Consider the following 72,089-nt stretch of genomic DNA (forward strand, 5'->3'; position numbering starts at 1 on the left):
CTGCTTCCTTCCACCTCTGCACAAACACCGCCGAAGACAAACGTCCTTTTTAAAAAAGGGTCGACGTCCACAGGGGAGAAGCCGTAATGAGGAACATCCTCTCGTCAAACCTCCACACCAATATCCTGACGCACGACTGTTTCCACACACTCTGTTGATCCTTGGAATATGAGGAGGCCTCGGGAATGTCACCTTTAACAGTCTGAAAATACTCACAATAAAACTAACATTAATGAATAAAATCATGCTTTTTGTATGTTAGGATATACACATTAATGCGTTATCATTTCTTTAATGTGTGATATTAGACGACGTGTGATTGTCAGGAAATAATTTGGAGGTTGATGTGGCATGAAACTGAACAAATACGTTACAATACGATGCGATAATATACGTTACGATACAAGACAATCAAAATGTGATACAAAATGAATGTGATACAATATACAACATACAATAGGTTCCAATACGATACAATACAATATGTGATGTGTTACGTTACAGTACATTAGGCTAAAAATGTGATACGAGGTTTCAATACACGATACAATGTGATACCATACCATAAGTTACGATAAAAAGTGTATACAAAGGTGATACAATGCGATACATTATGATACGACAACATATGTTGCAGTACGTTGCGATAAATTACTATAAAAAACGATACAATGTGATACAAGTACGACATGATACAAGTCGATACAATACGATACGATGCAATATGATATTATACGACATGATTAGGCTACGACACGATACGATACGATGCGATATGATACGATGCAATATGATACGATACTAGACGATATGGCACGATACGATACGATATGATACGATGCAATATGATACGATACTAGACGATATGGCACGACACAATACGATACGACACGATACGATACGATATGATACGATGCAATACGATATGATACGACATGATTAGGATACAACATGATACGATGCAATATGATACGATACTACACGATATGACACGACACGATACGATACGATGTGACGCGACACGATACCACACGATACAATACGATACGATATGATACGAACTACACGATATGACACGACACAATACGATACGATAGGATGAGACACGACGCGACCCGACACGATACAATACGATACGTTATGATATGATATGATACGATACTACACGATATGACACGACACAATACGATACGACACGATACAATATGATATGATACTACACGATATGACACGACACAATACGATACGATATGATATGATACGATACAACACGATATGACACGACACAATATGATACGACACGATACAATATGATATGATACTACACGATATGACACGACACAATACGATACGATATGATATGATACGATACAACACGATATGACACGACACAATACGATACGACACGATACAATATGATATGATACTACACGATATGACACGACACAATACGATACGATATGATATGATACGATACTACACGATATGACACGACACAATATGATACGACACGATACAATATGATGTGATATGATACGATACTACATGATTACGTTATGACACGATACGATACGATATGACTCGACACGACACGACACGACACGACACGACACGACACGACACGACACGACACGACACGACACGACACGATACAATACGATATGAGACGCAACGCCATACCTTACGTTACGGTACTTTATGATACAAATGTTATGTTACGTTGTGTTACGTTGTGTTACGTTGTGTTACGTTGTGTTACGCTATGCTACCATAGCACAGTACAGAACAAAAATAGGTCAAAAAGGGAAAATGAAGGCAAAACAATAAAAAAATAGGTCACTATAAAAGTAATTTAACAACAAAATATAAACGCAGATAACTACATTAAGTATATAAATACTATAGAGTACATAACATCTTTGTATTGCTATAGTTGGGCTGAGCACAACTGATTTCCTGTTACTTTAATAAACAAACCAATCAACAATATAACAATGATTTTTTTTTATTATATATTGATGATCAAATCAGCGCTGCTTAAACAGTTCTCTCTGTTTATCTTCCACGTGGACAGAAAAACGAAGACAAGACGAACTCGACTCAAAGTCGGACGACCTTGATCGTCCACAGAGAGAAGTTCTGAAATGCGTTTGATTTCCACACAGGGTCGTCTCGTGTCTCCTGCAGAACACAGTCGGCCTCCTCAGACGATTCAAGGCCTCCTCCTCCTCCTCCCACATACCGCCGCTGAATCCTTTTCATTCCAATGAAACGAGTCGCTGCGATAGTGAGGAAGATTAAAGAGAGTTCTGCTCAAAGCAGGGTCAGCGTTCCAGACTCTAAAATTCTGTTCAACTCAACAAAACAACTCAATGATTCTGATGATGCGACTGTGACTTGATCATGAAACAAGGTCGAGAACAAAGCCAAACAAGTGGATGAGCTTAAAAAGACTCAGAAATCAAATGGAGTTTGTTCTGTTTGTTGCAGCAAAAGCACTTTGGGAAACAATTACAGTCACTGGACAAAAGAGCCCCAGCTTTATTTTTAATAAAACAGTCATTTAAACGCAGCTGTGACTATGTCATGCAAAGGAAAGCGATGATGGGACTTTTCACAAATGATTCACCATCTTTCTTCCGCAATAATCTTTAGAGCAATTTAGCTGTGGGAAAAAAAAAAAATAATGCTAGAACAATGGATCTGGGATTGGATGACACACACATTCTCCCATGAACTTTACAACAAAAAAGGGTACAATCTGTGGGGTGTGACGCCATGACAACGCTGACAACAGTGCAGAGTAGAGGACGGGATGTTATCGGGCCACGAATTAAGGTCAAAATTAGTACAACCTCCGTTTTGGTGTTGTAGTCACTGTTGTATTTACAGGATAAGCAAGCGTGCATAAGTATTTCCCCGTGCAAACCTGTAAAAGTAAATTTGCAAAGTCATCCAGAGGCAGTTGACTGCTGGCAGGAGCTCCGCGGGCCTCATTAGATATTTAACTCTGCTGCTGCTGCTGCTGCTGCAGTGTGACACGGTGCAGGAGGCATTTTTTACTAAACTTGAAATGCATCCAAGCACCACTTGGATTTAATGGCCCAGTAACACAGTGGAACGTGGAGGCCAGAACCATGTCAGAGAGAGTCGTAAATGTCTTTGAGACAAAAAAAACAAAACAAAACAGAGATATTACAGCAGATGTGGAAAATGCCAGGACCTGATAATAAATAAAAACATGATAAATATGAAGAGAATTTATCAAAGTTTGATAAAGTTTGAAGTGTTCCAACTTTCTATTATCATTTTTATTAACAAGTCCAGTAAAAAAGAGATTAGGCTTCTGTTTTATGTAGTGTTTAAAAATAAAATATTTTTACGGACACTAAACCAGCAAAAGCTTGAAATGACTTGTCTGATATAATGTAAAGTAACATGATATAACAGTAAGTTAAATAACTTAAGATTATAGAATAAAAATGAACGTAATGTAACATCACTTAAAGTACTGTTCAGGCATAACATCAACAAAACGTAATGTAAAGAACTATAGCATAACATAGCAAAGCCTAACGTAGCATAACATAAAGTAGCGTAGCAAAACAAAGAAAAGCATACCGTAGCACAACAGCAAAGTATAACGTAGCATAACATAGCAAAACATACAAAAGCATAACAGCAAAGCATAACGTAGCATAACAAAGTAACATAGCAAAAAAGAAAAGCATAGCGTAGCACAACAGCAAAGTATAACGTAGCATAACATAGCAAAACATAGAAAAGCATAACATAGCATAACGGCAAAGCATAACGTAACATAAAATTATGTAAAGTAACGTAGCAAAACATAGAAAAGCATAGCGTGGCACAACAGCAAAGCATAACGTAGCATAACAAAGCAAAGCATAACGTAGCATAACATAAAGTAACATAGCAAAACAAAGCATAACAGCAAAGCATAACGTAGCATAACATAGCATAAGATAATGTAAAGTAACGTAGCAAAACATAAAAAAGCATTGCGTAGGACAACAGCAAAGTATAACGTAGCATAACATAGCAAAACATAGAAAGGCATAACATAGCATAACATAGCATAACATTATGTAAAGTAACGTAGCAAAACATAGAAAAGCGTGGTACAACAGCAAAGCATAACGTAGCATAACAAAGCAAAGCATAACGTAGCATAACATAAAGTAACATAGCATAACAGCAAAGCATAACGTAGCATAACAAAGCAAAGCATAACGTAGCATAACAGCAAAGCTTAACGTAGCATAACATAAAGTAGCGTAGCAAAACATAGAAAAGCATAGCTTAGCACAACAGCAAAGTATAACGTAGCATAACAAAGCAAAGCATAACGTAGCATTACATAGCAAAGCATAACGTAGCATAACAAAGTAACATTGCAAAACATAGCATAACAGCAAAGCATAACATAGCATAACATAATGTAAAGTAACGTAGCAAAACATAGAAAAGCAAAGCGTAGCACAACAGTAAAGCATAACGTAGCATAACAAAGCATAGCATAACAAAATGTAAAGTAACGTAGCATAAAAGCAAAGCATAACGTAGCATAACATAATGTAAAACAACATAGCGAAACATAATGCAATATAACTGGTGAAATGTGATAATAAGCAGGAACATCCTGGATCCAAAACATTTTGATAAACGCTTTATATCCGAGAAAATTAATGTGACATTTGTCCAACATTATGTACAAAAACCACGTTAAACCACGTCTTATACGACTGAGAGCATGTTTGGAGCGTTTCCAGCCTCCGTGTCTCACTAATGCTCTCAGTTTCCTGTCAGGGTGGAGCATCATCAAATCAAAGCAAAGGGCGACACGATGTCAAATAAAAGAAGAAAGAAAGAAAAATCAGCCTCACTAATGGCCGATTGTGTGTGAGATAAAGTCAGAGGGAGATAACAGTCGAGTCAGCGAGTGAGCACTGGTGCAGAGGAACAGCATCATGTTTTTTTAATCTGCTCACTGGCAACAGTGTTAACAGGAAACACACAACAAACCTCACTGTGGGGGCTTTCCACTGTTCAGAGGACACTAATGACCACAGCATAGAGGTGTGTGTGTGTGTGTGTGTGTGTGTGTGTGTGTGTGTGTGTGTGTGTGTGTGTGTGTGTGTGTGTGTGTGTGTGTGTGTGCGCGTGTGCGCGTGTGTGTGCGTCAACATGGCCAGGACACAAAGTGCTGACTGACCAGAGAGAGTCTGGGAAAACAGTTTATTTTATGAGTTTGCACAGATTTGTGTGTGTGTTCTTGTATGTGTATCCTTGTGAGGACCAAAGAAAAAAAACATAGGTAGTGAGGACATTTTGAGAAAATGAGGACTTACATTTTGACTGGTTCTCTCATCCTTTGGGGTTAAGACTTTAAGATTTAAGGGTAAGGGTTAAGGTAAGGGTCCATGAGTGTCCTCACTATGTTTGTGTACTTGTATTTGTTACCTCGTAAGGACCAGTAGTCCTCATGAAGACCAAAACCTGGTCCTCACGAGGAACTGGTCAATCGCAGGTTGGGTTAGACATTAACTAGTTGTTAGTGGTTAGTTAAGGTTAAGGATAATACTTTGTTTGGGCTAAGGCCTAAGAAGAACAGCCGTGTGTGTACTTGTACATACGTCCTTGTGAGGACATTTTGTGAAAATGAGGACAATAGGCCTGGTCCTCGCATTTTGTCACACCTCAAATGGGCTGATTATGGACCTTAAGACCTGGTTTTAGAGGTTAGTCATGATGGTTAAGCTTAGGGTTGAGGGTCTATGGGTGTCCTCACTAAGAATGACGTACAAGAATGTGTGTGTGTACTTGTATTTATGTCTTTGTGAGGTCCAAAATCGTACAAACCTATCTTTGTGAGGACATTTTAACCATGTGGGGACATTTTGTCGAGGTTAAGACCTGGTTTTAGAGGTTAGTCATGATGGTTAAGGTTAGGGGTGAGGGTCTATGAGTGTCCTCGCTAAGAATGCTGTACAAGAATGTGTGTGTGTACTTGTATTTACATCTTTGTGAGGTCCAAAATCGTACAAACCTATCTTTGTGAGGACATTTAAACCATGTGGGGACATTTTATCTAGGTTAAGACCTGGTTTTAGAGGTTAGTCATGATGGTTAAGGTTAGGGTTGAGGGTCTATGAGTGTCCTCGCTAAGAATGCTGTACAAGAATGTGTGTGTGTACTTGTATTTACGTCTTTGTGAGGTCCATAAATCGTACAAACCTATCTTTGTGGGGACATTTTAACCATGTGGGGACATTTTGTCTAGGTTAAGACCTGGTTTTAGGGTTAGTCATGATGGTTAAGGTTAGGGTTGAGGGTCTACGGGTGTCCTCACTAAGAATGCTGTACAAGAATGTGTGTGCGCTTGTATTTACATCTTTGTGAGGTCCAAAATCGTACAAACCTATCTTTGTGAGGACATTTTAACCATGTGGGGTTAAGACCTGGTTTTAGGGTTAGAATAGAGTCTAGGTTAGGGTTTAGCTCTTAGTTGTGATAGTTAAGGTTAGGTTAAGGGGCTCGGGAGTGTATTACGTCCATGACGTGTCCTTACAGTGGACTTGCATGTGTAGCTCTTCCATCTTCATCTGTGAAAAACATCTGTGAAAAACATCACTATTATTATTATTATTGTTATGACTCTGATGATTATTGTTCTCTCAGTCCTGGTCCATCGTGTGAAACATTAACACGTGTCCGGGAAGACGTCATGAGAACATGCTGAAGATGTGTGTAGAGGTAGAATCTGCCAAAAAAAAAAAGTGATAGATTTTTTTTATTCTTTGTCTTTAACATGAAGACAAAGAACAGAGAGAGAACAGATACGACAAGCAACAGTGACGCAGACGTGAAGGAATGTCTTCAGCCGTCGACTGACGTGATCAAATATGATGCTAACATGGTTTTGTTTGTAGAACAGCAGGAAGCTGGAGACATTTAAATCTCATGTAATGGAGCTATAAAGTAAAAGTCACGCATTCAAAGGAGGACGAGGCAGGGATTTAGAAGCTTAAAAGTCTGATTTTAGTCGGACTAAGACAATAATTACGTTTTCCTAATGTCATGTAAGCACATTAGTCCAAGTCTTAGTCTTAGTCAGACTAACGTACCTGGATAATGTGATACATAGTCCAATTACTCATCACTTGTATACGCTTAGTCGGACTGGAGTTGGAGTTTTTGTGTTACCTAAAAGGTTTTAGTCGGACTAAGACAATAATTACGTTTTCGTAATGTCATGTAAGCGCATTAGTCTGACTTAAATCAAGCTAGTCTTTAGTCGGGCTAATGTACCTGGATAATATGATACATAGTCCGATTACTCATTACTTTGCATGTAGTCGGACTGGAGTTGGACTTTTTGTTTGTTTTTCTGTTACATAAAAAGGTTTTAGTCGGACTAAGACGATAATTATGTTTTCGTAATGTCATGTAAGCGCATTAGTCTGACTCTTAGTCGGACTAATGTACCTGGATAATGTGATATATATAGTCCAGTTACTCATTACTTTGCACGTACACGCTTAGTCGGACCTCCGATTGTTTGTCTCAGTCAGACTACGGCCTTAGATCGTAGTCTGACTATGCGTTTGATTGACATTTACATCACTAAAACAATAAAAGCTACAGGGGAGGAAAGTGCTAATTCAAACGCTCGCGACAAGACGCAGCCGCATTCGAAGAAGGACGTGGCAGGGATTTAGGACTTTAAAAGTCTGATTTTAGTCAGACTAAGACGATAATTCAGTTTTCTTAATATCATGTAAGCACATTAGTCCAACTTAAATCGAGCTAGTCTTAGTCCTGGATAATGTGATACATTGTCCGATTTCTCATTACTTGTACTCGCTTAGTCGGACTGGAGTTGGACTGGAGTTGGACTGCAGTCACACTTACACAGCCAATAAATCGCACGTCTTGGCAAGTTGTCCGATTGTCAGTCTTAGTCAGACTACAAGCCTTAGCTGGATTATACGTGTCTTCAGATTGTGGATTGATTGACATTTACATCACTAAAACAATAAAAGCTACAGGGGAGAAAAGCGCTAATTCAGACTCTGGAGACACGACGCAGCAGCAGCAGCAGCAGCAGCAGCAGCTTTTTTATTGAAGTCCGTGCATGTGAATCCAATTATTAATCCGTGCTCTCTGGCGTCCTGCTGAGCCAGCAACTTTGAACGTGTTTTAGTAGCCGTGCAGAGGGGACGTCATCAACTCCTCGGCACTTTTAATGACGGCGCACACGTGCCGAGCATGAACCGAATCATGTGCTGGAAGAATTCTGCTGAGTGTGGATCGGCGGGGATGAAAAAAAACAAACGTCTTTTTATTTACGGGATTCCGGAGTAAATAGAGACACGCTTGGGATTTACTGTGAACCTCCGCAGTCACGGGAAGACCTCACAACATGCTTTCCCCCTCTTTAAATGATCTGATTGAGGTGTAAAACATGTCTGTTTCAAGAGCTTTCAGGAACTGGGCGTGGACTGGGATCTATGTTCTGTTTAATCTGTAACCCAGAGACACGGATTATTTATAAAAATGAGTCAAATTTTCTACTTTTTCTTCCTGGAATTTGGTCTAAAATAACTCTCTCTTCACATTGGACGCGCACACTCTCTCTCCGAGTGTTTTGCTCGAAACAACAAAAGGCCGCTTGAAAAGAATCAATCTCTGAGGCTGCGACGGCCTAAAGAGGCCAATTCAAGCGGGGCGGTTTAAATGGAAGCAGACAAAGAGCTTTGGTGGCAGAGGAGGGAGTTGGTTCCTGGGTGGCGTTCGATGCTCCTGCCAACACTTAGCGCCGCGTTTCGGCTGCCGAAGCCGACGCCGACACGATGCACTAAAACACTTCCAGATAGAACCGAGGAGAGACGAGTGAAAAAAACAGAAACTCATCGTGTGGGAGAAAGAAAAACAAGAAACACCAAGTGGTCACGACGAGAAGGAAGTGAACACAACACGCGTTAACACACGTTCACACTGACAGAGACGCACAAATCGACTGGAAATCTATAGGAATCCTTAATATCATGAAACTCTTCATTTTGTGGCCTAAAATATGCATTTTTATCTTTACTTCAAACATAAACAATAAAGATTTATTAATTTAAAACGATAAGAATTAACCAAATGTGACATTTATCGCAATTCTGGCGACAAAACCACACAGAAAATGAATGTTAGTGTTAGTGAAAATGTGGTTATCTTGGAGTAAAAGGAGTCACGTGACGTGGAAGCCGTTGAAAAACAAATACAGTGCCTGTACTTCTTAAAATAATAATAGCGCTGGTGTAAATTCGCCAAAAAAACGCCTCCGTTTTCGCGTTCAAGCCAAAATGGCGGCCTTCCTTTAGGATTCACAGGACGCTTCAAAAGTCGTCGACTTTTATTTACAGCTCGACCTAACGAACGCGTGTACCGTTGTTTCGTTCGTGTACGTTAAACCCGACAGGAGATAGACCTACTAGTCACACTTTAGCCCCTCCCACTTCCAATTTTCCACGCTTTTTCACCGAACCTTTAAAAAAAAAGGTACATTTTCACCAGGATTGATGCGGTCGCAAAAATCCATGAGTTTTGGGGGCATGGGAAAGGCCTCAAAAAAGCGATTCATTTGCCAGAATAATAATAATAATAACTCTTTCAGTTAAAAAAAATAAATAATAATTATAAATAATAATTATTTAATACATAGAGCATTTGCTGCCCTGTATTTTAAATGTATTGTGGACATAAAAACACTTTTAATTGTCTCCAAAAGCCCAAATCAGAAAAGAGTGAGTATGAAGGTTCTGTGAGATGTAGCAGTGCCAATAATGCACCAGCAGAGGGCGCCATATTCAAAGACAACAGCGTGTTAACGGTATGATGAAGTACTGAAGTCAGAATTGGATTTGTAAATAAAGGTTATTGTGATTAAAAACAAAGAAACTTTACTTTATTCTCTTTATAGTGTGAATAAGGACACGATGCGTTAATCAGACACATGTCCAGAACCATGTGTGTGTGTGTGTGTGTGTGTGTGTGTGTGTGAATGTTGACGCTGCTGCTCATGATCTAGAAACATCTACCAATTCCAACGTCCTCTGTACGTTAAAAAAAACAAAACTAAAAGAATAAAGGGATAAAAGGAGGATATGATGATGGGAAACACTTGTATTGATGAGTCAGATTCATTATCTGATGGAAATGGAGGAAGAGGAAGAGGAAGAGGAGAAGAAACTGGGACGACGGTGAGTCATAGAGGAAGAAGAAGAAGAAGCCAAGAGTTTAGAGCCGAGCAGAGGAAACATGTGACAGACTGATGAAGGTAACAGGTGACGACGACCCAGTTCCCGTCATTACGTTTTATAACTTCATCCTGAATCTGACTTAATAACAACTCTTTCCTCTTCCAGAGACACACGAGAGAGAGGATTTGAAGGTAAACATCTGTGCTGCAGCAGATGTTTGTGCTTAAAGACGTAGAAACACAAACTCCCACTGAGAGCAGGGCAGGCAAAATGTGACTGTGTAAAACCTGCTGAACTGAGGACATGGCATAAATAAAAAAAAAATAATCCACGGTACTAAAGTTGTTCATGTGTCTAAATGTGACACTGCACCTCCCTCTGCTGGCTGGAGACGCCTGAAAGACTGTCCCTGCAAAATTGTAACACACTTCATGTTCATTGTAAACACGGCGTGGAACGATAAAGTTCCTTTAAAGTGAAAGTAAGATTCAATCTGAATGATGACATTAAAGGCGCCATATGTAAGAATGTGGCCAAAAACAGTTACTACATTCAAATTCAAAATACAGAGGTCTTTTAGGTTTCGTTTTTCTGACGTAACTGGCAACCCGTGGTTGCTCGGCAGCTGAGACTCAGCGGTAGGTGGCGCCACATGCCAAAACATGATTTGCAGTCTGCAAAAGATTTTTTTAATGCAAATATTTTGTCTGTACTGTTGTTGTTGGTGAGTTCAGTTTGTTATATGAACATTATTCCTGAGTCTCTGTGACATATTAGGAGGATTTTATGGCCAGTTGATTTAGATTTATTACAGAATGCACCTTTAAAAATTAGCTGTCATATCATGAAACGACAATGGAGATGAAGAAGGAAGGAATTTGTCCATAATTTGTCTTCATTTGTCTTCACACGGTGCAGGAAAACTTACGATGGTACGAGGTACCAAACGGAGCAATACCAGCGTAAAACTGTGGGGGCAGTAAGGAGTCTATATAGTGAGAATCAATCAGTGAAGAAAACAACACTGGAAAAGTCAGAGACAGTTCACTGGCTTATTCCTGCAGCACATTTCATTTAAAATGACAATAAAGTTGAAAAATATATAAAAATAACCTCTTAAAGGGTCGCCACGTTTGTTGACCCTGGCAACTTGGTACGCGGCACTGCCCTCTAGAGGAAGTATTGCGTAACAGCCATACGAACGCCAAAAGATGAGTAGAGACGGCGAGGACTCTACTTTCCTCAAATTTGGGAATTGTAATAAATGTTTTGTGTTTTTTTTTGTTTTTTTTTGTATTTTCAGAATAAAGACATTCGAGTTAAACTGCCAACAATGGCTCCGGTGTGTCATCGAGCCATATTTGTATTTGGACACGCCTTTAAAGCAGAATCCTGAACAGAAGACAGAACTGTTTTCACGGTCTTTACGTCACAGTTTCACGTTTTTTTTTTTTTTAGCGATGTCAAACGTCAACGCGTCAACGGCGTTTAACGTCTTTGACGTTAGCGCGCGCCGCGTTTCCACGAAGACCGACCGGGAAAAAGACGCGCGCGACGTCACGTTTACGTGACTCGGGATTGTTAAAACGAGTCTCTAAAGTAACGCTAAACTTTAAAAACAGAGGCGCACATACGCAGTCACGGGTACGCTGGTTATTTGTAGCGCTGCTCCAGTTCCACTGTAGGCGCGCTAACGGCGCTAAAAGGAGCTAATGCAGCTAACTGGTAAACGGTGCCTGGACTCCGGTGTCGCAGCACGTAAACATGACGTCACGCGCGTCTTTTTCCGGTCAGTCGTCGTGGAAACGTGTCATTCGCTAGCGCGCGCGTTTTCTAACATAAACAATGTGTGAAGAGGAGGAGAACCTCACCACGAACCCTGAAGATAAGACAAGATAAGGACGCTTTCTGAATTTCGTCCTAACCCAGCAACAGAATCCTTCAAATCCTCTATAAAAAAGTGCTTTTCAAACCTCGCTGAGTTCACTCACTCACACCCATACGTTATATGTGCAGGGCTTTCATCTCCAGCTGAAGGACAATAAGTGTTCCTTCAAGGACAAACAGAGGAGGACAGCTGGATTCTGAAGATGAATGAAAGGTGGAGGAGGAGGAGGACGACAGTGGAGGACGTCTGACATCAGGCTTCCAACCACTCGATCATCACGACCGGTTTCGCTGCAGAGAATCTCTTAAGTTTCTCCAAACCGGGACAAAGGATCTCTGAGAATTAGCTCGTACAGATTCAAACCAGCGTCTTTCTGGACGCCCAGCAAACATGCAACGTGTCAAAGAAAACGGCGGTCGATAACAAAAGGGGACTCGCTCAGCAACTGAGCCGACGGCGGTTGCTAAGAGCAACAGGCGACACAGAGCTGAGTGTAGGCTCTAATTAATCTTTCATTTTTTTCATATTTTTCATATATTACACCAAAAAAATGCACCAAACTTTGGCGACTTCAGCTTCACCTCATCTAGTATTAATAAGTTACCTTATTATTTACTTTGCAATGAGTCAAACGACGACTTATTTTACTTTTAAACCTCATTTTTTACATTTATTCTGCCTTTTTTCTCATGTCTGACAACAAAGTGACTCAGATTTTTTCATTCAAATGACAGTAAATTAAAGTTTTAACCAGTTTTACACTGTGGTTGTTAATCTGTCCTTTTTGTCATGTTTATATTGTCACTTTTTAACTGATCTGCATTTAATTTTCATATTTTAATTCACCCCGGCTGCCATTAGCCTCATAGACGACGCTCTAAAATTGTGAATTGTTTATTTTTTTAACTGCTGCCATGCAAATACATGGATTCTTCGTCATATTTTAAACTGCAGGTTAGTTGCTCTAATGTGGAACATTGTTATTTATATTGGTTTTTACATAAGAATTGAAAATATAACAATATAACATTTAAATTTGCATAATATTTATTCAACCAAACACTTTTTTCCATGAATAAATAATAGTGTGAGAGAAAAAAAAAAAACACACCATACAATAATGGGCCATGTACAGAGTGTAATGCCAACTCCGTCCATGTGGTGGTGCTGCAAATCTGTGCAATCACAGGCTGATACTCGGATGTCTGGAAACTGATTAATCACAATGAGTTCTATTCTAACAAATGTTCAAAACCAAATATATTATTATTATTATTTTAATTAATTAATTGCAATTGATTTTTATATATTTGCACACAAATGACATCACCTTATATTTAACAGGCGCTAATATCTTGTTAATAACAATGAGCTTAGCGACTGCTCTAAGTCTGTGTGTGTGTGTGTGTGCCGTGTAAGGCATTAACTGGGTAACCTGGTGTTGTACTAAGAGGTCACCTCAGTTCACTATCACCCCCCCCCCCCCCTTTGCTGCGCTGCCATTGGTCGAGCCGTCGTATGATTAGCCATTTTATGCTCATGCTAATATAGCCCTGTGTGTCTTAGCGCAGTGGGCATAAGGTGGACCCAGATTAGCGCTAAGCAGTTTGTGAAGACGGGCGTCTCGAACATCTGTGAACGGCAGAGGCTTCTGCTGCTGATGCTGCTGCTGTCTCGGCAAATAATTCACCTCATTGGTCGAGCTAAACGTCGGGGGGGCGGGGCTGCGTTGTGGCGAAACACCCGGCGAACACAGCAGGGGTTATCGCAGTGTACGCAAAATGATTTTCCTTTGCTAAATGTTGGAGATTAGCGCATTTTTTCAGGATTTTTAATCAGTTGATCTACAGTTGTTCTATATTTTTCGGTTCGATTCGTGTGTCGGGCGTCGCGCTCTGACCAATCGGAATATTAGTATCGGCTCAGCTAGCTTAAAACCTCGCCAGAGCAGGTACTAAACAAAGCTAAATCATGAGTCATGCTACGCCTGTATAATATAAAAGTGCCATTAGTGTGTAAAGCAAACACTGTGCTAACTGTGAGTTAGCTTCCTGTGATAAACTCATTAAAACTTAGACTAAAATTGACAAATTATCAGTTGTAAATGATTGTTTGAGATTAAGCTATCGGTGTGTGAAGTTGTTTTATCAAAAAAACTGCAAGTTGTGTGAACTTTAGCGGCTAAATGTAGCACGCTAACTCATGTAAAGACAGCATGCTAAAGTTTGACGCTAACGTTGCCGCCGGTCTATGACCCGGTCATAAATGAAAGGCCAAATGTGGATGCTTCCAAAATCAGACTTTGTACAGATATAGAGCTAATGGTGGAACATAGTCAAGAAAAGAAAGTATAGACAGTCAATTATTAGCATATCTGCCTCAATACTATCATCAAAGCTGCTTGTATTTTACCTGACTACACAGCTGTCACCGGTTAGCTTAAGCTAGCTAAATGTAGCACGCTAACTCATGTAAAGACAGCATGCTAAAGTTAGAAGCTAACGTTGACGGTCTACGACTCCCTCTACATCTACTTACGCTAATGTGACAAGTGTATATTCTTATTTTTGGTAAATTCAATGTATTTCCTAAACTTACAACAGACATTTCTCCATAAAAAGTTTAAATTGTTTTAAATTAATCCACAGAAAACAGCTTCTTTTTTCCCGTTCTTTCTCCACCTCTTTCCTCCCTGAACCTGAGAGGGAATAAAATCAAACGTAATGTGCCTCCTGTTGACGGAGAGCGCTGTATTTTGATTTAATTGTGCGCAGAAAATGAAGAAGGGCATTCATGGGTAAATATATTGCAGATAAGCCGAGGATTCTGTTCCTCTGTGGGCCTCAGGCGGCTCCATAAAACCCAGCCTTTATCCACCACTGCCATGCAGCAAATGCAGCGTTTGATCAACATTTTTATTTTTTTGTCTCCTTAAAGAAAAAAAAACTTCAATTCCAGAACTTCCCACACATAAACTGCAGTTTATCATCAGTTACACCAGGAAACAACAAAATATGACGTAACTTATTTACACGTCTACAGACGACATGATCTAGCGTTTGAAGAGCTTTGTGGTGTCGCGTTTGGCAGCGAAGGCTGGAAATGAGAGCGACGAGAAACCATTTCCTGGTCGTGAACGTGGTCGCGTTTAAACGTTAGAAAGCAGCTGGTGAGGGTTAGGAGAGAGACTTCGGTTTGGTTTCCCGCTGGATATAAACCGCGACAACATTTGGTTTGTTGTTTGACAGGCGGATATGTCATTTTTGTGACGCACCGACAACAAACTGCAAACTGCATCACTGTTGGAGACGTTTCAAAACCAAACAACCAACAAAAATTTGTAAGTTTGGGTCATTGAGTGCAAAATAGAAGCAAAACGCCAAAGTCAATGGATTTTATACTTCAAAAATCACACAATCTCCTATAAATATACACTATTGGGACAAAAGTATTGGGACGTCTGACCATGACACCAACACTGTAATTCTATGTGGAAAGCTATCACAGCTTCCACACTTCTTGGAGGACGTTCCTCCAAGACTTTGAGATGTTTCTATGGGAATTTCTGACTTGGACGAGAAGAACCGGCTTTTAAAGCGGACCTAGACCGGAAGTTCCAATTAACGCTGTTTTTTTAGTGTGTATCTGTGTCATTACTTTTATTGTGACAAATGTTTATTTGTATGTTTACATTATAAAAACAATGCTCGCCGTGGTATTTCATTACGCACGCAATTAGCATAGCAACGGCAGCTACGAGCGCCCTTGCGTCCGAGTTCCAACTACAACTCGAACTCGCCAATATTATCCAACATAGAACCCGTTTAAAAAACAACAAGAAAAACAGCAATTTTCCTCATTTGAAATGATGATTTTTTGAGAATCGGTAGCGAGTGATTTTTTTTTGCAGTGCAGGAAAACGCGCTCGGCTCCATTGCATCATCGCGTCACAGCGACGGCGAGGCTCAAACTATTGAGACGTCGAACAAAGACGAGGCTCTGATGGAGACTCCACTGGAGAGGCTCTGAATAGGAAGTCGGATGAATAGGATTTGAAGGGGGGGGGGGCAAATTGAACGGGGGATTAGGTGTGTGGGTGTGTGTGTGTGTGTGTGTGTGGTACACCAGCTGGCTGAGTCCTCCTTCCCTTTAAGTGAGGAGGCGCGTGTGTGTGAATGTGTGTTTGCACTGAGACACAACCATGAACGGTATTTAAGCCCACTTTGGATGATCCCCCCTGAAAACACACAGTGTGTGTGTGTGTGTGTTCTTGTACTTGCGGCATACTGAGGACCAGTGAGGGTTTTTAACCAACAAAGTGAGGTCATTTTGGCCGGTCCTCACTTTGTTTTCATTGAAATCACTTCCTTAGGTTGTTATAACATGCTATACTCGATTTGTCAAAAAAAGAAAAAAATCACATTTTGGACGACATAGTATAGTATGACTTTTTTGTCAAATTTTGGACCAAAAATTTTGGGTAAATTTTTTTTTTTTTTTGGTCGACATAGTATAGTATGATGTTTTTGTAAAATTTTGGACCAAAAATTTTGGGTAAATTTTTTTTAAAATTTTGGTCGACAGTATAAGTATGATGTTTTTGTAAAATTTTGGACCAAAAATAAAAAAAAATCGAAAAAGTTTTCCAGCACTTTTTGCTCTGGGGCTCCACCTGCAGACATTTTATGGTACTGCAACCAGTAGTTCTTTGTAGATGTCATTCATGAAGTAGATATTTGTAATTGTGTTGATTTATAAAGTGGAAATGCTGGTCAGCAACCCAGTCCTCAGTATGGAGCAAGTACAAGAAAGTGTGTGTGTGTGAGTGTGTGTGTTTGCTGCCTCTTGAGGACATTTTCTGGCATAAACACTGACCTTGTGCAGAGATATTCTGTCCTATTCATCGTCGTCAATCAAAGCAAAGCATTGACCGTTTGATCCATAAAATGGAACTCGATTCAAGCCTAAACTCAGAGGATTCGAGGTTGAGTTGAGTTGGGATTAATAAAATTCAAAAATTACGACAAAAACTCCTCATAACTTGTGAATTTATGAGATTTTTTGGGGGGAAATTCCTAGACTCATACACGACCCCCGTTTAAAGTCAGCTAACCATTATCTTTAGCCGCTTACGCATCCAACTCCATATGTTCATGTTAATCTAATCTAATCAGGCTCTGTCCAACTGGCAAAGATAATACCAAGTCACTCTAAGCCGTTATAAGTTATTCATACGCTCCAAACCGCCCGTTCTCAGTCAGAACGTACAGGAACGATCGACTGCAGGCGTGGATTTAAAATGCAGAGACTGTTAACGGTGATGTATTCTCCAGGCTGCAGTCAAACTAATGCAAACGAATCAACAAGCCAATTATAATTATCCTCGGGCGGCATGTAAAGACTCAGCTTGTCATTGATTGGCCATTGACAGGCAGGATTCGCCCTTGTGGTAAATTGCTTTAGAAAAAAAAAAAAAAAAAAAAAAAAAAATCCTCTTCTGCCTCCTTGCATTGATTTTCCCGGGGACAATGGTGAAGTCGATTGCAAATCTAAGGTTTTTTTTTTTTTTTTTACCAAAACCAAGGCTGCGGCTTCACAATGCGGCGGCGCATTCTAACCTCGCAGAGGCGAGCTGAAAACTCACAAGGACACTTTTTTGTTGTGGAATATCGGTCTGAAAAAAACGTTTGCCGAGGATCAACACAGGCTTTTATTTCGCCTCCCCGTTTCAAAAAAAAACTTGCAAGTGAAAAAACGTCGTGTAACGACTGAAATAAATGTGCTTTTTGCCGATAAAAGCCAACGAGCACGCCGTTAATGTGTTCAGATGTGGTTAAATATAGACATAATTAATGCGGTTATTGTAGCAGAATGGATGGAATCGTCGCACGCTGTTGTCGCGACACAGCGGCGAACGCGAGCGAGTCGGTCATTTGCAGCAATTTATGGGTAATGATAAAAGTGGATGTTTTATGAATGGGATTTGGTTGAGTGGGGGTGACACACACACACACATATACTCTTGTACTTGCTGCATACTGAGGACCAGGTTGCTGACAAAGTGAGGACCAGCATTTCCACTTTGTAAAATCAACACAATTACAAATATCTACATCATGAATGACATCTATAAAGAACTACTGGGTGCAGTACCATAACATGTCTGCAGGTGGAGCCTCAGAGCAAAAAGTGTGTGAAACAAAGTGAGGACCGGCTGAAATGTCCTCACTTCGTAAAAATGACCTCACTTTGTTGGCTAAAAACCCTCACTGGTCCTCAGTATGCTGCAAGTAAAATAACACACACACACAAACACACACATATACTCTTGTACTTGCTGCATACTGAGGACCAGGTTGCTGACAAAGTGAGGACCAGCATTTCCAATTTGTAAATCAACACAACTACAAATATCTACTTCACGAATGACATCTATAAAGAACTACTGGGTGCAGTACCATAAAATGTCTGCAGGTGGAGCCCCAGAGCAAAAAGTATGTGAAACACCAGGGCTGGAAAACGGGTTTTTGTACCAAATTGAGGAGCTGTGTTAAAAAGTATGAAAGAGTATAGCATGTTTACAACCTAAGGAAGTGATTTCAACGAAAACAGAGCGAGGACCAACCAAAATGTCCTCACTTCGTAAAAATGACCTCACTTTGTTGGTTAAAAACCCTCACTGGTCCTCAGTATGCCGCAAGTATAAGAACACACACACACACACACACACACACACACACACACACACACACACACACACACACACACACACACACACACACACACACACACACACACACACACACACACACACACACACACACACACACACACACACACACACACACACACAGACATCTAGTATATAGCAATGGTTAAGTCTTTATCCAAATTATGTCAAGTGAGTGACCACGGCTGACTGAGCCAACCACCAGGGGGCAGGATATCAACTACCCATGCATGGATGGATCTTTCTTTCGTGATACAACATTACCACACACGCACGCACGCACGCACGCACGCACGCACGCACGCACGCACACGCACACACACACGCACACACACACACCTCACTTTGAATTCCCCGTGCGATGCTTTTTAAGAGGACGTCTGTCGCCGACTAATGAAGAGGACGGAGGCAGCGAGGCAGGTGCTGCTGCCGGGGGAACAGTGGACCACTTGTGGCTCCTTTGACCGTCTCTGCACCTCCACCACCCTCATCCTCACCCTCACCCTCACCCTCACCCTCATCCTCCTCCACATTATCTTCATCTCACTCGTATTAGGCACAATTAAGTCGAGCTAGGGTTCAACTATGACCCCATTTAACTGGATATATTTAAATGGGGTCATGGACTCAACCATATGCCCTACTTTAGCTCGTTAGCATTAGGTTGTTTTTCCGGTCGACCTAGTACCATGTCGAGCGCCATTTTGTTTCTTTCTCTGAGCCATTATTAACTTTAAAATGTTTATTTTGTTAATTTCCTTGACAACACACACACAATAGAGACTAGAATCCCGGTCATAAAACACAAATGTGGATGCTTCCAAACTCAGACGTTGTACAAATATTGAGCTAATGGTGGAACATAGTCAAGAAAGTATAAACAATCATTTAGTAGCCTCAATACCTCAATACTATCATCATAGCCGCTTGTATTTTACCCAACTACACAGCTGTCACCTGTTAGCTTTAGCTAGCTAACACAATAGTGTGTAAAAATGTGCACCCAGTGTATTTAGAGAGTATTTGCAGTTGTGTAAACTTTAGCGGGCTTAATGTAGCACGGCAACTTGTGTTACGACAGAATGCTAAAGTTAGAAGCTAATGTTGCCGCCGATCTTTGACCCGGTCATAAAACACAAATGTGGATGCTTCCAAACTCGGACTTTGTACAGCTATTTAGCTAATGGTGGAACATAGTCAAGAAAATAAAGTATAGACAATCATTTAGTAGCATATCTGCCTCAATACTATCATCATAGCCGCTTGTATTTTACCCGACCACACAGCTGTCATCGGTTAGCTTTAGCTAGCTTACACAATACTGTGTGCTAGCTAACGAACACATTAAGCTAGTGTGTAAAAATGTGCACGCAGTATATTTAGAGAGTATTGCAGTGTTAACATTAGCGGCTAAATGTAGCACGCTAACTCAAGTTAGAGGCTAAAGCTAATTTATTGTGACAAATTTTTATTTGTATGTTTTGGTATGTTTACATTATGAAACTTTGGTTACATAAGGAAGAAAAATTACGGAACTTATTTATTTTTAAGTGGTTTTTTTTGGCGTTGCTAGGTTTGATTCCCGTGTCATTACCAGGTGCTATCACAAATGGAAAAGTAAAAGGAAACAAAAACAAAGAACAGGAGTCTCTCTTTCACTCAGGGGTAATGGGATCTGAAATAAAAAAAGGCCAGGAACTATTTGAAAGTGATCAAAGTCACATTTAGACCATTAGCCGGGCTCATTTTCCTGTGCTTTGTCTCACTTGGATGGAGCGGCTGCAAAAAAAAGCAACAAAACCAATACAAACCTCAGAATCCGACTAAAAACAACACCGTTTAAATGTGAATTTCTTTTGCCCATAAATAAATAAATAAATAAATAAATACACGTTGCCTGTTTAGTGTTTGAATTTTGTTGACCTTGAAGTTGAAGCAGCATCTGCTTCGCTGCAGGTAATAAACACCGTGTGCGAATGACTCACGTGAACACGGCGTACGACGCCGCGCCGCTCGTTGCCGAGCATCACCCCGAGGCTCGCGGAGGAGACACAAGACACGGGCCGTTAAAAATGTTATGGATTCTCGTCTCTGTGCCTGAGGGCCACAACAACAACAACAACAACACAACAACAACAAGAAGAAGAGTGGGTACATGATTCCCTCACAGTCTCATTCACACCAACAAAAGCCACCTATAGGAACTGAGAGGGCGGATTTTATGAATAGAATTAAATGAGGGGGGGGGGGGGGTATGAGTCATCTAATCACTGTGATATTCCACCCAGTGTTTACAAAATAAGAGCTTGTTGTTGAGGTGGGTGTGCGGAAATCCATAGTGGATATATATGACCTTCATACTCCTCTGTACAAACATAATTGATTTAAATTGAAATTATTATTAATATAACTGGGAAAAGGCTCACTGAGAATACAAATCAATATTTTTTAAAAAAGGCAGGTAACATTATTTATACTACTTAATTTAACAGAGAATCATAAAATATGCTAAAAAAAAATTGTAAAAACCTCATAAAGTGCTCAGTCCCGATGACACCAAAGCTAAAGCTAAGCTAAATACGTCTTGTTTTATTTTGTCTTTGTTTAAAAGTAGATCAATTCCATTTGTAAAGTGTGTTATTATTAATTTCAGTGGTTGTTAATAATGTTTTAACCAGTTGCTGTGGAGCTTTTCCTTGATTTGGCAAATGGAGTCACGACAGGAAGCAGTGGTGCTAAATACAGGAAGTGATAATGGGGCTGTACCAAGTGGCCTCCACATGGAGGGGGAGAAGGGGTTGTTGAACTGGTTTTAATGACCTAAGATTGTACTTAGATTTAGACTTAGTTGGGTTGATTCCATTTAAAGACAAACAATCTTTATTTCCTTTTGTTTTTAATAATTATTATTGTTTTATTTTAACAGTGTTACACCTGTATCACCTCTTTACAGCCTAAACTCCTCCCACAAAAAGGCAGGCAACATTATTTGCTATGTGCTAGCTAACAAACACATTAAGCTAGTGTGTAAAAATGTGCAGCCAGTATATTTAGAGAGTACTGCAGTAGCTAAATGTAGCACGCTAACTCAAGTCAGAAGCTAACGCTGCCGCCGGTCTTTACGGCCTCTCTGGATCACCGTCGTTAATTACGACTCAGGTGTCAGACCTTTTAAAAAAATAACGAGAAAGCTCACAAATCAGCGCGTTGAAAATAGACTTTCAGAGTGTTTATCGCCGCGGCGACGTCCAACGACTTCGCTTTATGATTGATGCCGCCGCCGCTGAAGCGCTAATTAAAGTTTCATCAGTCGCCCGGGATTTAAGAGTTTAATTCCACGGCCGCGTTAGCCAACGCTGGAGATGAGTCACGCTGAGGGGGGCGTGACGTGAAGGTCGTTCAGCGCCGATGGTAAAGATGGCGGCGGGCGCTCGCACACACACACACACACACACACACACACACACACACACACACACACACACACACACAGATCACGTCGACGCTGATGTGAATTGAATACTCGCAGCACCCGCAATCTATTCCTCATTCTCTGCTCATTGTTGACGCGCCGTCAGTTGCCGAGGCCTCGCTGCCTAGCAACAAGACGTTTTTCCAATCTCCCATCAAGGCAGAAAGCTCCGCCCCCTCCTCCCTCTCTCTCTCTCTCTCTCTCTCTCTCTCTATCTCCATCCCTGGAGGGATGATTGAAAGGTCACTTTACTCCTGGATATGTCTGACAGTGTACACATTGTCCTCACACACACACACACACACACACAGTGGGTATAAAACTCTCAGTGATGAGTGGGTCGAGCAGCAGGAGGTGAAATAGGTTTTTTTCTTTAGATCGATGACGCTGCACTTTCTTCATCACAGTTCAGAGTGTGACCCCCATCGCACGCCTCCATTGTTGTTCCACCGAGAGGTCGAGGGCCCTGCAGAGGGAAATTAAAGGCTCAGTCTGCGTCTTTCTCTTCTCTGCCCCCCCCCCCCACTGTGTTGTCGTCATGTTCGTCATCCTGCTGTGGAAAACAGGGCTGAAAATACAGAAGATCTTTAACTGCACGGGTGAGACCACGTTAGCCAAGTAGAAAAAATTGGTTCTCAACTGACAAACTTGGTTAAAGGTGCATTATGTAATAAATCTAAAGCAACTGGCCGTAAAATAATCCTCCTAATATGTCACAGAGACTCAGGAATAATGTTCATATAACAAACATATTTTCACAAAGTCTCACATAAAGCGCAATGATAAACAACTAAGAGAATTAAAGGTTAAAATGTCTTAAAACCTTTTGTTTTAAACCACAATATTTCATGTTTATTAGTGCTGTCAAACGTTAACGCGTCAAAGTTAACGCATGACGAGTTTCCACGGCGACCGATCGAAAAAAGACGCGCGTGACGTCACGTTTACGTGACTCCCGATTGTTAAAACGAGTCTCTAAAGTAACGTTAAACTTTAAAAACAGAGGCACGCATTCGCAGTAACTCAGGTACGCTGGTTATTTGTTAGCGCTGCTCTTTTCGTTTAATAATCAGACCGCTCCAGTTCCACTGTAGGTGCGCTAACCGGCGCTAACGCAGCTAACGGAGCTAACTGGTAAACAGTGCCCGGACTCCGGACATGACGTCTTTTTAAACGCGCGTCTTTTTCCGGTCAGTCGTCGTGGAAACGTGTCATGCGTTGACGCGCGTTAACCTTTAGCACAGCACTATGCTAATGTTTATGCATTGATTTGCCGGGAAAGAAAAAACGTGAAAATTATGTGTTTTTGTAGAACATCCAGATTTAACTCGATCTTAATCTTCCACATGGTCCTTTGAGGACGAGTTCTGGAGGAAACGTGGTCCAAAAATGACGAACAAGATGAGGGGAAAACTAACGTTAACGACAGGAAACAGCAAACAAAAACAGAACTATCCCGTTAAAGTTTAAACTAACGGTCGTTTAATGCTGGATCCGTACGATGCAGGATTCTTTCAAAAATATCTCTTTACAGTCACCTTACAGAAACATACGCTAGTAACCGTTTTTGAGTAATTTGAACGATTAAAAAAAGTCGCAAAGTATTGAAAAGATGTGGGTTTTAAATCGTGAAATTGGGCTCTGAAGTGCTGTGGGCGCGGCTTCTCTTGCTTTATTAACGTAAACACTCTTAGCATCAAAATCACTTCATTTGCCGTTTTAATCGCAGTTTAACGACACAAACGCGGCGCTAGTTTAGCTCTATTTCTGCTCTCTGTCTCCCCCCTTCCTCCATCGAGTGGTACTGCAGCCTCACCGCTTCTTTTTTGTCCTTCCTGTCGACTCTATTTTTAGGATTTTTAAATCAAGGGTCAAAGCTTTTCTGTGTGTTTTCACGTCGATGTAAAGACACGTTTTCTGCACCGCTATATTTTTTATTTATGACGAGGAAAAAAAACGGCGAGGGGATGTTTTTTTTGTTATGATGAGGCTGGGAAATAGAAAACAAAATGGGACGCATCATGCTCGACGATGCGCTCTGCTCTAATTTTTGCCCACATCATTAAACTGAACCATGTCCTCTGTCCGTCACCGTTGTCGGGGGCAACAGATTGAGAGGACGGAGGACAAATGAACCAAAAGACCAGAAAATGTAGCATCGGAGCAGGAAATGATGTTTATTTTCTTTGCCTGGTTTTGTTTTATGACCTTTTATTATCTGTAAACTATTATTATCATCATTATAAAGAATGCCGTCTGTCGTCCTTCTGCTTTAATCATTAAAACAGAACAAAAGCCTGTGAAGTCAGTCACTGCCTCTTCTCCCTGACTAAGTGATTTTTAAGGGATTTGTTATTATTATTTTCCACCGACAGCAGCAGCAGCAGCAGCAGCACAGAGTGATGAGTCATCGTACGTCATATTGTTATTGCAGCAGTCGCCACGTCGCTGGAAACTGGGCCTGAATTTTGATCCGTCCTCGACGTGAGCAGCCCGGGACAGACAGGAAGTGGCACAGACATTCAAAGTAGGTGGAGCCAAATCGGACACAAAATGGAGGACGTGAAGCCTTAACTTTGAAAATGGATATGAAACTATTTGTGATTGTTTTGTTTCTTCAAAACTATTTTTTTTTTTTTTTATGTATTCTGTTCACTAAAAATTGCAATATTTACAAAATCGCAAAAAACTGCGAAGAATTTCCACACACACATGAATGGGAAACGGTCGGAAAAACGATCTCAACCCAGCCCATTTTGGAGCGTCACAGTGTCGTCATTTTTTAACGTAGAGACGTGGTTGCAACTTTAAACCGGTCACAACACTTGGAAATTTTCTCACCGAAGTTAAAGTTTTGATACATATTACGGTTTTTAAACTATCGCAGTTTAAGTTTTGTACATTTTCAGATTTTATAATGAGTGTGTATTGCTCCGTAAGTGTGGCTCACTCTAGCTGAAGTCAATGAAAATAATAATAACAAAAACCTCTAAACAAACTCTTCTCCTGCTCACAATTTCCAACCTACACAGACATGTTCTACATCAAAACGTTGCTCTGGTTGTCGTCTAACCCTGTGTTTTGTTTTTATTTTCATACGACTTGCAGTTTTTCTTAAAATCACCTAAAAGCGCAGAGAGTTCTGCTCAAAGCTCCCACTGACCCCCTTGTTAAAACGCAGCAAAAATGACGACGAGGGTGATTTTTAAAAGTGTAATTTTTCTTTTAAATTTACACCCGTTTTCCATAAATTTAAATGCGGGAGTTCCTGAACGCCTCCTGACGCTCACACACCAAACATTTAATCTGTATCATCAACCGATCTTGAAATAGGGCAACTTTAAATCACGCTGCTTTCTTGGTTTTTGACTGTTTTTGACAGTTTTTGGACTTGGCTTGTTGTCGTCATCCTGGATTAAAGTGTTCTCGGGGGCCCTTTTCAGTTCAGACTTCCCCTGCTTTATCACCGCCCCTGCACTTTCACGTCCCCCCCAGGTTTCCACCCTGACGAGGAAGCTGCAAAGTCACAAAACATCCCAGGCTGCAGTCGTAAAACAAAAAAACAAAAAAGTTTGACAGTTTGACATTTAAGAGGCTCGGTGTCTCCACGCCTTCGTCAGAGTGAGACGAGGAGATTAACAATCATTTAATCTCCGTGTTTCCACAGATCTGACGACAGCAAAGGGGGAGATGATTTAAAACGATGCTTCACTGACAAGAGAGAGAAAAATCTGTGGAATCTCAGCTTAATGCTAAGCTAACGTACAATAATGAAAACACAGATGGTTGTGGAGGAGGTGGAGCCTAATCCCAGCAGACAGCGTGTAAAATGACACTCCACTTGTGTCTTGGATATAACTTAGAACTTGATTTATATTTAAAATGGACGCTCACATTTGACTTAAAAACAATGACGTCCATTTGGTTCTTGTCTTGTTTTTGATGAGATATGAAAAATAAAAAAAGTCTGACCTTTTCAAAAATAGCTTTATTGATATTTTTAATCATGTTAAATCTTGGATAATTAAGGACTAAAACGCTTAAAGCAAGAAAAAACTGCCTGGTAAGGAAGAAAATACCTCGTCAAGTTTAGTATCCAGAATATTTACATTCCAAAATGATAAAGACAAAGTTTAAACGACTAAAATTAATGTATTTTTTCCAATAGATACATCAAAGCTTATGGAATTTACAACGGAAAACGTGTACTTTTACTGTTAATGTCACTTTCTGTCATATTTGTTTCACAGTAAATGTGAAACAAACATGTGCAAATTTACAAAGTGTTTAATAATAAATTGTTGACATGTTGTGATGCTGTTTGTGTTTGTGTGTATAAATACCTGGTTTTGTCCGAGACACCTTTAAGTCCATCTGGAACGCAGTCACAGCCACGTCCGACCTCTGATTCTGATGTGAATTGTTTGTTTCAAGCACATGCTCCACTTCTTCTTCTTCTTCGTCTCAGTTTTTGTTGTATTCCTGTGGCAGCATCACAGCGCCACATACAGGCCTGGCATAATAAAATAAAAATACAAAAAAGACAAAGATTGTACAGGGAAATGATTAGATATTTTGCAATAAGCAGCCATTGAACAGGTGAACCTAATAAAGTGGCTAAAGGGGGAACGTATACAGTATATATGATATTACCACAAATCCTCATGAGTCCACAGAGAAATGCAGGGTCCCGACGCCTTTGGTTGACATTAAAATTCAAGGACTTTTCAAGGTCTTTCCAGGACCGATTCCCTCAAAAGTCCACGTTTATTGATCAGCAGCAGGCTGTGCATGAGGACAAAGTCAAAGTCGGTCTTTTTCAGAGACAGAGATCTCGGAATTCTTCATCTCCCAGGCGCCACAGAGTCGTCATTGTCGCTCTCTTGTTTTGACTTTACTCGCTCGTTGTTCTGCACGGAATCATCACATCGACACGGCGAGTAACTAGTAACTAGGCCTCGTCTACGTACAACAAGCAAACACAGGGCGTGAAACAAGGCAGACATTTACCTAAACATCAACTTCACTTCTTTATTGCACACAATTTCAACGACTCGTGTCTATTTCGAGCAATTTCCCGAGGATTACGAGGACCTGAAATGACTTGGCGACGAGACGACAAAGCCAATCCGGATTCCGCTCTCCGGCCTTTTTTTTTTCCTCCCCCAGACTCGTTAATAAGTGTGCGTGACGATTCCCGCGGAGCGGAGTCACTTTACACAGGACCAGACACTCAGTCACCACGAGGCACCTGTTGTCCCAGACACACACACACACACATAAACAGAAAAGTGTGAACAGGCTGAACCCTTTCGTCCAATCACGACGTCGTCCCAGGACATCCGATCCAGTGGTGACCAACAGCTGCACCGTTGTTTTTTCCAGCAAACACACACACACACACACATTCTTGTACTTGCTGCATACTGAGGACTGGGTTGCTGACAAAGTGAGGACCAGCATTTCCACTTTATAAATCAACACAATTACAAATATCTACTCCATGAATGACATCTACAAAGAACTACTGGGTGCAGTACCATAAAATGTCTGCAGGTTGAGCCCCAGAGCAAAAAGAGCTGGAAAACTTTTTGGATTTTTTTTTGGTCCAAAATTTGACAAAAACGTCATACTATACTATTGTCCAAAATTTGAGCCAAAATTATTGACAAAAAAAGTTTTGGTCCAAAATTTGACAAAAACGTTATACTATACTATGTTGACCAAAATTTCTAAAAAAATTTGATCAAAATTTTTTGGTCCCAAATTTGACAAAAACGTCATACTATACTATGTTGACCAAAATGTAAAAAAAAAATTTGACCAAAAATTTTTTGGTCCCAAATTTGACAAAAACGTCATGCTATATATACTATGTTGACCAAAATTTCTAAAAAATTTTGACCAAAAATTTCTGGTCCCAAATTTGACAAAAACGTCATACTATACTATGTTGACCAAAATTAAAAAAAAAAAATTTGACCAAAAGATTTTGGTCCCAAATTTGAAAAAAACGTCATACTATACTATGTTGACCAAAAAAAAAAAAAAAAAAATTTGACCAAAAATTTTTGGACCCAAATTTGACAAAAAAGTCATACTACAATATGTCATCCAAAAGTTGAACATTTTTTTTTTTATAATTTTGGTCCCAAATTTGACAAAAAAAGTCATACAACAATGTCGTCCAAAAGTTGAAAAAAAAAAAAAAATTAACAAAAAAGTCATACCATACTATGTCGTCCAACATTTTTTTTGACAAATTGAGTATAGCATGTTATAGCAACCTAAGGAAGTGAATTCATTGAAAACAAAGTGAGGACCGACCAAAATGACCTCACTTTGTTGGTTAAAAACCCTCACTGGTCCTCAGTACGCCGCAAGTACAAGAACACACACACACACACACTGAACGCATCACGGTCACAGACACTTTGTCTCTGAGCAAAAGACACAACTTTGTGAAGACAATATTTGTGTGAACGCAGAAGAAGAAGAAGAAGCAGCAGAATCCTAAGATGAGACTGAAAATCCTTCTCCTGCAGCAGACGTCGGTGATTTATCTCGGCCACAGAGAAGCTGATGAGAAAAACTGTTTTATTTCAAACAAAAGAATCACGACGGCTCAGCGTCGTAATGAGGAGGCGAGTGACGGGCAGATTATTACGAGGTCGGACCACACGTCCTCCTGCTGAGTGATGTCTGCTCTGCAACATAAATAATGTGAGCTGAACGCTGCTGGCTGACAAGACTGAGGAGGAGAAGACGAAGAAAAACTATAGAGTCATTTGGTCTCTGATGAGAAAGTGATGTGTGTACGACTGAGCTGCTGCTGCTTCAGGGCAGTTTGTGTTGTTTTCTTTCTCTGGAAATAAAAGCTGTGGTGAGTGTGTGTGTGTGTGTGTGTGTGTGGAGCAGAGTTATTTGTGTTCTCTTGTTAATGAGCTTTTAGAGTTTGACAGGTTTCAACAGGTGTTAACGCATGGAAAAACAGCGCTTTTTCTCTTGTTCTTTCTGCATAACTCAAAGAAAGCACTTAGAGTGCGATTTATACCTCGATTCAGGAACACGGACGCTGAAATTTAACTTAAAAATAATGACCTGGATTTGCTTCTCGTCTATAATCTATATAATAATCTATAAATCTGGCAAGTGATCACACCTTAGTTGGATAATTATGGACAAAAAACGTTTAAAGAAAGTCAAATATTGTAAGACAAATGTCTGGTAAGAAGTAAAATCTTGTCGGACAAAAACCTAGCGTAAATTTGCGATGATTTCTTCCTAGATTTCAGAGGTTTAGTAACTTGAAAACGACAGTGGCCGTGGAATATTTACGTTCTAAAATTGCAAAGATAATGTTTATACGACTAAAATGAGCAAACGCATCACAGCTTACGCAATTTCCAACTTGGAAAAACGAGAAATCAGACTCCCTCGCATTTCCGTATAGTGCGACGTCAACTAGCGCAGCTCGTAGACACGTCATGGAGGAGGAAATCAAAACCCGAGAAAAGCCGGAAGAAAAACAGGAAGTCAGTGAGGCCCTTAGCTGCTTCTGCGTTCAAAAATAAGGTCAACACGTCTTACATATTTGAACGGCGTGGCTTCCTGCCAACATGGCGTCGCATGACGTCAACTAGCGTAGTTCATAAACATCGTGCAGGAAATGATTAGCAGACAAGATGGAAGAAAAACAGGAAGTCAGACTCCCTTATTCGCGTCTGCGTTTCAAAAATAAGGTCTACACATCTATGGATTTGAACGACGCGGCTTCCTGCCAACGCGGCGCGGTGTGACGTCAACTAGCATAGTTCGTGGACACGTCGTGCAGAAAATGAACACCAGAAAAGTTGCGCGAAAACAGGAAGTCAGGCTCCCGAAGCTACATCTGCATTCAAAAATTAGGTCTATACATCTATGGATATGAATGGCATATCGCCAAGATGGCGTCAAGTGACCGTATTATACAAAGCCAACTAGCATTAGCTCGTAGACATGTCGTGAAGGAAGGGTTTGCCAGCAAAGATGAAAGAATAACAGGAAGTCAGACTCCCTTAGTTGTTTCTGCATTCAAAAATAAGGTCTACACATCTACAGATTTGAACGGCGCTGCTTCCCGTCAAGACGGCGTCACATGACCGTATTGTACAACGTCAACTTGCGTAGCTCGTAGACACGTCGTCAAACGTCGAAAGAGGGAAGAAAAACAATTAGTCAGGCTCCCCGAGTTGCCTCTGCATTCAAAAATAAGGTTCGTGGATTTGAACGGCACGGCTTCCTGTCAACATGGCGTCGTGTCGCGTCACGTCAACTAGCGTAGCTCCGTAGACATGTCGTGCGGGAAATTAAAACCTGGAAAAAAGTTGGAAGAGAAACAGGAAGTCAGACTCCCTTCGTTAAGTCCTGCATTCAAAAATAAGGTCTACACAAATCCAAGGATTTCACCGGCGCGGCTTCCTGCCAACATGGCGTCGCTCTACAAACACACGCACACACAACACACATGAAGACACCAGAGTCCATAACGGTTCACATTTAATGCCCTGGGCTTTATTTGTCTTATTTTTAGTGAGAGTTCTGTCACATTATTATTATTATTATTATTATTTTTTAATTTTTTTTTTTTTTTAGTCTTTTCAGCCTCCAGGTGGGACAAGTAAACCTCAAGGATACATCCTGCCATTGGACTGGGCATTCAGATTCAGACAAAGACGAGAAGCACTACTAAGTAATGCTGCCTTTGTGCCTAACTCTTCACAGAAGAGAGAACAGTAAATTCCCCAAAGGAAGGCACCCAATACTTGTGGTTTTTGGCCTTGCAGCCGTCTGGAGATTCTTTTTTCAAAGAAAAGAAAACAACAAAAAAAAAAAAAACAGAAAATAGAATGAAAAAAGGGGGGATATGAGAGAGAGGAGAAGAGTTGTTTGTCCTCACAACCGCTCCGACCCCTCGTTAGCATTTTTTTTTGTCATTTAAAAAAAGTGGAATGATGAAACACAGCATTCACCTCCCTTATATCACCTATGCATGACCAAGTAACAAACGGACAAACGAATGAAGTCTTTCAAGAAACGGAAGAAGAAAAAAAAAAAAATCATACAATCGAGTTTTACCACAAGCAAAAAATACAAAAATAATTTTTGTTTTACAAAAATGTCTGTGGGGATAAAACCAATAGAAAAACAAAAAGGGGGGGAATCCGCTTGCATGAAAATTAAGGACGAACCCCCTTTTTTTAAAAACAAAATACAAAAGCAGCATTGAAGATATTTATCAAAAAAAACAAAAAACAACAAAAAAAAAATCAAATAAAATAGTGCTTTAAATCAGAAGCAGCAAAGGCTTCTGGGAAGAGACTTCATCCCTGTTTTGTTACTTGTGTTTGGGACTGTGCTGATGATGAAAGCTCCAGGAAGAAGAGGAACATCATTCACACCTTCATCATCTTCATCCTCCTCCTGGTCTGGTATGTTTGTCACCACTGATTCCAACATGATTGACAGATGAAGAAGAAGAAGAAGCACAGGGACCCAGAAATAAACGTGTGTGTGTGTGTGTGTGTGGAGGGAGGGACCTGCTTTGTGTTCACAATATAGAAAAATACCCAGGAGTCTGTAGCTACCTAACATTTACTACAGCACATGAACCAACAAAGGTACAGTGTACAAATAAAAAAACAAAACGGAAAAACAAACCAAAAGAAAAAAAAACGAAAAAAAAAAAACTGTAAACACAGCACAATAAATAGATTAAAAACAGCAGGCTCCGCACCATGCACATGATGTGATAAAACTCTTCTCTATACAACTCCCACGTCTCTCACACATTGCCACAAGTTACTTGGCTCACTCTTCTTTTTCTTTTTTGACTCCCAAGTGCAAAACATCACAAATGGACAGTTTCTGTATTCAAGTAATATATATACAGGGGGATATTACAAATATGTAGTTACTGTACAGATACTCATTTTTGCCATATTCATAATTTACAGATCAGGTCATTCTTTTTTTTTTTCTCTTTTCGTTTTTTTTTTTTAACTTTGATAACAGTAACAAAAACAAAAAAAAAACTGTTTTTCTTTTAAAAAGTATGAGAGATGAGAATTGCAAGCGAGCGGTCGGTTGGTCGCGGCCGCTTGTCATTCTGCGTCAGTCGAGAGAGTCCTGCCGTCCCTTTGTTTTTTTTTTTGCATTCCCGATGCTACGATGCACAGCACCTAAAGAGCGGACTCTTCGCTGCACCGCTACTACGTCACCTCCATGGCCACTGTGTTGTCTGCTATACTGTTCAGTGCTGGCTTGTCTTCGTCGTGATTATCCCTGCAGAGAGAGACGGGGGAGAGAGAAAAGGTCAGAGGAGTGTTTTTGTCTTTAGCTTCTGATGCTAAAGTGTTTCCGTCGTGGTGCAGTACGGTTCACGATGCTACTTCCATCCTAGAAATAGACCCGATATTTGACATTTTGTCGTCACTGACAGGATTTGTCATGTGTATTTCTTATTACCCCCAACTCCTAGACCGTTTCCGATATCTAGAAAAAATCAAAAACTATGGACTGGCGATGTGTCCAGGGTGTGACTCCACCTTTCACCGTAGCTTAGATTGGCACCAGCACCCCCCATGACCCCCATGAGGAGAATAAAGCGGTAGAATATGGATGGACACATGCGGAAATACAAAGAAATAGAACATTGCACCCATTTTCTTGTTATTACGGTAGCCCCTCAGGACTTCCACGGAATGACCGTGCAATCACAGACAACCGTAACGGTTGAATAACAGCCAGATATCAAAAGACAATAAGAAAGTACATAGGGTATAAAAGATAATCTACACCAATTATCGGCCATAACTACATCTATACTAGAAATAGACCAATTAATGAGGCCGATATTTGACAGGATTTGTCACGTGTACTACTTTTATCTTAGCTAAGATTGGCACCAGCACCCCCCGCATGACCCTCTTTGCACCCATATACTTGTCATTACGGTAGCCCCTCAGGACTTCCACGGAACGACCATCCAATCATAGACGACCGTAATTCCTTAACGGTTGAATAACTGCCAGATATTGAAAGAAAATCGTCCAAGTACATGGTGAATAACAGATAATCTACACCGATTATCGGCCACTGGCTGCCCTGATTTCTACAACTCTGCATCGGCCATAAATTCACGTTAATAGTATCTAACATATCTGCCTTAAACCCTACGGATAAATATGTTTAATCTGCAACAGCATTCCAGAAGAAATTGTTGTTAAATTACGTTTTATGTGAAATTAACCCCCGTAACCCCAGAATATTCACATTATAGAAGCTGGGAAAAACCAGAGAACTTGCTTGAATTATTAAGAAACAGATGAATGAACAATGAAAATACTTGCAGTCCTGACACATTATAGTTTGTCCCACCACTTTTTAAAAAAAAAAGTATGTTATCTCATTAAATAAAACCCACATGAGAGCTCCACCTTGTTTGTTTTGCTCAGCCCTGCAGAGCATGTGGGTGTGAGAGCGTGTGCAGAGATATTTACAGCTCAGTTCACCTCACGCTCACTTGTGTGCGCTCTACTATGTTCCTGCGCTTGAGAGAGCGTTCGGGCAGTTTAAAAGCTGCAGCTGTGATGGGGAAATGCCATGTGATGACGTTCTCTCTCTCTCACACACCAAACGTGAGTTTTACTCTCAAAAACAGTGGCATTAAGATAAAAAGTAGGTAAATAAATAAGAAAATGGGTTCGTTTTTTTCAGGATTCAAGTGTCTGTGTAGCTGCTGTACAATGAACTTATTCTCACCTTGAGCCCATGTCCATGGGCGAAGCTCCGGAGACTTTGGGCATCTGCAGGTTGGTGGCGGCGGACAGCTTTAAGGCAGAGGACGGCACGTTGCCGAGGGTCCGGGGGATGTGGCGTCCGGCCAGGCTGGCGGCCGTCGGCACGCTCAGACAGATGTTGTTCCCGATGAGGACCTGAGTGGTGGCGGGGGTGGCGTTGGGGGCGCTGCATCCCAGGAGGCCCAGCGCCGCCGCTGCGTGGGCGCCGGGGGTGGAGTTGAGGGAGGCGGGGACGGCGTTGGCGGGCGAGGGCGTGGCCGAGTTGGCGGAGGGCTGCAGGAAAGTGGCGCCCGCGGAGGTGGTAGTGTGTGACGACTGGTTGGTCTGGTGGAGGGCCGCCGTCGTTCCGGAGAGATGCAGGCCTTTGTAAACACCTATGTGAAAACAACATGAAATCAGTCCGGTTTTAGATCTTTAAACCTTACTAAGACATTATTGGTGCATTTACCGCAGAGTCATAACCTGCTCTTTGACAAACATATTGCTCCGACTGCGTCATAAATACTCTGCTCACATAAAGCAGGAATAAATGGCCCTTTGCATTTTTACAATCTGAGCAAAGTGGAGCATTTATGAAATGTCGTTTGTTTTTTTGCGGTAATATGATCAAATACAACAAGTCAAGTCTTCTTTAAGCTTATGATTTGCTCATAAACACAAAAAGATGAGACACCCAATCTCTTCTTTTACACCGTTGGTGACGATGTTGTAATTGACTACATCACAGGGTTTAGCACCTTAGTTTATGCTCAGAAATTTGGTTTTCTGTTCCACTGGGCTCTCAGAAACCCGTTCCGAGCACCAAATATCAATAGCGCCGGACAAGTTGTCCAGCAGAGGGGGCTGTGAGTGCAGCTTGGCCTGCATTCACGCCTCTTTGCTAATCAGAAGAAGCAGTGACGTAACGCTGTTCAGCAGTGAAAATGGAGGACGTGGGGACTTCCGGTCGGAACACCGTTGAGATGGCCGCATAGCGAGAGAGCTCCCGACTGAGCCAGAGCAATTAGAGAAATTTCCCCATAAAAACCAAATAAATCACTCGACGAAAACCAGTAAGATAAGGGGACAAAATCCATAACTCTGCTCTGAGCAATAAACGTCGTCCGAAGACAGGTGGGTGAGAAGGACGGGGCGCAGCAATATTAGCAGCTAACAGGCACACGCTAGCAAACAACGCTGCGCAGTGCGGAGAGATGGCCGACTTGGAGCTGATTCTGCGAGAGCTAAGAGGATTTCGCCAAGAAAATAAGGAACAATTAGAGACAATAAAAGAAGAAATTGTGAAGGTGAATACCAGATTGGACGAGGCGGAAGGGCGAATTGAGAAGGCAGAAGAGAGGATACAAAACACAGAGGAAGTCGTCACGGCTATGCTAAAGCTGCACACCAATTTGGAGGACAAGCTGCTGGATCTGGAAAGCCGCTCCAGGCGCGAGAACGTAAGGATTTACGGAGTACCGGAGGGGTCCGAGAAAGAATCAGCAACGATGGTCTCATTTGTGGAAAATTTACTCCGTGAAGGTCTCGAGCTAACGGAGGAAATACCTGGCCTGCAGATTGAAAGAGCTCATCGGTCGATGGGTCCGCTGCCTCCGGCGGATGCGCCGCCGCGCTCCATCGTAATTAAGTTTTTGAGTTTTAAAACAAAAGAGTCCTTACTCCGCAAAGCATGGCAGAAGAAGGGGTTCACTTGGCAAGAAAATCACATAAACCTGGATCACGATTATCCACCTCTTATTCTTAAAAAAAGAAGAGAATTTACTGAGATCCGCAAAGTGTTGAAGGAAAATAAAGTCCAGTTCCAGACCCTCTTCCCCGCCAGGCTGCGCGTGAGACACGACGACGGAACCAGAACCTACGATACTATTGCGGAGGCATCAGAGGATCTGATAAGAAGAGGCTACACCGTGACAACCATCAGACCTCCGGAGACGCTCATGGAGCAGGTGCGGCGGATGTCCTGGAGGAGAGTGGACAGACGAACGAGGAAAGGCACGACCGGGCAGGATTCTAACTACAAGGAGAAGCTCCGAGCCTTCAGGAGACCATCACCGACCCCCTCCGCGAACTAAACGACTTAACCCGCAATTCGTGGATGACGGAGTTAACTGTGAAGTATTTTAAACTGTAATATGGCTGAAAGTAGGAGTGGAGATACATTATGGAGTAGACTGGTTCATTCGGGGCCCTTGGATTTATTTTATTTGTTTGTTTATTTTCTCTCTCCTATATGCGACTGTCGCAGGTAAGGGACTCTTCCTTCTTTTTGAGGAGGGAGACTTTTCCCTTCGAGCCACCTCGGGAGGCTCAACAGGGTCAGGTTAACAGACCCCTACATAAGGAGTCACACGGACAAACTGTGTTCAGTTTAATGTTTATTAATATGTTACTTGTTCATTTCCTGCCGGTTCTTGCAGTGAGGGGAAAGCGCACCATATTATTGAGAGGGATGACGGGGGGAATCACATAGATGCAGAACAGATCTTTGAAAATAGCATCATTTAATATAAATGGAGTACTCAACCCAGTTAAGAGGGGGAAAATCCTATCAAAATTGAAGAAAGATAAAATCCAAGTAGCTTTCTTACAGGAGACACACCTCAATGACTCTGAACATGCTAAATTGAATAAATCAGGTTTCAAACATGTTTTCTTTAGTTCCCATGGATCGGGGAAGCGGAGAGGAGTGGCGACTTTGATATCCAGTGCTGTAAATTACGAACACATATCAGAACATAAGGATAACGAAGGCAGATTTGTCATGGTTACAGGTAAAATAGAAGGGATTGTGATAACTTTCCTTAACGTGTATGTGCCTCCGGGAAGCGGCTGGTCCTTCTACAAACATATAGTTGATCTAATGACAACAAAAAGTCAAGGGATGTTAATATGTGGCGGAGATTTCAACATACGTTTAAATCCGAAAGTTGACTCATCGAACGGGAGATCTGACGCAAAAGCCAATACTAGAAGATTAAACACTTGGATGCGTGAAGTGGGGATTGTGGATGTGTGGAGAGAGATGAACCCGACGAGTCGAGACTATTCACATTACTCGCACGCCCACAATGTCTACTCACGCATCGATTACTTTTTTATGCTTAAAGGAGATCTTTCTCGAGTTGATAATTGTGAAATAAGACCCATTACTATTTCGGACCATGGTCCCATTTACATGTCAGTTCATCTGATTAACAGAAAGAATAAGTCCAATCTCTGGAGACTGAATTCAAACATTCTCAATAACCCAATTATCAAAGATAAATTGAAAGGTGAAATTCAGTTGTATTTGGAAAATAACGATAATGAAGAAGTAACTCCACCTATTCTCTGGGATGCATTAAAAGCGGTGATTAGAGGTAAAATAATAGCCATCTCCTCATATGAAAAGAAAATGAAGGAACAAAAACTCAAACAATTAGAAGAGGACTTGAAGGGACTACAGAAAGAACACGCAAAATCTCCCAAAATTGACAATAGAAGTAAGATTAAAAAACTAAAAAAGGAAATAGATGAAATAAATACTCAGGAAATTCAAAAAAAGCTCCTTTTTACAAAGCAACAATACTATGAGGTCGGCGGAAAATCCCTAAAACTTCTATCATATAGGTTAAGAAAACAGCAAGCAGATAGAACTATTCATAAAATAAAAAATTCCACAACAAATGAAATAGAAACTAATCTGGAGAAAATCAAGCAGTGCTTTAGAGAATACTACAAAACATTATATTCCCAACCACAGACAAGCAACGATGATCAGATTGATACTTTCCTAGCTCAGATAAATCTCCCAAAAATCAATGATGATCAAAATGAAAAATTAATATCTAAATTAACAAAGGAAGAAATTCAATCGGCAATCGGGAGAATGAAAGGGGGGAAGTCTCCAGGGACAGATGGCTTTACCACAGAATGGTACAAAACAATGCAAGATCAACTAATTCCAACATTATTAAAAACGTTCAATTGGGTTTTGGAAAACAAAATCATCCCCCCTTCTTGGAAAGAAGCAATGATCTCAGTCATACCTAAGGAGGGTAAAGATAAATTAGAATGTGGGAGCTACCGTCCTGTGAGTCTTCTTAATAATGATTATAAACTATTCACATCCATATTAGCCAAAAGAATTGAACTGATATTACCTGTATTAATACATAAGGACCAGACTGGCTTTGTCAGACAAAGACAGACCCAAGATAACATCAGAAGAACACTACACGTTATGAGACAAGTCACACAACAAAAACTGGAGACATTGATATTGAGCTTAGATGCAGAGAAAGCATTCGATTCAGTGAGGTGGTCATTCTTATATAAAGTACTTTCAAAATTTGGCTTCCATACAACTATAATTGACACATTTGCAGCATTATACAACAAACCAACAGCTAGAATTAAAATCAATGGAGATCTAACCACTTCATTCACTCTGGAAAGAGGAACAAGACAAGGGTGTTGTGCGTCGCCACTCCTCTTTGCTCTGTTTATAGAACCCATGAGTCAACTGATTAGGCAGAGATCAGATTTTAAGGGAGTAACATTGGATTCAGGGGAACAAAAACTGGCCTTATTTGCTGACGATTTACTGATTAGTATAACACAACCTACACAGACACTCCCGAAACTGATGAAATTGTTAGAGGAATTCGGTTTCATTTCTGGTTATAAAATTAATATTAACAAAACTCAAGTATTAACGTTTAATTATGATCCTCCATCTTCAATTAAGACCATTTATAATTGGAAATGGGATGCTGAGTCCATCAAATATTTGGGGGTTTCACTACCAAGAGACTTCTCGAGATTGTATGATATTAATTATGGCCCATTAAACTCAAAAATTAAGTCTGATATACATAGATGGAATGTTATTCCCTTTCTAAGTTTAAGCTCCCGGATAGAATCAGTTAGGATGAATATTCTTCCACGGATGCTGTACCTTTTTCAGTGTTTGCCAATCAAAATACCATCCAAACAGTTCTTAGAATGGGACAGATTGATAGCGAGGTATTTATGGCAAGGGAAAAAGGCTAGAATTAAATTTAAGACGCTACAATTAAGAAAAGGAAAAGGTGGAATGGGCCTTCCCTGCTTGCAGGACTACTACCTTGCAGCCCAGCTGAGGCCTTTAGTCTGTCTGTGTTCACCATCATACACTGCAGCATGGAAGGAAATAGAAGGCACAACGATAAAGGGAATCCCAATAACAGCCCTATTGTGTGATAACAAACTACAAGTAAAACAGGAAATCCCAGAAGACTCTATAACAGGCAGCTTTTTGAAGTCCTGGCAGGAAATAGTTAAAATTTGCAGATTAGGAGAAGCATCTAAAATGATGAGATGGTGTGCCTATGATGCAGACTTTGCACCAAATAGAACTGATACCAGATTTAAGATATGGATCTCAAAAGGTTTAACTACATATTATTCGTTTATCCACAAAGGGACATTTCAGAGTTTTGAAACCCTACAGAAGAATCATGGTCTGGAAAGAGATGATTTCTTCAGATACCTGCAAGTGAGAGATTATTTTAATAAGAATCTTAAAGAGGAGTTAGGAAAAGGTGAATCAGGGTTCATAGAGGTATTTTTATCATTATCTAAATCCAGATCAGGTAACAAAATTATCTCCAAATTATATAATGCCATACAATTATCTAAACAAGAGAATACAGAATACATAAAGAAGAAATGGGAAAAAGAAGCAAAGGTGTTGATCACACAGGAGAGCTGGGAGAAAATATGCCAGCTACAATGGTTCTCAACTGGCTCAAACACATGGCGGGAGTTCTGTTGGAAAAACATTGCAAGATTTTTCATTACACCTATTCAGAAAAGACATCAGGGTACCGGGGACGCTTGTTGGAGACTCTGTGGGTTGAATGGAGCCAACCATTTTCATATTTTTTGGGAATGTGAAGAAATAAGACCTTACTGGGAAAAGATCCACGAACATATACAAAACGTATTTAATGTAAAGATTCCGTTTAAATGTGAAACTTTGTATCTGGGAGATCTATTACTTGACACATGGAACAACAACGACAAAAAACTGCTTGCTATACTGTTGGCAGCCAGTAAGAAATCCATCACAAGGAAATGGTTAAAAGTAGAACCACCCACCATTGATGAATGGATTGAAATTGTCTATGAGATTTATGTTATGGAGAAGATATCTTTTTCCCTCAGAGTCGAAAAAGGGAAATTTTACAAGATGTGGTCCAAATGGACTGAGTATGTGAAACCAATTAGATCAGATTTCATTTGACTGTACTGGTGCTGTGTGTGAAACTACCCTCCTTATTTTCTTCATGCGATGGTTTGTTTATTTGAGATGGTGCGCCCCCCAGTTTTGTTATATTTTGTTTCATTATTGAAGTAGTGATCTATGGAATAATTCCAGAAGGGCAATATGGATAAAGTCATCAGAACTTACTGTCTCCATCCTTTAACAAGATCTGAAATGACGAAGTGTTTGATTATTGTATGTGATGGAAATCTGCTTTTCTAAATAAAAAGATAATTACAAAAAAGAAAATGGAGGACGTAAACAGTTAAATTACATCCCGAGTGGACGCTCATGGAATTAAAGCAAATAAAAAATTTTCACACACACGAGCATCTGTCATCATGTGCCAAATATCTTGAAAAAGCTGTTGAAATATTTGTTCAAGCATCATTGTTTGGATAAAAAGTGACACCCGTAGTTTGCACACTAGTAAAAGAGGAAAGTCTTTGTTTGACGTGAACCCAAACACGTAACTGCTAAAAATACAGTTTTGCGCTCCTTATTCTAGGTAAGGTTAGTCTTGCCACACCTCCTGCGTTTGAGCGCGGTTTAATTTGCGTAGAAATAAATCAATGACATAAATAAGCGACGCTCACCTGCACCCGACAGAACCCCATTGACTCCACTCGCCAGCACCACCTCCTCTTTGGACTTGAAGGTGAGCAGCTGGTCCGTGGTGACGAGGGCTGAAGCAGCAAACTGGGCGCTGGCCTGGTCCAGGGTTTTGGACACAAGTGTCTGGATGAGAACGAGAATGAAATCATTCATGTGGGTGTTTTTTCGTAAAAAAAAAAAAAAAAAAAAAAGAAGTGTACGAGCCCGCTGAGCTCAGCAGCTTCTGTTGGCAAACAGGAACCAGCGGTGGTATCGGCGCTGCTCGTGGGAACGAGGATGACTCCCGTTTCCTGAGGATGGATGAACTGACCTTCAACTCTACACCATTTCCATATCTAGGGGGGAACTCAGGCCTGTGTGTGTGTGCTTCTATCAGGGACTGGAGCCACAGAGAACGGCCGGGTAAGGTCGGGGAACGTAGGTGGATACAAATCACACTCTTGACCAGAGTTGACGTCTGAGAGATTAGCTTCTCTTTCCACTTCCCACACTTTAACTCCCTGATGACCGATACACCAGTCTGTGCTACTTCATTTAAAAAAACAAGAAAATGTGGGTCCTTTGAATCCTTGATGATAAAAAAAAAACTTTGACATTACAGAATAAATGTATATTTAATGTAATTTTGATTATTTACAGTTAAACCGTTTTTTCAGTCATAAGGTTTTATTCCTCACCTTTTATACGAGGAGGTTGTTTTTGTTTAATCAGTTTTGTGTGCTTAGATTTATTTGTATTCTGTATTAGGGGGGAAAAAGCAACAATTCTCCAAGAGATGTGGCACTAATATTTTATATTTAACATATATAAGTCTAACCTCTCATTGCTGCTCATTCAGGCAGTTTTTACGCGAATGCTAACGAGTAGCATTGCTCCATTTCTTTGCCTTCATTCATATTATACAGGTTCAAATTGTTCTTTATATTTTGAGGTGCCTTTATATTGTTTTAACAACAGTTTGAAGAGTTAATGCTAGTCTGCGAAACACTTATAACATAGTCAAAAAACTGCTCATATAGACTAATTTATAAAGTCTATAATATATGCGATATTTAACGGACAGGGTTGACTTTTACGGTTTGTAGAAAATGTCGAAATAAAGAAACTACGGCAACAGAGATCGTAAGCGCATGCTTTGTTTGTGGTCACTGACCTGTGGGTTGGTTGTTGGTGTTGTAACAGGTTTGTTGGCTTGTTGCTGCTGCTGCTGCTGCTGATGTTGCTTCTGCTGCTGCTGCTGCTGCTGCTGCTGCTGATGATGATGTTGCTGCTGCTGCTGTTGGCTCTGCTCCAGCTGCTGCTTCTGCATGAGAGCCAGCTGCTCCTGGTGCTGCTGGTACTGCTCTGCTGTGAACACTGCGGACGGGGATGGAGACGATGCACGGATCAGAGACACAGAGACTTATGTTTTACAATCCACCTTTGACACGTCTGCTTCGACTTGCCAGTGACAGAAACTGTACTATACTGAAGCAGCAGCAGCAGCAATCAGAAACGAATGAACGACTCGGTGTTCTCAAACAAGGTGACCTATCGCCTTTATACATTTGGAAAACTGGGGAGCATTAATCATTTAAAAGTAATTATGAAAATACCGTTCACAATCAAAACAGTCCATGAAAGATTCCCATGAGATTTTGTTGTAATTGTAGGAATGTTGCTGCAGGGATTACAGTAAAGACAAAGAACATCCAGCTAATGGGTTCACTTTTAGGTCAAAAGTTACAAAGAGGTAGAATAACGTTTGGAAGGGGATTAGGATCACAAGTCACAAAAAATCTCCACACAAACACATTGCATTTTCATTGTTTTAACTTTTTTCCCAGCAAAAAACACACAAAAAATATGGTAATGATCGTTCTAGTTTCACACATCAACCAGATATCAGTTTAACTGCCACACAAGATAAACTTCAGTAACTGCTGCAGCTCTTCAAACTTCGATAGCTCTAAAGAAGTTCCAATCAAAACGTGTGAGAAACTGTGCAGAGAATTACATGCAGTCACATTCATTACAGCCATGTTTGTTCATGAAAAATGTAATTAACGGCTGTTAATCCGAGGCGTCTCACCTTTTCTTCCAAATGAAGAATAAAATATGCCAATCCACACATTTCAAACCAACACTCACTCATTTCAAAACCTACTATTCCGAAAACCATGACTCAAAAAATGCTCTTCAAGATCTGTCACCATCTACAACCGCGCTGGTAAGAAATCAATCACACATCAGCAATCTTGTAAACATGCAAAGCGTAAAGAATGAGGTTTGTATTCATTCATAATCCCCCAGATATGCTGTCCACACCGACATCTATGCAATAAAATGACACCTACATAAAATGCACATATTTAACCAGCAGCATTTTCTTATCAACTCTCCCCTAAGTCAGGGAATTTAACCGTGATTATATGGAACAGGGATCTGAAAGCCACAAAGTCCACATGGTTTGTAGCAGCAGCATGAAAAAGCCCAGGCAACAGCAAAGAAATCTACCTTTGAGGCATCGCACGAAAACATGAAGAGATGAAGCAAACTTCAACCAAACATCACTGACTGAACTGCTGGCTTTAAAGCAAACTTCTGCCTCTTCCTTCGTCATCACTTCAGATTCTCACCGTCACAAAACCGCTCTTTCAGTCTTGCTTTTTGTTCACGCGGCACAATTATTAAGTTTTGATTATTTCTTTGTCATGTGGAGCAAAAAAAACAACAGAAAATACTCACATTCGGGAAGCTGAAAAACCTTGAGAGCTTGTTTTGATTTAAAATGTAATAAATAAATCAACATGTTTAATGATCAATTAATCGCTGCAGTTCTAAAAAGAATCTTTCAAAAGTGCCCTTCCTGCATACATATGAGCTCTCTTGTCATGTATTAACATTGTTTATATGTCAAAGTATATACCAAGAAAACAATAGGATTCCAGATGCTGCAGAACATATTGAAGCTCGTCTACAGTGTTGGAAATATTAATTTAGTAATTGCAATTACATTATAATTACCTGCATGAGCAACAACCAGATACTCTTTACTCTACTCTATACTTGTAAAACTTATATGTACACTGATAACGTACAATTCAATTAAATATACCATAATAGAGGACTCTCTCTTGGCCAGTAAGGGGCAGCAATACTAGGCCTTGGACAACCAGTGTAACACAAATGGATCAAAATGTTGTAAAAATGTGTAAACGGTGTCAATAAAACATAATAAAGCACTCTTGAAGATAAACCCAGAGCAGTCTCTGTCAATAAGAACAATCAATAAAATAACAGACCACACTCCACACACACACACAGTTCCACAAGGACTTGATGTTGTGTCATCTGCCAACAACGTTTGTTAAATGAACTGAGGGGAAAATTGTAAATCTGACCGTTACTCACTCAGAGTTCAGCTCTCTCTTTAATTACAGCAGAGTGCACGAAACATGATTGGGCTGCGCTAAATTTACTCTGGGTAACAACGTCTGCCAGCATCTCCAACCTTGTAAGAATGACAGCTTAACAACTGCATTAAGCTCCTTGTGATTCCATGAAATGCAATAAAAGTGAACTGTTCTAGACCAATAAAAATATTTTGCTGCGCCATTTTTTTTTTCTTCCATCCAGTACAATAGCAAACACTGCAGCATTGAATGGGAAACAACGGACTCACCGTTGACCGGGACAGGAGCCGAGCCAGTGCGGTTCTGGGAACTGGATCCTCCAGACAAGGTCCTGGTTAGTCCTGACACTGTCCGGGTACAATCCCTAAATCCTCTACGAGACAAATCCCCCCCACCCAAGGGGTGATGGGATAGCGTCCGTGGTCTGAAGTGCCTCCAGCGGCAAGCTTTGATTTTCAAAAGAATCTGGCTGAGGTCCATGGGCGTCGGCGAGGATGACGACAGGGGCGATGGCGAGGTGGGGAGGTGGGAGGAGCTGGCTGGGTCCGAGGTATTGGTTTCTGAGGTACTGGCGTTTGAGTTGCGGAGCGGAGAGCTTGGAAGTGGCGAGGTGGCGAGTGCTTCTGGTTCCGGGTCAGAGTCCAGGCTCTGACAGATGTTCTCCAGATCTGTATGCGCTCTGTCCAACAAGACCCTGGAAAAACAAAATAAATCCATTCAGTCCTGATACAATAACAACACACTAGCTCTTATCAGTGCATTACAACATCATCATCCTCCTTTTGGCCACGACTGGACTGTTGCACAAGCGCGGACTTTCCCTAAACACAAGTCATACGTCATCATCCACTGGGTCAGCACCAAATATGGCATGGCAGGACTAAACATGACTTGTGAGTTCATGGACACGTTGCAGCCATGTGACACTGTGATTCCTCTGAAGAACAGAAAACTTCCCTAAGAGGTTTTCAGATGATTTCCATAAATGAACAATTAAACACAAGATGTTATGGCCATAACTGTGAACAATGGGTGAAATCCATAATCCATAAATTGTGACTCACTTTGAGCTAAAAAGGTTTGGTTAACGCCTCACACAGCTTAAGTGTGCGCTGATCTTTAAATATCAGGGTCAGCAAAACACACAAAGATTCACGTTTTTCGTTTGTAACACCTGGCAGAGGAAAAGACGCTGGCCGTCCGTGACTGAGGAGACTAATAAAGCTACAAGACAAGCTGCTTTTCAACATGAGAAGCTTGGTTCTGTTTCGTCTGTGCGGCTTTAACGGGAGGCGGATCCCAAAATCAAATTGCCATGTTGATCATTTTTAGCTGCCAGTCTGATAATTTATCATTGACTGTGGCTGCCAAATGATTTCTGGTAACCTGCCAAAGAGCTGGTATGTAAACAACCTCCGCTGCAACTGCCAACACTTGGATCAATTTCTGCTGTTTGGTATCGTTTTTGGCAGCATCCCTAACACGCATTTAATTTCATACTTCGTCTTTTTCCATTCGTCTTTTTACTTGACTTGAAGTATGGGATTTGGCATAACACGACCATTATATATGCAAATAGCACCTGAGCGAGACGTTCAAATCACGGCGTTTAGTCGGTGCACAAATTATTATAGTCTTAAAGCTTCGTTTTAAACATGGCATTTTGATTAAGCCAAATGTTTATGACCAAAAATCGTTTTTAATTTCATTTGTGTACAATGCAGGAGACCATCAAACCATCAAATCAGTCAGACTGAACTCACCTGCCCCCTCTGCCTACGCGGCGTCGTGCCAAACCTATACAGCGCCGCGGCGCGTTGAGCGACGTCAGACAGTAGCGGAAGCGGGGATCGCCGAGGCCGCCTTCCAACGGGCTTACCCAGGGCCAGCTGCCACTCTGGTCTGGACGAGTCTGGACAAGCACAAAGGGGACATTCAGACAGGGAAGAGCAAGGCGAGAGGACATTATGTATTAAGGTTAAGATCAAATAATAACAAAAAGAGGGAGTCGTTTTTTGTTTTTTTTAAATCTAGTAAATTGTAACGTCCAGCAGAGCGTTGAAGATTATCAGCAACAGCAGCCAGACTGGACAGCCTGCTGTGGGCACTATAAATAGAAGCACGGGGAGTCACAGGAGGGCACTCACAGCGTAGTACTGACAGCCAGCCTTCCTCCTGAACGCATAGCAGCCATCTGGGTCATTCTCCTCTTCTGCCTCTGAGGAACCTGAATGAATCTGTTCAAGCAAACAAGCAAAACAACTTCTGTGAATGAGGAGCTTCAGACTGACCTTTAATATCACTGAATTGGATTGGATGATGACGATAGCTTTTTTCTATTAGAAAGTAAATAACATACTGAATCATTGACATTTTGACATAAACGGTATTTTCCGTTTACCTGTGAGAATGGTTCTTCGTCTGAGCTGGGGAAATCGTACTGGTTGAGGTCCTTGGGATTGAACACCGAGGGCCCTGAATGTTGAGGTGCCGACAGAGGAGGGATCTTGGGTTTCTTTTCGTATTTCCTTTTGGTTCGCACTGCCTCCGTCTTCTCCGGCTGCGAAGATGGGAAGGAAATGGTGATAAAAATGTATACTACGGATGAAACGCAGTTCCGTTGGCGGTAGTCTGGTGTTGGTGGACGCAGAGGATGTGTGTAAAAACAACAGTGAGTAAAAGCAGCATTGATATGCAGATGGCAGCACGTGCCAGATGCCTCTTCCGAGCCAGATGGCTCTTCATTCCCTCCCGTCCACAACCCACATCACGCCGCCGTTGACCCCCAACTTCCCCAACGGGACCACCCCTCCCCTGCCTGAACAGACTCCAAACTACCCTGGGATTAGTCCGATTCTATTGAGTCCTTAGATGTAGGGGACAAAGCAAACAGAGAGGCAGGGACTGCTGTGTCGAATCAATGGGAGAAATGAGGGTTGGGGTGATGGTGGTGGTGGTGGTGGAGAGGGAGGAGGAGGAGGAGGAGGGAGAGTTAAACCAAAAACAGAAAACAAAAGGAAGAAGTCAACCAGCTGGTGGAGGAAAATGTGCGAGGTGGGGGGAGAAGTTGCCTCCTGGCAAAGAGCAGGGGGAGGTGCTAATGAGCTAATGAAGTTATAATGACAGGAGGTGACACCGAGTTCACGATAGTGCTGTTTAATGAAGTGTCGAGGCATAAAAAAACTCAGCTGTACATTAAATGTTTTGCAGATCAGCTACAGCCATGAGAAAACTTTTGATCTCAGTGCTCTTACTGGAGTTTTAATGACGCACGCCTTTTGAAATGATGTTCCCTTTTCAACAATAAAAAAGCCACAGAGAGCATGTTTGGGTCAATGTGAAGTTAAGTAAATCCCATTACACAGCTCTTGGTTTCAGCCACCGTCAGTGTGTGAATGGACGCGGGTGAAGGACGGACACTAGGTCCACAACTCTTCCCACACTTCGCCCACACTCGTCAATGACATTTCAAGGATGGAAATCATTTTCCAGCGTGTTGAGAGACCTTACCTTCTTGTAGTCCTTCATGTCCAAGTGGTCCTGATGTCTGTACTGGTTGCTGTTGGACAGGGGAATGATGGGAATTGTGTAGACGGGCTTGACGAGAGCCCGCTGCGCCAGTGCCTCTGCCATCACCTCGCTGCCCAAGTCTGGCATGCCGTTCCTGACAAGACACAGATCGCATTCGTCAACATAAAGAAGCCACAGTATCTGAAACAACGTGATTGGTTTCCTTTGTCGAGCGTAAATTCTATTCTAATACAAAACAAATAACTCTTTTGACAGCAAGAATCAAATGTTTTATGATCATCATCCAGGCTTAAAACTCACTTTTTTTTCCTAAAACACCGAAACAGAAAATGACTTCCAGAACCAGAGCCGTTCTAAAGTGGGCGGTCTCTGTGACACTCTATTGTAATTAAGACTTGAATATTCAGAAACATGATTGCACAGCTGTGAAATGCAAATGTGGTGGCAATATATATACACAGGCCAAAACACACAACTATGAGACGACACAACCACGCAGTCCACCTGGGGCACTCCACTCGGAACATAATATCTTGCAGTGTGCAGGTGAAGCTATCTCCTGAGGATAGAAAGGTCCAATCTGGGAGCGAACACTGGCAGTGATGCGCGGGAAGAAACCGGGTCAGGATAACAAGAGGAAATTGAAATGTCACTACAAATCAAAAGCACTTCAAGGAGAAGGGTCCAATTTATGCTCACACTGACAGCTACTTTCAGAGGAAATTCATTCCAGTCGGATGTCATGTTTAGATGGATCGCTGAGGCACCAGTGAGGGGAGGAAATAAAAAACAATCCAAAGTGGAACTCAATAGAGAGAAAGAGAAATACACAACACGGGACAAACATAGTCTAGTGTACTGCCTGACAGACTGAGGGAAAAACTCCAAACAGCCACGGGAGTCGATAAGCCAATTTGCTCCAAGCACTTCTGGATTTAGAGGGTGAATTTTAATTGATAATGTATGCGAAAATATATGTAACTGTGGCCCCAATTAACACGAGCAGCGAAGCCTGACCTTACAGAAGATGTGGGCAAACTCTTTTACACCATCAATCCTTTAAGTCTCCTAATGATCCAGACCAGGGATTTCAACTTAATGAGTAAACAAAGACCTTATCAAACACAGAGGTGAAGCACACCATCCATCTGAAACACATCACGTGGTAAAGGTCTGACACTGTGACTCTCTGTGTCGCAGCCTGAAGAGAACACACACTGATTTTTAAAAATCAATCAGAGACTACTGCTGCAAAACAAACAGATCTGTCCATGGATATCATCCAATCAGACAAATAAGAGCCGTTTCCTCAAAACAGCAGCCAGTTGCACAACAACGTAGTTGATGCAGCTGCAGACGACCTCTTACCTCTTCTCCACGATCTCCAGTGTGAGGTGCAGCAGTTCCCTTTTGCTCTTCTCCCGCCTCTTGATCATCTCCAGGATGGTGACGGCTCGGCTCAGGTCCCGACGTAGCTTTAGCATCTTCTCGTATGACGCCTCGTCGTTCTTTCGGTTCTGAAAGTGAAACGGTGACGATTAAGAAGTGTGAAATATCTAATAAGAGACGGCATGAAAGTAGCCTATGAGAGCACAACTTCGAACAGTAACGGACGACTAACCTTTCTGGTCTGCATCTTCTCCGTTCGTCGACGGAAGGCCACATAGGGGTCGCTGGTGCTAGAGCCATCCCTCTTCTCCTGCTTCACATTGGGGATGAGAGAGCCGCCCTTGCACGTTTTCCTTTTGCGGCTCCAGTAGTCAAACACCTCCTTGATTAGCTCGTCGTCCTCTTTCAGCAGTAGTTTGGCTTCCTGCAGACTTACGAGCTGCAGAGAAATGTAGAAGGGACCAGGGTTAGTGCATTTAATAAAATGGGAGGAAACGGGAGTTTTAAAGCTTTGCGGAAGTCATAAACTCATACCCGATAGGTTTTCTAGCTGAATGAATTTAAGTAGGATTCTTATAAGTTTACTTTATGGTGCAGAAGTGTTCCAGAAGTATTCAAGAAACCAATTGCAAAAACTGATGGCGCACCTCTCAAATGACTGAAATACAGAATCAAACAGTCCGATACTTTGGGCTCATTTATTCTGTCTATAAACCAGTCGTGTGTTTGTGCAAATGCGATGCAAACTTCATTAGTCCCCAACACGGGGTGACAAATACCTGCTGTCCACTGCCTTTCTCCAGTCGGTCGATCATCTCTTCAAACTGCAGGGCGGTGATTTCCATTTTCTTCCTCAGCTTATTCACAAACGTGTCATCCTCTGAATCCAAGTCATAGTCTGGCTGCTCTGTGTCCAAACTGAAAGCTGTGAGACGAAGAAGAGACGCACATAAGCTGTCATATACTTTAAACGTTCATGGACAACCTCAAGACTTTAAAAAAAGGTGTTGGACCAAGAAGAACATTTGTCATTCAGAGTTATAAATACCATAGCACAGTTTTATAATGCCAAGTCATTTGTATTCAGCATTAGTACACGTCGAGCAGGGTCAATAAACACAAACCATTATGCTCGCGCTTTTAACTTCAGATGACTGCTGCCAATTGTTGTGAAAAAAAAAATTATTAAAACCACAATTTATCATAACAAACGGTGCTTGTGTTTGATTCTGTGCTTTTACTGACTCAATAAAGCTGCGCTTGAGGACAAACGCCAGCACCCAGGGCTGGGAAATTTGCCAGCCACTTGCTCATAAACATCACGTGCAGCTGTTATTTTCTTCTCCGCAGAATCTCCAGCACCTCTGGAGGAGAGAATATTAGAGTGGTAAACTTAGGACAGAGGTTATCTGTTGTAATCCATCAGGCTTCTGTGACCCCCCCGGATGAGAAAAAAAGCTAGGTTCACTGCACTGTCAGAGCACAGCTGTAATCGGCAACATTAACCTGTCAAAAGCTGAAGTGTTTGGAGGGCACGCAGCATTCCATGCAACTCCTCCACATTTTCCCTGTGCGGTTAACAAAATAAAGCCGTAAGGGTTGACAGGAAATATCTGCTACAGTGGTTGCGATAGGCTTCCCTGACGCTCATGCAAGCATGGCAGCATCAAAGCCAAACAAACGGATTCTCTTCAAATACTTTTGTTTTGAAGTAGTCTGTGGTTTTTAATTGCTTTCTTAAATTTTAGAGACAACGGTTTGGTAACAAGCCAATTATTCCACCTGAACAAATTCTGCCAAATGCTGCAACCAACGAGCAACTGTTTTTGTAACCGATTAATCTGTCAATACACAAAACCAGAATATATTCACATTCAGGAGAACTGCAATTATTAAAAAACAACAACACTGAAACCAATCAAATCAATCATCAAAATAGCAGACAATTATTTTAGTAATCAATTAATCACTGCAGACATGACAACCTTCTCCTCTTCCATCAATACCATCCCTCTAATCTGTTTTTCGAGCCTGACTGATTTATCGATACAAGCCTTTCACAGAAATATCCGATTCAGTGTTTACGTTTGCTGATATGGAACCATATTTCACAGAATAAACCAGGCTGAAACACTTTGCTTGTTTAGAAATGGTGCCATTTGTTCCAAATATTTAGTTTTAGATGTTTACATATAGACACTTAGCAAGCGATATCGCATTTCAACTACATATCTACAACACCTCTACCTTTACACGAATGTAAGCCCGATTAAGAGCCACGCGTGCCTTATTTTCAGTAAACAATCTTCGCCGGCTGTTCCTTTTAAAAAGCACAAACTCGTATATCTGGAGCATCCAAAACAGCAACAACTCCCGCCACGTGCTCGCGGACCACAAACACAGCAAAGAGGATAATCCTGTAGCAAGAGAGACCTGCTACTCACGCTGTATGTGAATAAGCTGCTTTGGCATCTTGAACTCCCCGGGGTAGAGGGCCTCGTAGCGCGTGATGTTGCACTCTGCCTCGGGGACGGGGATAACCATGTTGTCCCGCTTCTCGCCGTACACCTGCTGCGCCGAGATGGCCCGCTGGAGATGGTGCTCCTGGAAGACGGAGAGAAAACAGACGTTCAATACAGACGATCTTCCCTTTGAGGTGGTGTGCAATATAAGGAGACATCAATAGAGAGCAGTTTTCATAAACATTACTTCATTATGCATTGACAAGCAAGTACACTGGTGAGTAATGAGGGGGGGAAAAAAGATGCCCAAGACTAATTTCATTGTTGGAGAAAAGCTGCTGTTTCACCACAAGTTTAATCGATTGTCAAGTTTCCGGACGAGCAAGAACAACCGTCTCTTTCAGACTCCACTGAGAATCAAAAACCAAACGGATATTAAAAATAAAGGGCATAAAAGCGATTATAGGTTAATTACTGAACACTGACGTCAGTCCACTTGAGCCATAACACAATTATAGGAAAACAACATCTCACTTAACAAGAAACTGCCGACCAGGACTGGGGTCTCGCAGGATTTTCGGTATCGCTTATCACTTTCATGACGTGCTGCAAACGCTATGTGCTGGAAATGGTTATGAAAGATTTAAAAACATTAAAAACCAAAACACTGAGCAGATGGAAACACTTTCCCCCCCGTTTTTTTTATTTTTTTATTTTTAAATCTCTGTGAAAGTCCTAAGCATGTAAGGGGAATTAATAGTGTGGTCATTAAAAAGAGACCAAAAACAAAGCATTTTCAGAACAGCACAACTTTTCCCCTCATCTTGCCACATATACATGTATATGCATGTTTTTCTATATATATACAAACACATACTACCAGAGTTCTCCATGCTGTGATCTTAAGAGAAATGAAACGTCGCTATCACGCCTATGACTCATTGTTTTCAGTTGCAGCAGCTCTGCTCGAGTTAATCTGTCACCGGCGGATGTTGAAAATAATCGTTTTTAAGATGCGTTGCGATGCAGACACGGATGATTCTGCATCGACGCCGCGACGGCACATAATCGATGCGGCCCCTCCCCCCGCGGATGGTGCGAGCAGTCAGTCAGATGTGTGTGATGAAGTGTGGCTGTGCTGCGAGAAAATCATTTCACACATACATACACACACGCACGTCACTCTTCAACAAATTCAAGGTAGCACTATCATGGAATGCTCTCTGTGAGCATGGCTTATTATTGAGCCAACATCAGCTAGTTTCAAACTTCAGAGAGGAGCAGTGTGTAAAGCAAACACATCGAGTCAACACATTCAGTCACTTTCTCTCGCTCTCATCTCCGTGTGTGTGTTTGTCAAGTCAACAGATGACTCGTCACTTTCCCTGTGTGTGATTGTGTGTGTGTGTGTACAGTTGATGTCATCTCTCACGCTCGCTCCACTTTCTTGAAGTGTACGCATGCATTAACATAAAATAAACGAGAATAGCAACAATACCGTGACATTATACTAACTCGTAGTGCTGTGCAATAGGTTAACGCATGACACGTTTCCGTGACGACGACGACCAGTTAGCTCCGTTAGCTGCATTAGCTCCTTTGAGTGCCGTTAGCTTGCCTACAGTCGATCTGGAGCGGTCTGTTTATTAAAAGAAAAGAACAGCGCTACAAAAAACCAGCGCACCTGTGTACTGCGTATGTGTGCCTCCGTTTTTAACGTTTAGCGTTACTTTAGAGACTTATTTTAACAACCCGGAGTCACGTAAACATGACGTCACACACGTCTTTTTCGGTCAGTCATGGAAACGCGGTGCGCGTTAACTTTGACGCCGTTAAAGTGTTAGCGTTTGACAGCACTACTAACTAGCACCAGTGAATTTAACACAAAATATAAATATTAGATGATTGAATATAAATGAAACTACAGTGCAATATAAAAGCAGAACATTTTTGCTGAAGGACAACACACACGTCAGAATCTCATGGCCACACATCATACGACTTGTTGATTTTTCAGTTGGTAGAGGCTGCAGCTCGACTGCAGAAGTGTTAGTTTTGTTTTAGGTGGACGGAACAATTGACCTAATCATCGTAATCGAATTGCGAGGCCAGTGAAGGCGCACAACTATCCGTCATACCAGTTGAGAGAAATGCTGGCATCGTCGATGAAATAACCGCAAGTTTCTCCAGCCACGGATTTCAACTTTTCACAATCCTGGCTGTAAATAAACAGTTTGACTCTTGAACTTTTCTCATTATGTAATCGGATGTTGTGTAATTGTCCGTCTTCTATGACGCACGCTGCTTATGTATGCGAGACAAGTGAATACTGATGGGCCCAAACAAAACAACGTCAGCGTTAAATAACAAACAATGATTCATATGCCAGCTTTGAACTCTGGTAATGCATTGTGCACGAAAGACACCGCAGCTTATGCTCACTCTGCAATAGTAGGGCCCTATGATTTCCGTGTTAACGGAATCGCGGACGGAATCGCGGAATTGGCCAATAAAAACGGAATCTAATGTTAAACGCGGAATATCGCGGAAATTGACATAATGTGACTGAAATGCTGTCATCGTGAGGAGAAAGAACGTTTGTCTGGAGAAATGTTCCGGGGAACGCTCATTCGTGGCACCACCCGTGTATCTCCCCACAAACACTCACCCGGTCAGGGTCTCCCCCAGTGCGTGTTGCTTGTTTATTTACTTTATATACACTTTTTTTTTCTAAACCGCGGAACAAGTGCGCTGCGCTCGCATGTAACCGGCGAGCGTCTCCTTGTCCAGGTGCCGATTGAAACCCAAGTCACACCATCAAATACGCCATTATTACGGTTATATTGTTATTGTCAATAAAGATGTTGTATTTAGGAATGCACCGATAATTCGGCGGCCGAACCACGGCGAGTAAACTGTGGAACATCGCCTGTTAAATGCTGGAAAGTATCTGCGCAAAAGTGAAACTTATGAACTCCCCGCGACTTTCACTTCACAGCAGAGAACATTCTCTCTCTTTGAACAGTTAACTAAAGACATCAGCTCATCTGATGCATCTGTTATTCCCTTAATTACAGCGTTGTAGAGGTAATATTGCGTGTTGAGAAACGATCCAGTCGGATACGGAGAAGCGCACGGCGCAGGAGAGGGAGAACAGTACAGCGCAGGGGCGGTGCGCAGAAATCCGTCTGCACCAGATGAGGGGGCACTACCACTTATTTATTTATGTTTATTATTATTATTTTACTTTTAAATGTGACCAGCATTGCATGGCTTGTTTTAAGATTCACTGGCATTTACTTAATTAGGATTTAACTTAAGTCAAAACAATTGAACAATTGAGAAGTCAGTGGATTCAAGAAGAAAGTTGCATTGACACAAAAAGCACACATTCTATGGTGGTAAAGTAAGTATAAAAGGTAAAAAAAAACAGAATAAAAAATAAATAAAACGGAAAAAATGGAATTCTAAAAAATTAAAACGGAAAAAACGGAATTTGGGAAAAAATAAAACGGAATTTGGAAAAAAATAAAACGGATTTCATAGGGCCCTACAATAGTCTAAAGAAGACTATATTAAATAGTTGATGCAACAGATGGCCAAGTCAGTCCAACTGACCGAGAACAATCTTCCTCTAACGTATTTTAACAGGGCTCCGACTCACTTAGCACGTTTTTTTATCACAACAACTTTCTTGGGTGGATGTGGGTCAGTGTTTAATGACCTACCATTAGTGGCTGGCAGTTATGACTGTATCTGTTTATAGCTAATTTCCGTCTACCCTGAAAAAAGATTCTGTTTTGGGCACATCAGCATTTGTGTGGGAGTTTTAAGTGGTTGGGGCTTTAAGTATAATCCAAAGACATGAGGAGCTCTGCGTGGAGTAACAAGAGAACTAATTCAGAGCTGTGAGCTGGCATGAAAGGACGCAGCGTGTGTCCAAAGCTGAACCATCTGCCCCTGGTAAGCATATCAACAAGCCCAGTGTCGTTCTTTCTGTATAACCACTACACAAACAGAGCCGCTTATTGTTTCAACACAGCTATTGTGCCAATTTAACCTTGAGGATCCTGAGTCTGAAGTGAAAGTGTTCATCCGAGAGCATTCAGGCAACATCCATCACGCAGTGATGGGCTCAGTCTGCCTGTTTGCAGCTCTTAATGAGTGTGGGACGTAAATACACACACACACACACACACACACACCACAAACGGCCATCTATTCACAAATGACTGGTAATTTGTCAGGAACTTTAAGCTTGCATTGCGCTCCAAAAACAAATGTTCACACGTGCAAATCACACGTTTGTGTGCGCTGCGCAGCCAGACTTTTTCACTGCCCACAAATACTCACAATTACATGTCGTGAGCCAGTTTCGTGTGATCGTACATTTAACTCGTCCGCGCTTTGGTTACCATTCCCCCAAATCATGCAACACAATAGATTTACTTAACCAAAGACACTTTGCAAGGAATTTGTGCAGCTCTCGATATAATAGTAATATTTTAGAGCCGTGAGTGCCGGATACATCTATTCTATTTTGAGCACACGTCAAGCTTTAATCAATGACCAATAGCAGGGAAGAAAACTAAAGATTTAGAGTAATGATTTTGTCACCAACAGTGATTGATAATGGGAAGTATCCTGGGTATAAGCTGAAAAAGTTATGCGGGGGGCTATGACGTACTGTGGTTCAAACTGAAGCCTGGGGAAAAAATACACTTTGGGGAAGTTTTGAAACGACTTGAGGAGCGAAACTGGGATTTTTTACATAAATCCATGGGCATGTGTGCCACGAAGTACTGCACATATGACTGTAAAATCAATCTCCAAATTTAAAACTGAGCAGACGAGCAACGATTCCCCCCCGACTCAAGACATACGGATGATTCACAGAAACCACAGCAACTAGGTGAAAGTTGCATGAACCGATAGTGCATTCACTATTACTCAGTAACAGCCATCCTTCATGCTTGCGTAGCCAAGACGCTGTATGACAAACTAAGGCTGGTCTGAATATGTCCAGACTACCTTCCAGACAAAGAGATATTTGCCGATGCGACCTCCTGTAAAACCCAATGGTTAGCAGATGTAGTGCAGGGTTTGTAATGCTGATGAATCTTTGGCTGACTGAGCCTATGAACCTGCATACAGAGAGAGAGAGAATGTGTTTGTGTGTGTAAGGAACCAATTAAGCCTGGGCCCGAGCCAGGCCTGCCTTCACACACTTCTGTAGAGGATATCAGCTTGGCAGATTGCAGCCGGCATCCCTGAGCCGCCTCTGACCCACAGATATGCTGATCTTTCGCAGCTGCGATCCTCACAACACCGGTTCACAGCCTGGGATTTCCTCTGCTGAGGAATTGTGGGATAAAGGGCTTTTGCGAATGCATGTGGGAACTGGTGACGTCGGTTATTCTAGGACTTGTTGCTTTAATCCAAATTTAATGTTGACCAGGTAGTACTGTGCGTTTATTTCTGGGGGGAAAAAAGGCCTAGCTTCTTTTCTTGGTTTGTTCTTGCAGACAAACTGTTCAGACTCGAGAACACCCACACACGCACAGATCCATGAATAATTTTGATTATAAAGCAGGTCTCAAAAAACGTAACTCAAGCTGATTTTCAAATTCAGAACTGGAGAATGTCCCGAGGCTTCACAATAGCAGTGGTGCTTTGTCACACAGCCACAGAGAAAAATGACGATCTGTTTTTCCCCTGAATCACAAGCTCCTTCCATTAAATGTTTCCAAGGGAAAAAATTTAGTTGACTCAAATAAAAGTTGCCATGGCAACATAGAGTGGCCTTCAGCAGGTGTTTGCAGTGCACGCAACTGAAGGAAGTGTTGAGGATGGCTTTCTGCAGAGCGAGTCAAGGCAAGCTTGGAAATTCAGGAGACACGACACTACCACTGTATATATTCTACATGTAAAAACCAGAGGGAAAGATGTATGAGCACATTTGTGACCTATAACATCCATTTCCCTAATTAACCGGTTGACCTATGCACACTAGACCTGCTCCTCCTGACCAGACGTACAGCATCTCTGAATGTCTAACAGTACACGTGTTAATTACGGTCTCCCTGTAAGACGGTAGGACACAATGTTCCAACAGTTAACCGGAAATACTGAGATTTAAAAACACAGCATAAAAGTGACAGGAAAAACAGCAGGCCAATTGTTTTATGCCATTCACCAAAGTGTGTCAACACAGATACTTGAATAAAACTAATTTCAACTAATGATGGCTCACAAAATAAGCTTTTAAAATTGCTTTCCATCAGGTATATCGCAATTATCGTTAATTCCAAAAACACTTCATGACGTCTACCCATTGGCAAATCATATACCCTGTCACCAGCAATGATGCATTTATAAATATAAAAAAGAAGGAGTTATCTTTAAATGATTGTCAATGCACGTCTTGCTCTTTCAATCGATACCATTCTCGAGCCAGCCTGTGGTCATTCAGCGAGACGCGGCGGTGCTCCACTGTTGCCGGACAGGATGTGGGTCAGGGAGCTAAGCCATGCACAGCCTTGTAGTAAAACTGTCCTCTTTATCTCTCCTGTCACTCTGTTATGTAATGCCGCTGTGAGCATGTGTACAGTAGGTGGGGGAGGGCCTGGCAGGAGGAGGAGGAGGAAGACGAGGAGGGGTGGGTGCAGGATTTTCTGCTGACTTTGCACCCCCACCCCTCCTCCCCCTTCTGTCTGCGCTTCCCTTGTGTTTGTCTGCCGAGGCAAGTCCGCCGCTGACGAGGTGATGAGGAATTCACCGGCGTGGGCCAGGAAATGTAATAAACACCACATAATAGACAAGCCATTAGTGCACCGTCCGCAACCAGCAACAATAACCTGCGGTCGGCCGGCAATGACAACAACAAAAAAATGTCATTAATAATTTAAAGAGGCATTAAAACAGCTCACGTAAAGCTGCGACTGAGAGGTAGATGTGTTATTTTAAAGTGTGATCTGCAGATTAAGTGAATACAGGGTCCATTTTTTAATAAGGCAATGTCTGTGCTACAGTATTATTAATCAAACTTTGCATAATCTTCCAAAAGGCATAACAAAAATCACCTTACTAAAAATTAAACTAATACAACATGGTTAGTAAATCGCACAGGATGCAATCACGTTATTCTGAGTATTAAACAAAATAACCATGATTATATAATGGTTATATTAATACTGAATTAATAGTTTGGGCCATATTTTGTCAAAAGACATTAAGTTTTCAAATGTCTCTTTTTGACCACGAACCAATAATATTATAAAGAGCAAATAAAACGGAATATTCACATGTATGGTTGGTTTAATTATTATAATAAAGAGCAAACACTCAAACCAAACCTATTGATCAATTAGCAAAATAGATGATGATAAATTGTGTAATCGGTTAACCGTTGCATCTTGATTTACACAATAAAATAGTATGCTGAATTGTTCAGCCATAACATACTACAAAACTTTTAAGATTAAGCTAAATGTGAACCCAATTGGGAACTAAAACAATTTGTTCCGATATTGCAGATTATAAATTCAGTGAGATTTCAACTGTTTACAAAGCACACAATGTGGATTAATGGGCACATTTACCATGATTATCTATGCATTTTAATCGCTGTATTCAATTTTCATTAATGATGGCACTTAATAATTATATATATATAATAATAACATTATTTTCCGATGCAAAGAATCCCCTCCATCAACCACACCATGCATTTCAAAGCTCACGGTGAACTTCCCATGCATCACTACTGTGCAGCCACGCAGACGCTCTGTTGTGATTAAATGGAGGAACAGAATCTGTCAGACATCAAACGGGAACCACGGAGAGCAGCCAGCGCGCCGCACACATGGCAGAGCCGGAGCTGTCAACAAGCAACACCTAACTGTCAAACCGGGCGGGAGGGCTCAGTGTCTCCCCCTGGCACTCGCTCGCCGACACTACACACACGTCCGCGGCCTATTCCCGCTTGCCTTTACCAGAAAGTCAACAAAATGGTGGCACCGCGAAGAGTCACGTGACTCCTTTGTGCTTCCCGGCGCAATTTCGCGCAAAACAAAACGACACAACACACCTCGCGAATCACGCAGAGATATAGCGCACCTTTACAAACGCACCCGCGGTGGAACGGGCTCCGAATGTGTGATATTCGCCGAGAGCCGTCGTGTGCGCGAAAGAGCAGACATGGCGGCCATTTTGCACAAGCTTGCGCAGGCAACATAGCGGCGCCCCTCGACATGAAAACACTCCAAAGTGGTCCGACAGCGGCGGGGCAGAAATGAAAAAACATACCGATTCCTCCTCTTTTTCCATCCCCGTCGGCATCTGCGGCACTCCCCGGTTGATCGAGGCATATTCGTGCAGGTCCGGCAAATCCTCGCAGCGGAAGACGGGCAGTGGCTTGCTAGCATCCAGCGCCCGCGCCCGAAACGACAGTTTACTCATTTTTTTTTATACGAAAAGATGCAGCATGTATCTGTGCGATCTGCTCGAAATTAAAGCAAATCCGCCTCGAGTGCTCATGGAGGAATCGGTGACGGGTCTCTGGGAGTCAACCGGTCGATTGAGGGCAGGCGTAGGTCCGTAGCAGCGCGAACAGAGCCGGGCAGGCCCGGGTCTCGGTCGCTCTCGGTCGGTGTCTTTCACCCTAGGCTCCGCTGTTCCTCCCCGGTTCAATACGCCATGGCCAACATGGCGGACATTACAAACTCATGCAGCTCGCAGCTCTCACGGAGCGGCCCAACCCCCTCGATCACACAAACAGCCATTCCCACGCAGTTTCGCACGCGTGCGCGCTCGCGAGACCCTTGGGGTACGAGGGAGGGAGGGGGGAGGTGGTGATGATGATGATGATGCTGGGTGATGATGATGACGATGAAGAAGAAGAGACGTTAACTTCAAAGACTCGGGATGTTCTCGTCCTGTAATACGCCAGAATGGCGTTGACGTACCGGTACATATGTATTATTATTATTCCCACCCTCTATGTAAACAAACTACAAGAATAAAAGGAGAATGTAAATATAACGCTTCACACGCTGCCACCTACCAACTATAAATAAATGAAGTGTATTTCCGGGAACGAAACATCGCCACCACTCACGGGCAGCACATGCAACTAAGTTGTATTTTAACCTTAAAGCAAGGTCACACTTAACTTCTTTCAGTGCATTAGGGTTTATGTGCAGCGAGAATATGGCACGTACCTGAATGCAAATGGCATTGTTTTGCAAATATCGCCACCCTGTGGTGCAAACACTAACATTACACACACCTATGCAACCCTAACTTTGTTTACCTGCATGTCAAACACGTTAATTAATAAAAATAACACAACCAGAAAGTCATTTTTTCCCATTCAAATAGAGAGAATGATAGTATATACAAAAATACAAACAGTACAGTTGAAGGTTGAAAGTAAAAACCTTATTTAGTATAAAAATGTGAGGATGTATATGTCCGTTTACATCCAGTGACAATTCTGACACTTTACATTTAACAAGAAAAAAAGGCAAGTTTATCTTTGTTCATTGTTTTTGAGGGTTATACAATTAACTATGCTGCTATGGGAGTTGTAATAGTAGTTTCTAAATGACCTTATATCATGTTTTTACCACTACAGTGGTATAGTAGATCCATGCAGATGTGTCTTAGAGAGATAAATCAAAAATACAGTGAAAGAGGCAACACCGCTTCATTTCTTGACTTGCATCATCATCATCATCATCATCTTCTTGTTCGATGCTTCTTCCGCTGTAGCCGGAAAATGATAAAACTGTGAATCGTGAGCGGCTCCGTCTGCCTATCACAGATATACTAGACTCTTTTACCACCGGTCACATGATGAGACATGAAAATGCGGCTTTTTTTGTACCCACAATGCTGTTCCGATTGTACGAAACCTTGGCGCATACTTGGATTTACTTTAAAAATGCAGCGCAGTAGCCTCGATAACATCACTGGCCCTCCAGACACAGAGCGGTGTGTACACACCAACAGCAAGTTAGCTTTAATATCACAGCTCCATACTCATTGCTATGGAAAGAAGTAGAATAGAATAGCATTAGAATAAAAACGGAAACTTTTCCAACAAGCAATCTAGTCATAAACGCGAGGAACGTTGGTCTTTTAAGCGCATAAATGTCCGGCGGTTTGCTTTGACGGGCTTCAAACTGGGCATGTTTGTTTTTATATTAATAACAATGGCTGTCAGTGACCATTCAGACACACACACACACACAAAAAAGAAGAGAAACTTTACATCCCAAATGACACGCATAAGTTTTGCATTTGTATATGATTCACATTTTATCTAAGTAAACCAGGAAATGCAAATAACCTGTTGGAGCGTGTGAGGATTCCAGTCGGCACGAGTGAACGATCCAAACGTGGTCGGCTGCAATCATCATCATCCGTTTGGGAGCAATAGGCTCAAAGCTGAGGACCATAATGGAGGCCTGTGACACACAGAGTGGTAACAGAGACAAAATAACACAACACAACCAAAATAAATACATGGTTAATGTGAAATATCAACACTGGAGATGAGAAAATGACAATTTATTCATGTAAGATTGCACACTTTCTGCTCTGTTATGGATATATAAAACTACAGTTACATATATCCATAATACAGTTTTTACAAGTAAGATTCAAACTACTTTTACCATGTGATTTGTCATTTTATCCTTATTCAAATTTCACATATCTACAACGTTATCAGGACCAGTCACAATTCAAGTTTGCGATATCTTCAATTGAGGGTAATTAAAGATTATTATCATATACATCGTCCTTTTTAAATATCTTGGATTCAGTTTCAGATACATCAGAACGAAGTTGAACTTGTGACTAGTAAAATGACATTGTAGATAATCTCAATCTGAATTACATATATCTACACGTCAGTTACAGATATCGGCAACTGGATTACAGATATATCTATAATGACAAAGCCCATAAGATAAGATAAGATAAGATAGTCCTTTATTAGTCCCGCAGTGGGGAAATGTCCAGTGTTACAGCAGCAAGACAATAAAGATAAGGATAATAAATAATAAACATGCATTACCAAAAAGAAATACAATATATAAAGTACAATATATAAAGATATTAACACTGACTATAAAAATAGGTTTAAAAATAGAATGTAGAATGTACATTATAACCGGTCTGCAGAATACACACAGTATGCACATGGTATTTACAGTGCAAGGAAACAAGGTTGAGCTATTAAATAAGGATATGGATATTGCACTGATGAGAAAAACTACAGTATAAAAACATTGACAGTATGAAAATTGTATGAAAAATGACAATATATTGCACTTAAAAAATGTACATTATGAAAAATATACAGTATATTACACCAATGAAAAATGAACAGTATATTGCACATGGAGTGGTTGTGTGTGTGTGTGTGTGTGTGTGTGTGTGTGTGGTCTACTTAGAGCAGTACGTGTTGTACAGTCTAACAGCTACACACACACACACACATGGATGACAAACGTACTTTGGATCGTATTAGTAAAAACTGAATTATGTACATCTGAAACTGTAGTGTTGACTAGCAACAATGACGTCACAGGTGTCCACAAATGCAATTCATACCAGTCGCAATGAATTCAGTCAAAAATGACGTCACGGCTAATCTGTAATGGTAATTCCAGACAAGTCAAACTTGGCGATTAAACGTTAAAAGCAGCTCGCCACGCGCGATAAACGGCAGCATATACACAAGGGCTTTTTTACACAAACGTGGGACGAGGACCAAGCGTCGCCGAGAAGCCGATTACGGAGCAGCTTTTCTCGGGGGTTTATGCTCCGCTTCGAGCCCACAACAGATCACACACAGCTGTTTGCTCGAGTTTAACGCCGACGCTAGCCGACAGACGGCTAACGCTGGGCTAGCTTCCACACTGACCCTGCGCCATTTGACACTTTCATTTGGACTCGCAACTAACTTGTCCGCAATCGAAATGCGCCATTTTCGATTCCAAACACACCACACGGAGAGGGGGACTAACATCGAGCCGGGGTTGGAACTTACCTTCTGCTGGCAAAGCCACGGGGCTGCTGGATGATGATGATGGTGGTGGTTCTTCTTCTGGTTGTCATGCTAGCGCTATGCTACGGCTAGTTAGCTTCCTCCTTAGGACGCCTCAGATAAAAACGACTTACGTTTATTTATTTATGTATTACTATTATTATATATATTTTTTTTGTTTACGGAGCGGTTGACACACACACACAGAGGTCGCCGGAGATGAACGCGGTTGCAGGTAAAGTGATATCCAGACGTTGACGGAAAAGTTAGATAGTTCGCTTCGACCAAAAAAGAAAAAAAACAGACTTAAAGTGACCAGCACCGAGACACTTTGGAGGCGGCTTGTGATTGGACCACGGGTTCGACCAATCACGTGTAGGGATCTCCAGGAAGACGAGCTCATTGGTTCGTCCCGCCCTCCAAAACAACACTACTACAAAATATTAGAATACTTTTATTATCCCGAAAGAAATTAAAATAAAAAATAAAAACTACACATTTAAAATTTTTAATAAGAAAAAATAAAAATTAAAAAGTTAAAAATTAAAAACAAAGAACAACAATTAGAGTGCAATAAATTAAGATTAAAAAAAAAAAAAAAAAGTAGTACAAAGTCTTGTTTAAAACAAGAATGAACTGTCATTGGCATTAGACACTGTTTATGTTGATGTTATTTATATTTAATTGTATATGTGTTAATTCAATCTGTTTTTTTAATTATTATTGTTGTTGTGGTTTACTGTTGCTTTTACGCACATGACTTAATGACTTTAAATTTGAGTTGTTTTATGTATCTTTATGTGCCTTCTTTTCTATGCCTTTTGTTTGTTGTGTCTTTTGTTTATTATTTGTTTATTCTGTACAGCACGTTGGTGCACTGTGGTTGTTTTTTTTTTTTTTAAAGTGTCTTACAAATAAAGTTGGATCTAATCAAAGAGATGTTGTTCTAATTCAAATCTTCGTCTCTTTATGAGTTCCTGTGATGGACACAAAAACAACGGAATAAAATAACATTGTTCTTGTGTAATTCATTAACTAATTGATTTTTAATTTATCATATTTCGTTTTCATTTTTTAACTATTTATATTTAACAAAGTGGGTAAAATAGTTTTGGCTCCTCCAACTTTCAATATTGTGTTTCCTTATAAATTAATCTTTCTTCTGTGTCTATACAGGTTGCTCCACGCTCTTTTGTCTGTTTTTACAATTGTTTTAGGTTATTTATCATAATTATTATTATTATTTATTTTATCAGTAGTAGTAGTAGTAGTTCAGTAGTATTTAAAGGTGCCATATGTAAGAATGTGGCCAAAAACTGTTACTACATTCAAATTCAAAATACCGAGGTCTTTATGGTTACGTTTTTTGACGTAACCCGTGATTTCTCGGCAGCTGAGACTCTACTGGCTGGAATGATTGGTAGACGGCGGTAGGTGGCGCCACATGACGCCAAAACATGATTTCAAAACATAAACATGATTTGCAGCCTGCAAAATGTTTTTTTTTAATGCAAATATTTTGTCTGTACTGTTGTTGTTGGTGAGTTCAGTTTGTTATATGAACATTATTCCTGAGTCTCTGTGACATATTAGGAGGATTTTTACGGCCAGTTGCTTTAGATTTATTACATAATGCACCTTGAAAGTCAAATCAGGTCAAGTCGATTGTATTTATACAGCCCGACCTCACAAACGCAGCCAAACACTGATCAACAAGTGCTACAGAGTTTTTTTAAAATTTTCCTGCAGTGTTGCATTATGTCACCGACTGAACCTTCCCCATCCCCATCCCCATCCTTTCCCCAGACGCTGCTCCCTCACTTATCTAACACCTCGCATGAGTCGTGTCACAGCAGCACAGCCTCCTCTGCCTCCTCTCTGACACTGCGATTCCCCCCTCTCTCTCTCTCTCTGTCACACAGACTCGTTCTCACTGATGTTTTCCAACACCAACAGAAACCACCAGCGCCGCCCGCCACAGTCACACTGGGAGCAGTGGAGGCACCGGGCGATGATTAATATCGCTTTGCTTCTCTCCCAGCAAGGTCATCAGCAGCCATCTGTAATCTCCATTTCCTTTTTCTTTTTCTTTTTCCCCGCTCTTACACGATTCAGCCCAGTGCTCTGGCAAAGTGTCTGGCACATACATGAGTTGTTTTTCCTTCTCTTTGGAGTTATAGTTGTATGTTTGCACAAATATCGAGCGTGCACTGCTCAGTCTGCTGCACGTGTCGCGCATCATGCACGTGCATGTAAGCATCCGGTCGGTGTCTGGGTTCCACAGTGGTGGTGGTGGTGTCAAAAAATTGTGAAAACCAATGTGAAGTTGCCTCGTCGTTTTTTCCAACGAGGCCGTCACTTTCCAGCGCTCTCATCTAGAGGGCAGTGGAGATCCACGTGAAGAAGCCGTCACAGGGCCCACCTGACAACCTCTCACAGGACGACGATACTGTCAGGTTTCTCCTCGCCGTGCATCTTACAGAGCGTTACACCTCGCGTAATCAGCGTTCATGTGTGCTTTCAGCGAACACGGGTGGTTCATCATGTGAGGCAGGAGGAGATGATGCTGCTGCTGCTGCTGCTGCTGCTGTGTTTCACTGCTTCGAGGGGATGTTTGGGAGTGAGGGTTTGCATGGTGAGATCAAAGCAAGCGAGTCAGACACGAGCAAACCTCCCTCCCTCCCTCCCTCCTACCACCACAAAACCACCCTAAACAAGTTCGACCAGCTGCTGACAACCGTGGAGATGAAGGATGCCGTTCCGTCGTGCCGCACTGCACGGATCACAAGTCAAACATGAAGCTGCTGTAACAGCTGTTTGGATCCTGGGTTTGACCGTCGTTGCGGTGACACCGTCGTGGGCGAGGTTTTTCCGTCTGCAACAGAGTGGAAACAGGTCCATTATACTGTACATACTGTTCGATGGCCAGTTTATTAGGTACACCCGGTCTAATCAGCCCATCACATGCAGACATGGTCGAGACGACCTGAAGCATTTATCTACACTGAAATGTTGTTTTTTTGGGAAAAGGGCACCCTTGCATTTTCATATAGACAACCAATAAGCTACTTTGGGTCAACGATGATGTCATAACCCCACCTCTAAACCGCGGCTTAGGGCCCCGTGACCACTAGAGGGCCCCCAGAGCAAATAACAAGGAGGAATATAGAGTAACATAAAACCAAAACGTTTGGATTGCTGTATATTTAGTATTTTTGATTATTTAACTTTATATTTTATTTCTAAACCATTTTTATTATCTTGGTCCGAGTGCCTCTGTTGATTTACATTATTATTTTATTTTATGCTGTGTTTTTTACATATAAAAGTCAAATCTTTGTATTACAGGAGTGTATTTTTAAATCCCCCCCAAAGATTGTGCACATTTTTAGATTTTCAGACTATTTTATTTATAAACCTGTTTGGTTTTATGTATTGATTCTCTGTGTCGCCAGTAGGGGGAGTTGCTGATTCCGTTGCTGTAACTTCCGTTACAAGTGTATTCATATTCGTGACAGAGTAGAATAAGTAGAATAGAATTTAGTAGAGTAGGTGTATGTTAATCATTAATCAATAATCATTGTTATTGGCAGTAACTGAGGGCCCCAAAATCAAATTTTGCGTAGGGCCCCATGGAGGCTTGGGCCGGCCCTGCTCGTCTTCGAGGTCGTCGTCATCGTCTTCCTCTTCTTGTGTTTGGAGATTGTTTGCTCTATTATTAGCTAGCTTTCTTTCTTTGGTTGCCCTGGCCTTTCTTTTATTTTGCATTTCTACAGCAGCAGCAGCAGCGCTGCAGCACCTCCCACAGGCCTGGCATAGGTACTACAGCGTTTAGCGTCGTTTTTGAGGGGGATTATGTGTGGATGAGGCATTTCGTGGAGAGAAAAAAAAGATAATTCACTTTTGTTCCATTTCTACATAAATAAAGTCAGATTGATTTGATTAACTTGACAAGTGTGAAGCCGTCAGTGAGCGAGCATTTATAATCCAGGCATAAATAGAAACAATGCCGCCGTTTATAAAATGTCTCTGCAGCTTTTACTGTATTCTTTCAGTGCCTGTGTTTACAGTCCACTCGTCTTAGTTGTCAAAACGTCTCCGTCACTGAGACAAAGTCCTCCATGTCGACTGCACAGCCTGTGACTGACAGCCGCTGAGAGAAGGATTTGTTTGAACAGGACTCGCCAGCTTCCGTCTTGCTCCAGCTCTCTCGCTCTGGAAGCCCCGCGGACCTCCACGCGGTCACGGATACGCGGTGAGTATAGTTTCCATAGCAGCGAGGAACGCCACGCCCATGGCATGATGGCACAGCACTGCAGTAATCAGGCATCACGGTTTTTTTTTTTTGGGACCTGACGGGCATCCTTGAGAGAGACGGCGGCAAGTCGTAGCTCTTCATCATCATCGACTGCCAAGATTGATTTCACGAAATGTATTGTCGGTGCATGCGGCGCAACGTGGATCACAATGCACAGACCACTTAAAGTTATATTAGCGCGCCGCGCATGATGAACGGTGTTGTCAATTTCGCGTGGGCGCTGAGGGGATCGTATGCAAAGCGAGAAGAGGTTTAAACATCACCGACAAGTCTCATCGCCGTCACGCAGGATTATCGTACAACAGAGATCCGTTTTTAAGCGAAAGACGGCAACGAGCCACTGGATTGTTGTTGTTTTATAGTTGTTGATGTGCTGGAGCAAACGAAAAAAACCCCACAGGAACATGGGCGTAGTCTTGTTTTTTGTCCAGTCCTCAGCAGGAAGTGCCTCCACACACCTGTGAAGGACCGAGGAGGAGGAGGTTTTTTTCGTTGCTAAGACACCGGCCCCGGCCCGAGAGAGTGAGGCTCTCGATTGGACACGCCTCATTTACTTTGGATTCAAGCCCAGTGAGAAGAAAACAATCATCAGAGGAAACAGGCTTGAAATTCTCAGTATGTTTACATGCACAGTTTAATCGGCCTAAGGCCATAGTCCGACTAAGTCTTGTCTCTGCGTCAGTCCAGCGGTGGTTCTGCTCCATAGCTATGTTGTTTTCTGGCAACAGTGCTGCTGTTCTACTTCTGGGTCTAAGACCGGGGAGGAGATTTTGGTGCAAGTACGACTAAGCGTGTACATAAAGGAGTAATCAGACTATGAATCACATTATCCAGGTATGTTAGTCTTAGTTAGTATCTTAGGGCCAATTCCAATTCCTATCTTAACCCTCAAGCTCAACCCTTAATCTTAACTAACGATCAAAACCAAGTGTTGAGGGTTATTTTGTCACTTAGAAATGAGACACCCCTTAAATGCAGATACGTCTTCAGACTGTAGGGGGCAGAATAACGCCAAAGCTGCGTCCAGTCTGTCAACTTCAAAAAAGAAGAAGAAGAACACATTTACGTCAGGATTATTTATTACGTTTGTCAGTCAAGTTATTAGGTTGTCAGTTAGTTATAAGATGATACTCATACAAATATTCAGCTGACAGTTACCACACACCACGACTTATTGAAAAGTAAACCATAGCAAACCATCGCTTGTCTGCATGTTATGCAACAATATGCAACAATGACGTCAGTAATCCATAATTTGGGCCTAAACTAAGATAATACAATGGTTTTCATCATTTTTATATCTCTATTAACAAAGAAAATACTTCATTTGTAGCGTACTGGTCTCGCTGCTTTCGGCGCCATCTTTGTTATGTCAAAACACGCAATGCATTCTGGGTAGCCCTCGCTCCCAAGGGTGGACTCGGAAAATCTCAATATTGAGGGCGATACAGCCCTTAAACCTGGCCATCAACTTAATTTTTCTGAGAATCGGGGACAGCACTTGGACTAGAGGGAGCGAGCATTTTTGAGATTGAGGGTTAAGATTGAGGGTTAAGCAAGGAATTGGAATTCACCCAAAGTCTGACTAAAATCAGACTTTTAGTGATACTAGGAAAGCCTTGTTATTTGGCAGCCATCTTTATTAGCACCTTCATCCAGTTATGTTGGACTAACACTGGACTCCTGTCATATAATAAGTGACTTTGCCCCGAAAGGTTTTGCAACATCAACCTCTTCCATTATTCTCTTATAGGGTTTGGCTCCTCCCACCACAACACTTGGGCAAACACATGTATGCAAGTCTGTCTCTGAAGTGTCGCAAAGCTCGGCTGCAACAACATGATTGCTAGATGTACTTTTGGATGCACTATAAAGCACATGATTGACTTGTGGGGGGGGAAGGAAAGGGTGAATATGTGTCACACTCTGCCATCTTTGGTGTTACAGACTTTTCTATTCAAAACAACATAAGTGGTCTAAACCTTCTCTGCAATTTCTCCGAGTGAAGCCGAGCAAAATGTCAGGGGTTTTCACAGCAAAACTGTGACAGAGCTGCCTTTTTTCCGAATTTTCACCCAATTTGCCGGCGCTCGAAAAAAGTTCATTGTACCTATATGTGCAGGGGACAGAACCTCGGGGGCATGTGGGACAAAACTCACAAGTCGGGGCACCTGGAAGTGGTTGTCATGGTGACCGGCGTCTCCCCCGGGCCTCTGCCTCCACACATCCGAGCGCTGGTCGCCATAAACCCACCACACAGACACGGCTGCTGCTGCTGCTGCCCTGGTGATGGTGAAATCTGACAAAAAAAAGAAATGAGATGTGACGCCTTCCTCCAGCGAATCTGTCCGATTCTTTTTTTTTACGACTTTCCTAAAGCTGCAGTATTTTGCGCCACGAGTTCTGTCTTCTATCGATCGCGTTCACACTGGAGAAACAAACATCATCGCTCGAATGCGCCCTGACGGATTTGTAATTAGACTTGATGCCATCAAGCACCATACCTACCTCCAGAGTGCGGTTGCCATGGCTACATTAAGGACCGTGTGGGACCAAGTCCTTTTGACACAGGGCTCAGCGGGGGCTCGCTCCAGCCTCTTCAACGTTGGCCTCGGGGTTTAATAAAACGCCGCGGACGGGATTGTCTCGCTGTTGTGCTTACACTAAACGGCTCACCTGGAGGCCAGGTGAGAATTCCCCCCGAGCACGAATAACGGCGCTCGGGCTAACGAGCTAATCATAATTAACATTACCCGCCGCTTCGACGAACATCGAACAGCGGCCGCGCGCTAAGAGCAGCCGCTTAGACAACTTACCGCGCGCAGACGCAGACGCCTCGGGTTATGCAACTCGTGCCACAGCTCCTTCCTTCCTCCCCTCGCCCCGATGATCCTCGCAGTGCGATGTACGGGGGGGAGATGCAATCGCCCGCTGTGGCAGCTTTCTCCTCTCCATGGCAACCCCTCTCAGAGGTCAGTGCTCGCAGTCAACAGAGCAGTTAACCTCTTAACGTACACAGAACACGGCAGCGCTCCCTGCGCTCATGAGGCTAATGACCTTTGGAGGACGCTAGTTTCTGACTAGTCTGACTTCGAGCATTGTCTGCAGGCTGTCGCGGCTTCACAGAGGCAACGACATCCCATAATAACGTGCCACCGTGTTGTTGACGTAACGGCATAGAGGAGTCGCAAGAATCACAGCGGAATTTTTAAAGCAACTCTATATGTAGATTTTGCTGAGCAGCAGCGCCCTCTGCAGACATAATTTATTATCAATTCTCGTTAAAGGCACCTTATGTAAGAATGTGGACAAAAACGGTTACTACACACAAATTCAAAATACCGAGGTCTTTTAGATTTCGTTTTCTGACTTAACTGGCAACCCGTGGTTGCTCGGCAGCTGAGACTCTACTGACTGCAATGATTGGTAGACGGCGGTAGGTGGCGCCACATGACGCCAAAACATGATTTCAAAGCATAAACATGATTTGCAGTCTGCAAAATATTTTTTTAATGCAAATATTTTGTCTGTACTGTTGTTGTTGGTGAGTTCAGTTTGTTATATGAACATTATTCCTTAGTCTCTGTGACATATTAGGAGGATTTTACGATCAGTTGCTTTAGATTTATTAGATATAGTGACTTAAAGTGTGGTCGACCAAATGGTTGACTAGTACCTGAAAGGGTTAAATCTAAAGCAACTGGCCATAAAATCCTCCTAATGTGTCACAGAGACTCAGGAATAATGTTCATATATCATGTTTTGGCGTCATGTGGCGCCACCTACCGCCGTCTACCAATCGTTGCAGTCAGTAGAGTCTCAGCT

The 72,089-nt window shown here is 41.7% G+C and overlaps 1 protein-coding gene across 1 annotated transcript; it reads right to left on the reverse strand.

The window, feature by feature from the left end:
* Positions 1 to 31,199: 31,199 nt before the first annotated feature.
* LOC310937584 (enhancer of polycomb homolog 1-like) lies at positions 31,200 to 60,563 on the reverse strand. The gene is made up of 14 exons (XM_083901878.1): positions 60,193 to 60,563; positions 51,868 to 52,027; positions 50,203 to 50,348; positions 49,656 to 49,862; positions 49,403 to 49,551; positions 48,014 to 48,167; positions 46,905 to 47,063; positions 46,651 to 46,740; positions 46,267 to 46,415; positions 44,773 to 45,197; positions 42,262 to 42,464; positions 41,090 to 41,231; positions 34,167 to 34,578; positions 31,200 to 32,687 (listed from the first exon to the last, which is right to left on the reverse strand). Exons 1-14 carry the CDS (start codon positions 60,343 to 60,345, stop codon positions 32,615 to 32,617), a joined length of 2,622 nt encoding a protein of 873 aa, XP_083758004.1. The 5' UTR covers positions 60,346 to 60,563; the 3' UTR covers positions 31,200 to 32,614.
* Positions 60,564 to 72,089: the final 11,526 nt, after the last annotated feature.

This window comes from Microchirus variegatus (genome assembly GCF_963457635.1).
Source record: "Microchirus variegatus genome assembly, chromosome: 15".
Lineage (NCBI taxonomy): Eukaryota > Metazoa > Chordata > Actinopteri > Pleuronectiformes > Soleidae > Microchirus > Microchirus variegatus.

Excerpts from the sequence above, each read along its gene's own strand:
- LOC310937584 (XM_083901878.1), bottom strand. The coding sequence starts at position 60,345 with ATGAGTAAACTGTCGTTTCGGGCGCGGGCGCTGGATGCTAGCAAGCCA. Across the intron at positions 49,552-49,655 it reads AGAAGATGCAGACCAGAAAG|AACCGAAAGAACGACGAGGC; the intron begins GTTAGTCGTCCG and ends TTTCACTTTCAG. Across the intron at positions 32,688-34,166 it reads CCCATGGACATGGGCTCAAG|GGATAATCACGACGAAGACA; the intron begins GTGAGAATAAGT and ends CTCTCTCTGCAG.